The following is a 72089-nucleotide window of genomic DNA, read 5'->3' as shown; positions in this document are numbered from 1 at the left end:
CTTGCTGCAAGAGACGTTCCTTGTGGGTTTCAAACTTGTGAAGTCTTGTCAACGTGATGACATTCACAAGTTACCCCCACCAGATGAGCGGAACCTTTGTGGGCACCAAAACATGATTTTAGTAAATAAGCAATGACAAAACAACTCTACATGTTTGAATTAAGCCAAAAATACATGCAACTATATTTTCTAAAAGTACTTAGAATATTCAATATATAAAATTATTCTGGAGATGGTAGTGGACTGGGGTGGGTGGAGGGATAAGCTCTCCACCCCTACCTCTTTTCAAAAAATTTTCCTCCATCCCCATGGAGAGGGAACGTTGGACCTCCACCTCCGCCGATGGGTAAAATCCCTACCATCGTCATCAAAATGTGAAATCTGGTGATATTCTTGGGAATGTGAACCCCGCCACCACCACCTCCGCCCACAATTTCCGTCATAATTCGTGAACGCCACTGGATTTAGGACTCATATTCTCTACTACTGCAACTCCCAATGCCCCTTTTCTCCCACTCGAATGGGCCTTCCTTCTCATAAGAGAACAAATAAAGGGCACAAAATGCAAACACAACCACATGCTTAATAGCACAATTAATGTGGCAGGGGTCTTTACGGCAAGGGGCGTACCTTTATGTGACCTAGGTTCCTGTCGTCATCGGGGCTGAGTGATCCCACTGCCTTCTGCCTCGTTGCCTTCCTCCTTTCGCCGACTCTTACCTTCCATCAATCTCTGCCTTCTGTCGACTTTCACAGTTGCCGCAGCTGGGTTAAACTCATTAGAGGAAGGAGAGAGGAGAGAAAGGGATCATGAAAGAGAGGGAGAAGTCGCAGTGACTTGTTAAGAACTTAGGATTAAAAAATTAACATATATATAAGAGATTTAAATATCATTTTATAAAATATTTAAAGTATTAATAATTTTAATAAGGGGGCAGGGTGGCATCTCGACACTGATTTTGATTTTCACCTCCATCTCCCATTCATTCACCGTTTCATGTCCTCCAGCCACATCCCAAATTAGGGATGGCAGTGGACCGAAGGGAACAGCCGCCCCCACCCCCACCTTGCCCCCATTTAGATCGGGGATGAAGGACATGAAATGAGGATGAAAGCGGAGATAGAGTTTAAAATCAAAACTCGTGCGGATATGGACTTATGCTTTTCCCTATCCCGCCCCATCCCTGTTTCGATCCTTGCCTTACCCTACCCCGCCCTGTCCCAAATCCTTGTAAGAGATGGCAATAGATCGAGGAAAAACGGGTCCCGCCCCGCCTCATTCCCGTTTGGACAGAGGATAGAGGGCATGAAATGAGGATGGATGCAGGGATAAGGTTACCATGGTGAACCTATAAGAAAAAAAATAAGAACTATGCTCACTACAATATCTTATTAGTGTATAAAGAAAAATATATATATACTCTTTCAATCATGCCACAAATTTATTTTCACGTTCTTTTTGAACTTCGCATCACTGAGTTTTGAAATTCACATCATTTTGGGTTTGAGTCATTTCGTTAAAACAATTCAAGTACAAATGACATAGTTCAGGTACAAAATGAGTCAGGTACAAACTAATTCATAACTACATTTTTCATACTCAAGATCTACCCACTTTGAAAACAAGTCCATCAAAATCATTCCTGGGCGTATACACTCCTAACTAGGGTGTTTGACCCTAACCCAACCCAGACCAAACCCTATAGGGTTAGGGTTTGATGATAAACAAGGACTAAAGAAACTATTAATACATGGAGCTGGGCATGGTTTATGAAATTTCATCCTAGACGGCCCTGACCCGAGTTCCAACTAAGATTAGCAACTTTTCAAAAATATTATTTTACCATGTATGGTCCGAGTCTGGTTCACGTACAGTATGGTTTCTCGGTAGGACATATTGAATCCAAATCCTAATCCAGTACATGGGTTTAGTCCCACTTGGGTCCGAATCCATCAATGCTGTCTGTATCAGGCTTGAATCAATTTTCAGAATGATCGAGAGAGTCGGCTGATTCAGACTCTGAACCGAATCGACCTAAACATTTCAATATAAATGTTAAATAATATTAAAAACTATTTTTAAACCCTTTTTCAAAAAAATATTCAAAATAAGCCGGATCAGCTCGTTGTGAATCGATTTTGAGACGACACAATACGAATCGGACGATTCAAAACGATACTGAGAACCACGCCGTCAACACCTACTATTTATTGGGAATGAGGGGGTTGGAGACTGCAAAATAACAGGCGCATTGTGAAAAATAGAGAGAGAGAGAGAGGGTGTGATTTCATTTTCATCAACCATGGATGCGTTCTTGAAGGCGTTCCTGAATCCATCCCGCAACTGGTTTGCTGCCCAACACTGCAAAGCCATCTCCAAACGCCTCAAGAAATACGGTAATCGATCCCCATTTCTCTCTCTCTCTCTCTCTCTCTCTGTTTCTTATATTCCCATCTTCGTGATCGACCGATTCGATCCTCTCTTATTCCGTAGGGCTTCGCTACGACGATCTCTACGACCCCATGTACGACCTCGACATCAAGGAAGCCCTCTCTCGACTCCCCCAAAATGTCGTTGATGCCCGCAGCCAGCGCCTCAAGCGCGCCATGGATCTCTCCATGAAGCACGAGTATCTGCCCGAACAATTACAGGTGAAAGTTCAGATTTTTTTGTTCGTTCTTGGTGATGAAATGTTATTTATCGCATTCTGAATCGGAGAATTAACATTTGGATTGCCCGTTTTTCTGCAAATTTTTGGTACCAGATGTCTGTCAGAAATACCATCTCTTTCATCCTAAATCGATACATCGAGAGAGATCACATCGAAATTGGAATTTGGGATTTCTGTCTTCATTGATAACCATTGATTTCGCAAAAAACGTTCTTCTGGAATTCGAGGAGTGATGAACTTGTGCATTCTCAATTCTAATTTTATATGAAACTAAATCTAATTCATTTGTTTTTTCGCATATAGTTATTTATTTGCTTATATATATTATTTTTGGGTAATCCGTTCCAGCCTTTCTGTTGTCCTCGAAATTGGATCTGATATAAAAAAGTATGTGTTTTTATTTACATTTGTGAACTTAGAAATATTTAACAAGTAGATGCTTTATGTGAAGGTGTGGCATTTTATTTTATTCTTAAACGTGTATTCTTGGACTTGGAACTATTGGAGAATTTTTCGTTGCAATATCTTCAACAATTAGAGGAGTGTACCTTGGTACTACAATGTAAAAGTGTAATAGATTAGTGTTGATGCCAAGTGATTAACCATTGAAGTGATGAGCTAATTTGTGGTAAGCTTCGAAAGATTGGGGCTTGTGCAGTTCTGAAGTTCTCTTCTTGGTCGTCTGGTAATATATTATTTTGGGGACTATCCTGAACATTATTCAGCTGCATATTGCAGCCCTTGCCTACTAAGGATGCTCGTGAGAGTCTAGCTGCTGGCGGATTGCACATGGCAAACCGGAACCTGAGTTTTTGCACATTGGATTATTTTGACCACAGTTGCCAAACTCAGTTAAAATTCTTCTAGTGTCTCAAGTAGTGCTTTCAGTTGGATTTTTCTCTATTGTGTGCACTGGCTCAGTTGAATTCTCCTAGATGGAGAACAGCTTAGGTAGAAATCTCTATGTTGGGACAGCTTGGACGAAATCATGCTGATGCAGGTTATCTCTTAGTGTTAAACATTATTTCAGCATGTGTGTATGATGCTGAAACACTGAAATCATTTGGATCATAACCAAATTTGAATTTGCATATAGCACAAATATGATTTACTTTATAGAAAATTCAGAAATGACACAAAAAGCCTTTTTGGTTATAGTGTCATTTAGTTTTTTTTTTCTTTGGATTAGAGGTATGTACATGCATTTTAGTAATTTATCCCACATTAGAGACCATGCACCTGCTCTTATCACAGATTTTATGGGAAAAAAGACTTGGATTCTTCCAACTCTCTCATATGTTTTCTTCTCTTACAAATTTGTTTCTATTTTGTATCTTCAACACAGTGAAAACCTCCTTTCTCACAGAAACCAAAGAAATTAGTGCGACAGATAAAGTTTGACTCGATAGGAAGTTGCTGTTTTTCTCTTAACTTTTAAATGCCTAATCTCTTCTATTTATTTGATTTGAATACTTACTTAGGAGGGTCAGTTGTGATTGAGTCTGTGTGCATAGGTGTGTGTCTAAAAATCACAATATAAAACAGTAAATCGTGATGTCATCTTAAAAATTCATATTTTTGAATAACAATTATGATTAATGAGCCCTTATTATCCATGTTGAAAGTTGAAATTTACATAATCAATGGAAAGTTTGAAAAAACAACTACAATATAATCATTAAGCTTTGCAGTATGTTAAGTTTATTGCATTACTAGATTTTTATTCTTTAAGGATAAAACCTTTGAATATCATGATAAGTAAAGAATCTTAAAGGAAAATATTGCATTAGCACTTGATATGTTTTGTAGAAGTTTGTTTTTTTATTGTTATTTTTATTTATAGTTTTTTTTAAGACCCTCAATGTTTTCCTTTGAAAAAAAAACTTGTTTTTGAAGACTCCTAATGAATGCCTTGCTGATATAATCATGAGGCCAATGCAAGTGATCATGCTACAAAGTAAAGGATCTAGATCATATAAAGCATAGATGAAGCTAGGAACATCATGAGATCATGTCTGACACAATTTTAATTATTTCGATTAAGTGTCATGACACATTTAGTATCTTGAACATTGTCTTGTTAAGATGGGACACCTGCACAAAGTGAAGTGTCTGTACGACATAGACTTTTAATAAGGATACAGTTACTTCACAATTGGACACAGATAGGGATGCTCTTGTGGTCTCCCGTGGCAATTTGCATTTGGGTGAATTTTTGAGACTCAACTTATGCCGAAACAGACTTCATCCTGGCTCGTAGACAGGTCACAGTCAGCCACCTGCCCCATGGCCTGTCAACCAGTTGATCGGCTTGGGCAAAAATGAACATAGGTCGGACAGTGTGGCCTCAACATGCGTTTTTCTTTTGAAAGAACTGGCAGCTCATGCAAGGGTCTAACGTCCAGACTGGGCTTAGTATGAGCCTGTCTATTTGATGATCAGATTTTGCCAAGCCACAGTCTGCTGACTGTCCATTAGGCCCGCCGCCCATCTAAAAATTTGTTGAGCCCCTAGCTTGTTATCCACATCTACGTTCCTATGTCACACAAACACTTCATTTAGCATGCATATCTTGTGTAGGCACAGCATGACACTTTGAGACACCAAGACACTTCATAGACGCAGTCAAAAAAGTGTAGGATACGGTCAACATTGTGTTATTAATTTTATCTATTTACTTTTATGATATTGATTACTTATTTTGTATTCACTTATGTTCTTTTTCTTTTAAAATTTGTCATCAATTATATTATATTTCATTTTTCAACCTAGTTTTATTTTTTATGCTTATAGTGATATAAAATTGTTCATGAGTTTGCATTGGATATAATATTCATGTTAGGTTAAGAATTACATATATGTGTATGTGTGTGCACTATGGCCAAGTGTCCTAATTCTTGAGTTCTTAAATATCATACCAAGCATATAACATTGTGTCCCATTCCTGGGTATATATCCATGTGACATAGTTACATCCAACCTAGGTTTAAGGTGCAAAATTGTATGTGCAACCATTGTGGGCCATTCAGGTGAAATATATACCAGGTGTTCAATCTATGATTCTATGTACAAACAAGCCAAGGTGCAATCCACTATATACAATTTGCTAGGTTGCAATTTGCAAACCAGCACATCTAGCTGATATATGCTATTTCCATGTTAGATAAGAATGCAATCGCTCCCCAACCACACACACATAGTTAGCTGAATGCAGACTGGGTTAACATGTAATTCTATGTAGTTAGGCTGTTTTAATCAACTGTCCTATAATTAAATGAGTTGCAACCATTGATATTTCATCAGGCATACCCTGTCACTGTTGTGTCAAGGTAGTATACATTCACAGGGAAGTGTCTGTATGGCATAGACTTCAACCACAGATAAGGAGGCAATCATTCTACAATTGGGCACATGTAAATATAATTAGCTGTAGTTGCTACATCAGGAACATCCAATCCAGGTTAAAGATGCAAGAATGTATGTGCAGCAATTGTGGACTGTTTGAGTGAAATGCATACCAGGTGTTCAGTCTATCTATAAATAGCCTAAGGTGAGGTCAACTATTTACAATTAGCCAGGATTTAAGCCACCACATCTAGCTCACAACTGCTACTTAAATGCAATCACTCCACAATGAAGACACTGGGTTAGCTGAGGTGCAGAGTCTGCAGACTAGGTAAAGATGCAATTTTGATATAGTTGAGCATTTTAAATCAACTGTCCGATAAATTAACAAGTTCCAACTATTGATATGCCATTAGACATATGATAATAAATCAAGGCTGTATGATTCTTCTTATCTATTTGGCCCTGTAACCCTTATTATTGTTTCCTTAAAATTCGATATTATTTACTAAAGTTAGAGAAGACAATGAGATCTACATGTAACTCAACCAAATAGGATCTATTTATCTGAGATCATTGACTAATTTAGAATGCATGTGGATCTGGTTGATTGGCTTCCACATCCAAAGGTCTGCCTGTGTGTGTATTTAGGAGAATCAAGTGGGTGGGAATGATCCGAGCCCCCCCCCCCCCCCCCCCCCCAAGGTATAAATCGTGAGAAGTTCTATGATATGCTGGCCGGATTTGTGGGCTTCTTTCCAGGAAACTAGGTTGGCTGATGCAGGAATAGGGCACAATTCATAGAACTGTCTCATGGTTTTGAAGAAATGATAATGATCCTGCCTATATCCAGCTCTTCATAAGGCATAATATAACTTTTTGATGTCATTGACAAACTAGTTTAACATTTGCTAAAGGTGGATAAGACTTGCTCATGACTGATTCCCCAGAAACCTTTCCAAATTTGAGTTTGTGTGGGTTAACTAATATCTTTTGCAATGCTATTGTTTTTTTGATAGGATCACAATATAAGGTAAACAAGCCAATTGGCCACTGGAGTTTGGACTTTTGTCTGTCAATTGTCAAATTTTGGGGAGTAATGTCGTGAAGTTGGAAGTTGAATTATAGTTACTGGAGTCTGCTATTTTAGGTTATGTTTCAGTTTTAAATTCCTGATTTGGCAAGTCTAGAGCTTAATTCATGTTTTGACTAGAATGGATCATGTCCTTCTAGCACTTAGAGGGTAGAACTTGGAACCAATAAACAAGTACGTGTTTTATATTTAATCTTGTGAAGATCATAATTTTAAAAAACTGCAGGTTAGACTTTAGGAGTAAGAATTATATCTAAACATGTCCTTATTTACACATACAGACAAGTGAGATGGTGAATTGAAGAATCTACAAGTTCACTGTATTTAGCAATAAATGTAGATACATATACATGTCATTGTCATATATTGGCAATATTTTGAAAATATGTCATGATACTATGCAAAAGCAATTTGAAATATAAATATTGTGATATCTTGCAAATATCATCTGATTAACAATATTGCGAGAATTTTAAAATATTGTTTGTGGCATTATCATGGTATTTTCATAGTAGTTTTTGTCTTCCTCATGTTTTCTTTCTAATATTTATGTAACGCCCCGAGATATTCAACCCTTGGAAAAATACGTGAAATTTTAAAACTTTTTTTTTACTTTTGAGAATAACCAGCAAAAACCTTTTTGTCTTGGGTTTGAGACCTTGGGTGGGTTACATTCCGCTCAAAACGATATTATACTGAATGTAGCATGAAAAACAATTTCATTCAAAATGTTGCAAACCCAAATTGGATGTTGCAGATCCAAAAGCATTACAACACGATTTTCCAAAAATGATAACTTCAAAATCCAGTGCCCGGGATGGAAAAATGACTGGCTCTTTGACGTCACCCCAACATCCCGCAATCGTTCCGGGCTTCTATTCATTTCCTGTGGTTTGCAGGTGGTCAATATCAACAGGCCTCTGTAGGAATACAATGACGAAACATGCATCTGTTCTCAAAACGTATGCACATTATGTAATGAAAAGAGGCGGAAGCACCAATAGAGCAAAAGGCACTCTTAAAGAGTGACCACAAGAGTCAAGAACACAAGCACTAAAAGTGCACACACAAAACTCTCAAAAGTGAAAATGACTTAAAGTCATAAGTTGGATATTATTGAAGAAGGAAAGTGAAGGGTGAAAAACCCATACATTTACAAGGGGGAGCCTCCTCTTTATATAGAGGAGGAGAGCATAAAGGAGGACCATAAAGGGGGCTCCCTTCTAGTCTTTGGGAGCCCCAACGGTCATAAATATGACTGTTGGGGCCCCAACGACTAGATAGGTGGGGCCCCTTATGGTCTTAAAAGTCAAAAACTGAAAAGGAAGAAGTAAAAAGAAAAAGGGGAAAAAGAAAAAGTACAGGTGAAATTACCAAAACACCCCTATCGGGTTTTTGGTTTATACAAAACAGAAAAAGCTATATTATGTATATATATAAGTATATGTATATATATATATATTTATATATACATAATTTAACATGCCCCTCAAACTTTACGGGGAGAAGACCGAAAGTTTGCCAAGAAGAAACATGAATCGTGGAGTTGGGAGCGCCTTGGTGAAGAAGTCAGCCAGTTGATACTCTGAAGTGACATATGGCAATGTGATGGTTCCTTTGAGATATTCGTCTCGAACATAATGGCAATCCATTTCGATATGCTTGGTCCGCTCATGAAAGGTGTGATTGCTGGCAATGTATATCGCACTTTTGTTATCACAACAGAGCTTGGTGGGAGTGGAAATGAGAACGCCCATGTCACAAATGAGACTTCTGAGCCACACAATTTCCATGGTTGTCATCGCCATAACCCGATATTCAGCTTCAGTAGATGATAATGAGACATTCTGCTGCTTCTTGCATCTCCACGAGATGAGAGATTCACCTAAAAAAATGCAAAGACCCGTAATTTAGATACGATCATTGGGATTTCTTCCCCAGTCAGCATCAGTAAAAACAGTCAATTCAAGAGATGAGGAAGAGGATAAGAAGAGTCTCTTGGAGATGGTATGTTTGATATATCGCACAATTCTCATTACGGCCGCCATATGAACCGAAGTAGGTGCATGCTGAAACTGGCTCGCTGCATGAACCGCATGAGTTATGTCTGGACGTGTGATGGATAGATAGGTGAGGGATCCGATTAATTGACAGTAAGGGGTTGGATCTTCAAGGAGAACACCATCTTCAAGTCTTAGTTATCGAATTGATAACTTTGGGAGTCTCAACTTTCTTTTCATCGGATATTTCTGATTTGGTACAAATTTCTGCAGCTAATTTCATTTGAGATAAGATGTATCCACGCGCGGAATAAACCACTTTAATTCCTAAAAAATATCTCAAAAAACCAAGATCAGACATATCAAAAGTATCTTTTAACATAGACTTAACATCATTTACTCTCTTTTTGTCATTCCCAGTGATGATCATATCATCAACATACAACAAAAGCATTATAATGGAGTCACCTGTCCTTTTAACAAAAAGAGCAGTGTCAGTATAGCAAGAAGAAAAACCTAAATTGATTAGTACATTACTAAACCTGTCATACCAAGCTTTAAGAGCTTGCTTTAAGTCCATATAAGGCCTTTTTTAATTTCAAAAATTTTTCATCTAAATTCATACCTGGAGGCGGTTCCATATAAACTTCTTCATTTAAATTACCATTCAAAAAGGCATTTTTGACATCAAGTTGAAAGATTGGCCATTTTTTAAGAGAGGCTATAGCAATAAGGGCTCGAACACTAGTCATTCGAGCAACTGGGGCAAAAGTTTCATTATAATCTACCCCATACTCTTGGGCATATCCCTTGGCTACCAACCTAGCCTTATATCTTTCTAATGAACCATCACTTTTAGTTTTTACCTTAAAAACCCATCTACATCCAATGGGTTTCTTGTCATTGGGAGGATCAATGATTTCCCAAGTTTGCGCCTTTTTAAGGGCATTAAGTTCAAGTTCCATAGCTTCATTCCAATGAGCATATTGTTTAGCATCATTGTAATGAGATGGTTCATGAAAGGAGTGAAGAGCAAGTAGGCATGCTCGAAAATTAGGAGAAAAAGAGTCATAAGAAACAAATCTATTTGGTATCTTGGGAATACGATTTGATCTTCTTTGAGAGGTCTCTTCGATCGACTCACTTTGAGAGAATTTTTCAAGGGCACAAGGGAGATTTCTTTCATTCATTCTAGAGTAGACTTGTATTTGTCTTGAAACATTTTCTTCTAAGTTTTGATCATTATTTGGATGTTCAAAAAGATCTTCATTAAGAGGTTCACTAGGATCAACATGATCATCTATGATGTTTTCTTGAGGTAACAAGTCAAATAAGAAGGAATAGTCAATATTTTCATTTGGTTGGTGCGAAAAACCATTTTCTTCTTCGAGGAATGTGACATCTTTTGAGATATAAAGTTTGTTCTTAAGCATGTCAAAACATCGATATCCTTTTTGTTTTTCGCCATATCCTAAGAAAATACATTCAATAGCCCTAGGAGAAAGTTTATCATTTTTGCGAGTCAGAACAAAGCATTTACATCAAAAAATTCTTAATCTTTTATAATCGGGAGACATATTGTAAAGTTTTTCAAATGAAGAAAGATTTTTTAAAGAGGATGAAGGGGTTCTATTGATGAGATATGTTGAGGTTAGAACCGCTTCGGCCCAAAAGGATTTTGGGATATTTTTTGAAATCAATAACGTTCTTGTAGTTTCTATTATGTGCCTATGCTTTCTTTCCGCAAGACCATTTTGTTGCGGAGTGTTAGGACAATAACGTTGATGACAAATTCCATTTTCTTTTAAATAGTTTTGAAAATCATTAGACATATATTCACCTCCCGAATCAGATCTAAGAATAGATAGATTTCCCAAAAATTGATTTTTAACCATTGCATACAATTCTTTAAAGAAGGAGAAGACTTTGGATTTGCGACTTAGGAAGTATATCCATGTTAATCGAGTGAAGTCATCAATAAAGACCACATAATACGAAAAACCTCCTTTAGACAAAATAGGGGAGGGTCCCCACACATCGGAATGAACAAGCTCAAATGGTCGAGTGGTAAAGTAACTTCTTTGAGGAAATGGAGTAGCTTTAGATTTCCCAAAAATGCAATCTTTACAAGTCATGTGATTGTCTTTACAAGTATTGTTCAAAAACGAAAAAAGAGACATTTTTACAAAATTTGGATGACCAAGTCTCTCATGCCAAATTCCAATACTTTTGTCTTTTACAAGATTGCAAGATGACTTAGATGGAAGTGTCAAAAAGTCCATAAAATAGAGATCACCCCTTCTATGGCCTTGCCCAATCAGCTTCCCTGACTGGAGATCCTGCACGGTGCAATTTTTAGATGAGAAAGAGACTTGGCATCCATGATCGGTGATTTGGGAAACGGAAAAAAGATTTAAATTAATTTTTGGAACGATTCTTACTTTTGGAACAAAAAAGTTTTGAGAATTTTTGAAGTCAAGTGTTCCAATACTTTCAATTTTCAATGATGTTCCATCGGCCGTTGAAACATAGGAGGACATGGGTTCGGAAAAAACATTTGAAAGAGAGTTTTTATGAGATGTCATATGAAAAGAAGTACCGGAGTCTAGTATCCACATACCTGGAGGTGATGAAGAGTAGGCGATGACGGCTCCGGATGTTGAAGGAGAAGTCTTGAGAAGATGTTGGAGAACTTCGGAGATGTGATTTAGAGTTTCTTTGATATCTCCCTCTTTGGTACCTTCTTCCTTCTTTGGAGAATTTTCTCCAACTGCGGCTACCTTTCCTTTAAGTTTTGGACAAACCGGTCTAATGTGTCCCGGTTCATTACAATAATGGCATATTATTCCCTTTCTAGGCCCATTAATATTTTTGTTAAAATGGGGAGGTCTATATGCTTTAACATTCGATCCGGGCCTAGTAACGGCCAAAACTTCATCACTCTTAATGCTCAAGCCAAGTCGAGTTTCTTCTTGACATATCTCGACAAGGGCATCTTCAATAGGTAGGGCTTTGCTTATATGGAGAAGAGATGCCCTAACTTGTTCAAATTCCGGGCGAAGTCCATGAAGAAATTGAAAAAAGTGCTCCTTTTCAATTTGTTCCCTTCTTAACTCAATATCTTGTGGAGCTACCCATTTAGGCTCAAGAAGGGCAAGTTCATCCCAAAGAGGGGTTAGAGAGCTAAAATAGTCCCGGACACTCATATCCATTTGTTTGGTGGAACAAATTTTTTCTTGACAAAAAAATTGTCGAGCAAGATCCTTTTGGGTATACATACCCTTAAGGAAAAACCAAGCCTCATTGGCCCTTCTAAATTTGGCAATATTAGCACAATTTTTAAGGTCAACATTGTTCATAAACCATGCCAAAATTTTGGCATGGTTACTTTCCCAATCCTCAACTTTGGATTTATGGTCATTGATAGCTTTGATGCGCTCATCGCCATCTAAAGCTTTTTCAATCTCATTTTCGATTTTAGTGAGAACAAGAGAGGGTTCGGGAGTAGTTTCCATAACAAAACCCCAAAGTTTCTTACCTCTTAGATGATTTTCCATAGCTGAGGCCCACATGAGATAGTTGGAACCATTTAGCTTAAAAGAAAGCTCCACTTTAGAGTCATGTTCCATCGGCACCAAATATACTTCCTTTCTTCAAAACTTTGAGATGCACGCGTTCCAAGATAGCAAAAGAGAAGCCCAATCACCAACCGAGTAATGAAAAGAGGCGGAAGCACCAATAGAGCAAAAGGCACTCTTAAAGAGTGACCACAAGAGTCAAGAACACAAGCACTAAAAGTGCACACACAAAACTCTCAAAAGTGGAAATGACTTAAAGTCATAAGTTGGATATTATTGAAGAAGGAAAGTGAAGGGTGAAAAACCCATACATTTACAAGTGGGAGCCTCCTCTTTTATAGAGGAGGAGAGCATAAAGGAGGACCATAAAGGGGGCTCCCTTCTAGTCGTTGGGAGCCCCAACGGTCATAAATATGACTGTTGGGGCCCCAACGACTAGATAGGTGGGGCCCCTTATGGTCCTAAAAGTCAAAAACTGAAAAAGGGAAAAAGAAAAAGGTAAAAAAGAAAAAGTACAGGTGAAATTACCAAAACACTCCTATCGGGTTTTTGGTTTATACAAAACAGAAAAAGCTATATTATGTATATATATATATATATGTATATATACTTATATATATACGAATGTATATATATATAAGTATATGTATATATATATTTGTATATACTAATTTAACACATTATGAAAACAAAATCTTTTCACAATGTTTCTCATACATAAACCTTATAAAAATCATCTAGCATAAAGAGCTAAACGCTCATGTAGTCTATACTTATGCATACAAGTTCGATCAAGGTCAGAGTTGCTTGTCGGGGAAGCGGGAGCAAGAAGCAATTCGAGAAGCGAGTCACTTCCAAAATTTTAGGAAGCAGGAAGCGCGGGACGACTTAGAAGCGAACCGAAAGCGAAGAAGCGAAAAAAGAGAAAAATATAAGAAAAATAAAAAAACACAAAAAGAATAAAATAATAAGGAGAAGCGAGCTTCCTCTAAATGGGAAGAGCGCTTTTCCTAAATTGGGAATCACACTTCCCTCCAAATTTTTTGGCGCTTCCCAGCACGTTTCAGAAGAGCCACGTTTCGCGCTTTCGAAACGTGCTTTGGGGAAGCATGCTTCCCCATATACTATGGTGCTTCTGGTAACCCTGGTCAAGGAACCTACCTCGATTAATGCTTGGTTCTTTTCGTTCTTAACGCAAACACCACCACCAAGTTTGATGGAGCTTCACACGAAGGTTGTGGTGGCTGCGGTTCGAAGGAGAAGAACAAACTGGAAAGGCGGGTAGGTCATGGCTGGTGCAACAGGCCTCCAATTGATCTTTAAACCGAGAGAAACAGAGAGCAAGAGGGTGACCTTCTGCTGTCGGTTCCTAATAGAGAAGAGAGGTTAAGAGGACAAGCTTTACAGTTGTCGTGAACACAGAACCAGAGAGAGTGAATGAGGGGTTTGGGGTCTTCAAAAACCACCAAATGAGAGAGGGAGATGGATCTGAAATGAGAGGGCAACTACCCCCTTTTATAGGCATAGAGACTTGGGGAGGAAATTGTAAGAAGAGTTCTTGGATCACTATCAATCAAAACTTCAAATAGCTTCAACAAAAGTGTCGAGAAAGAACACTCACAATAACCACAAAGGTTCATACAAAATACCCAAAAAGGGTATGCAATAGCAAGAAGAAAAAATATATATTATTGATTGAGAATCACACTAGAGAAAAGCTTACATTGGGATGGTGCAAAGCCCCATATTTATATACAATGAGAGGGCTTAGAGGAGGGAGTCGTTGGGCTCCCAACGGCTCTAAATAGAGACATTTAGAGCCGTTGGGAGCCCAACGACTCTTTAGCTTTTTGACCAAGTCAAAAAGGCTATAAAGTAAAAAAAAAAGAAAAATCCTATGCTAACTAAACTAACATGAAAAGAACAAAGATTCCTAGTTAGCCTAAGTTATTACATGTTATTTAACATCCCCCCTCAAACTTACGGTTAGATAACCAAAAGTTTGTCCAAGAGAAAGTGAAATCGAATAGCAGCGAGAGGTTTGGTAAAGTTTGTCAGTTGATATTATGAAGAAACATAGGGAAGATCAATGGTGTTGTGTAGAAATTTCTCTCGTGCATAGTGAAAATCCATCTCGATGTGCTTGGTTCGTTCGTGGAACGTCCGGTTGCTGGCAATGTAAATAGAACTTTTGTTATTGCAACATAGTCGTGATGCTCCTGTACTCTGAACACCCATGTCATGAAGCAAACGCCTTAGCCAAACTACTTCCATAATGGTTGTAGTCATAACTCTGTACTCAGCTTCAGTTAATGAGAGCGAGACTTTTTGTTGCTTCTTGTACCTTCAAGAGATTAATGATTCACTTAAAAATGCACAAAACCAGTAGTTGAGTGTCAATTATTGTGATCGCCTCTATAATTTGTATCACTATAAGCAATTAAATCAAAGGAGGAAGAAACATACAAGAAAAGTCCTCAAAAAATAGTTCTAATATATCTAATAATACGTAAAACAACTCCCATATGAACAGTGGTAGGAGCATGTTGAAATTGGCTTGTGTGAACGACATGCGCAATGTCAGGTCTTGTAATGGAGAGATAAGACAGTGCCTTGACAAGTTATCTGTAAGCTGTTGGATTTTCAACTGGTTGTCTTGTAATGGAGAGATAAGGCAGTGCCTCGACAAGCTGTCTGTAAGTTGTTGGATTTTCAAGTGGTTCTTCGTCATCAATCTTCATTTTGATATTCACAATTTCGGGAGTGTCGACCTGTTTTTCATCTGAGATACCAGACCTGTCAATAATATCTAGAGCAAATTTAGATTGAGTTAGCAAATAGCTTCTAGAGGAATAAGCAACTTTTATACCAAGCAAAATTTTAAAAAAACCCAAATTACTCATTTTCTATGTCACATGGGTGTGGGTGCGGGTGCGACATGGGTGCGGTGCGATGTTAAAATTTTTGGACACGGGGACTCGGCTATATATATATATATATATATATATATATATATATTTAAAAGTGCAAAGACACAGCATAGTCACTGTGCACAACACAATCACTTTTTTTATATTTTTAAATAAAAAATATATATTTTTTTTAAATTTTTTCACCTTACAAATAGATATTTTTGGACTCAATCAACGTTGATCGAGTCCAAAACAAGGACGAACTCGGCCTCGACTCGTTGACCGAGTCTGGGTCGTGTCCAAAGCCGCACTCGTGTCGGGGTGTATCGACTCGGGTGCGGCGCCTCCCTAGCCGAGTCCGTGTGACTTAGCTCATTTCAAAGTGTATTTTGAGAATTTTTTTAATGTTGTTTACTCTCTGTTTATCACTTTCAGTGATGATTATGTCGTCTACATAGAGGAGAAGGATAATAATACCTGCATCAGAATTCTTAACAAACAAAGTTGTGTCAGTAAGATAAGATTGAAAACCAAAATCAAGCATAACTTGACTAAATTTGTCGTACCAAGCTTTTGGGGGCTTGTTTAAGACCATACAAAGCCTTACTTAAACGAAAAGCTTTTTCTTTAGGAATATTAATGACAGGTGCTGGTTCCATATACACTTCTTCGGCTAAGCTTCTATTAAGAAATGCATTCTTGACATCTATTTGATATATATGTCATTTCTTTATAGAGACAAGAACTACTAAAGTCCTAATTGTGGTCATTCTAGCGACCAGAGAAAAGGTCTCTTCATTGTCTATTCCATACTCTTGGAAATAACTTTTGACAACTAATCGGGCCTTAAACCTTTCAAGAGTGTCGTCACTCTTGGTTTTAACTTTATACACCCATCGACAACCTATAGGCCTTTTGCCTAGCGGAATATCTTGAATAGTCTAGGTATTTGCCTTTTCTAAGGTATTTAATTTCGCATTCATTGTTTCGACCTATTCAGACTGTGCCTTTGCTGCAGCATAGTTAGAAGGCTCTATGTAGGAATGTATTAAGGCAATGTAGGCTTGATACTTTGGTGAAAAAGACTCATAGAACACAAAATTTTTGGGGACTTTTGACACTCTAGATGATCTTCTTGTTGGTATTTGTTCCTGTTCTTTATTATCTTTTTCGAGAGCACATGGTTATTCTAAAGTACCCCGCTTAGAGTATTGAATACAATCTTGATTATCATGAAATGATTCTGTACTTATCATGTCATTTTGATATTCTTGGCTTTCATCAATCTTTAGAACTAAGTCCAATAAAAAAGAATACTCATGTTTTCTTAGAGTTCTCATTTTAAAAAAATTCCTTTTCCAAAAAAGATACGTTTCTTGACACATAACTTTTTAGTTTTAAAATCAAAACATCTATAGCCTTTTTGACTAAGTCACAGGGGCTCGGCAAAGCAGGTGCTGCACCCACGTCGACGCGAGTGCGCGTGCGGTCAACACGACCCTGGGTGCAGTCAACGCACCCAGGGTCAATTAGGTCCAATTTTTAGACTATTTTTTTTTGCCCGATGAAAAGCGAGTGAGAGAAGGAGGATTAGGGCAAAATCCTCCTGAAGCCTGAAGCCGATATCAACGATCTCCGACTCCTTCCGGTCGCTCCTCCTCAGTTCTCAGGTATGTCTCCTTCCGACTTGCTCTCTCTCTCTCTCACTCTCACTCGCTCTCCGTCACTCTCACTGTCTCTCTCATAGTCTCTCTTCTCTCCGTCACTCTCATTGTCTCTCACTCACTCGCTCTTCGTCACTCTCACTGTCTCTCTTCTCTCTGATTGTATTATACGTGGGTCATTAGCATCTCGGGTTTTTAACTTTTTATTAATAGGCTTTTTGGACATTTCAAAATTTTTTCAATAATATTATTTGGGGGTTTTGGGCATTCCGAAAATTTTTCAATAATGTTATTTGGGGGGTTTGGGCATTCCGAAAATTTTTGATGAATTGATGATGCTATAGAGGTATATAGTTAATGAAATTTGTATTTATTTTTTGGGGATCTTTGACTATTTGATTTTGGGGCTTTTGATTCTATGCTAAAATGGGTTTTGTGGAGCTTCTTGATTTTTTATTTCGTTTACAATCTATTTTATTAGTTGTTTATGCTTGATGACTTAAGGTCAAATGTTACTTTCATCTTTTTTGAAAAGTCGTTCTATCAACCATTGCTTAAAATGTGTTGCTATGTTATGGGTTTAATTTATTTGTTTTGGGATTGATTCATTATCTAAGTTCAGTTCATAGGATTATAAGATCTACCAAGTTACAGAAGTTATTGATTTGTCAATATTTTAAGGTGCAGTTGCTCACTTTCCTGTTTCAAGAAACACAAGGTATTCTCTTCATTCTTCATTCAAGTTCTCTTGCTGGTTGCTCTTCGTACAGGTGTATGCTTATATGTGTTTGTACTCGATTTTAGTTTCTGTTGCGTGGTCATAATTCTGCTGCAGTTCGTTTCATAACTCATTTAATGACACATGCTGCGGAAGGTTTAATGTTAGAAATATGAAGTTACATTGAATCACTCAAGCATGTATATGTTCATATAACCTGGTTAATGTACCCCTGTTTTGACCAGTCCAAGACATATAGTTGACTAAGAAAATGGTCTATCTGACTATGCAAACCTTGAAACTGTCAAGGTTCCCTTTATATATATATAGTGTTACTATTTTTAACTGTTAAAACTTCAAATATATATATATATATATATATATATATATATATATATATATATATATATATATATATATATATATATATATATATATATATATATATTTTTGCCCTGCCGCATCCCGCATCCCGCACCTACACCCGCACCCGCACCCGCACCCATGTGACTTAGCTTTTTGATAATTTGTATATCTTAAAAAAACACAAGAAATAGCACGAGAAGAGAGTTTGTCATTTTTGTCAGAAAAAACAAAACACTTGCACCCAAAAACCCTTAACTTAGAATAATCTGTAATTTGTTTGAAAAGTTTTTCAACTGGAGATATATTCTTTAATGAAGAAGATATCATTCTGTTAATAAGATAAACTGCAGTTAGAGTGACTTCGGCCCAAAAAAATTTTGGTACTTGATGTGTAATAAGTAAAGTTCTTGTTGTCTCTATAATATGCCTATGCTTTCTTTCTGCTAAACTATTTTGTTGAGGGGTACAAGGATATGATTTTTGATGTATGATACCTTATAGATTCAAATTATCTTTAAATTCTTTTGATAAAAACTCCTCCCTGAATCAGTGCGAAAGATTGAAATATCATTCTTAAATTGATTTTTGATTAGATTATAAAATATTTAAGTGTGAGAAAACTTTAGATTTATGTTTTAAAAATAGATCCAAGTATGTCTTGTAAAATCGTCTACAAAAATTACATAATACATAAAGCCACCTTCTGATATAACAAGTGCGGGTCCCCACACATCTGAATGTATTAACTCAAGTGGTTGATAAGGGACAAGGGTTCTTTCTTGAAAAGGTAATGTCATCATTTTACCAAGAATACATTTTTCACATGTAAAGTTTTCAAAATTACAAAATTTTTTCATCTTTGAAAAAAACTGGATCTTGGATACACTAGGATGACCAAGTCTCTTGTGCCATAGATCAAAGTCCATTTTTTGAAAATTACATCATAATGTATTCTTGGATATTTTCAAAAAATCCATGTAGTATAAGCCTTATTCTCTATAGCCTTCTTCAACCAACTTTCCTGACTGGCGATCTTGCACTCGACAACCACGAGAGGAGAATGAAACATTATATCCATGGTCAGATATTTGAGAGACAAATAAAAGATTTAGGTTAAGTTTATGAATATATTTAATTTGTGGAATACAAAATCTTTTTGAGTTTTGATTTTTTTTTTCAAAATTTCCTATTTCTTTGATTTCAAGAGATGTTTCATCAGTGATAAAAACATTTGACTCACTTGAGTTGTGACATTTGGATAACATATCAATATTTGGTGTCATATGAAAAAAGGCACCTGAGTCAAGAAGACAAAGAGATTTATTGAGATCAGAGATGTCGACAAAAGAGATTGCGGCTCCAGTGGACGAAGATGCTTCTTTGAGTAGAAGTTGAAGTGCCTCCACTAATTGTGTTAAGGACATGCTTCCAATGGATGGTTCACTTGATTCTTGTGGAGGTTTGACAAAGGCAACTTTCTCGTAGGGTTTTGTTCAATTTCGGACAATAAGTTTTCACATGTCTTGGTTCACGACAATAGTAACAAATGACTTCTTTTTTCAAATTCATTTTCTTGTTTATCATCATTTGTCCACCCATAGTGTCAAGGTTTGTATTTACGAACATAGTTTCCTAGTCTAGACATGGCTATAACCGAGTCATCATCACACTTGGAGATTCTCTTCTTAAGCCTATTCTCTTCCATGCTTAATTATTCTATCGTGTCTTATATTGAAGGAACCTTTCCTCGATGAAGAAGAACGAATTTGGTTGATTCAAATTCTTATCTTAATCCACTAATAAATTAGAAAAAATGCTCCGCATTTATTTGATTTTGACGAAGTTCTATGTCTTTTTGACAATGCCACTTTGGTTCAATAAGAGCCAACTCTTTCCATAATTTGGACAAGCTATTATAGTACTCTCTAATGCTCATGTCCCCTTGAACCATATTTCATACTTTATCTTGTAAATTGCACACATGTGCAATGTTTTTAAGAGAATACATTCTCTTAAGATAGTATCATGCATCGTTTGTATGTTCAAATTTTGCAAGACTTGAACATTTTTTGATATCGACACTACTAATGAGGTAAAACATAATCTTGGCATGTCCCATTCTCCATTCCTTCTACTTTTTTTCGTAAGTGGTAATGACTTTGTTTCTCTCAATCTCCGTAAGAGGTATCTTTTTCTCACATTCTATCTTTGTAAGAATTAGTTTGGGTTCTGAATCAGTCTCATCCACTAATCCCCACAACCCTTTTTCCTATATAAGGTGTTTCGTTGAGCTTAATGGGTTTAATGGTAACATTATCATTGCCATTCATTTTACAAGGTTTGAGAAGGAAAAAAATAAAGAAGAAAAAAAGTAGAAGAATAGAGAAGAAGAATATGAGAGATGAAAGTGAGGATAATGAGTACTCCACCACCAATAACGAGTACGAGCGCTCCTCCAAGCTTTTACATGATCACGATTTCACATGCACTTTGAAAAGAACATCACTTCTTTTTCAAACTTTGAATGGAACGTTTCTCGATGTACCAAAATTAGACTTAGCTTGATCACCAAGCTCTGATACCATGTAAGAAGATGCGTTCTTGGATCACCACCAATCAAAACTTCAAATAGCTTTAACAAAAGTGCCAAGAAAGAACACTCACAAGAACCACAAAGGTTTATACAAAATACCCAAAAAAGGTATGCAACAACAAGAAGAAAAAATATATATATTATTGATTTAGAATCACACTAGAGAAATGCTTTACATTGTGAGGGGGCAAAGCCCCATATTTATATACAATGAGAGGGCTTAGAGGATGAAGTCGTTGGGCTCCCAATGGCTCTAAATAGAGTCGTTGGGAGCCCAACGACTCTTTAGCTTTTTGACTAAGTCAAATGTTGACTAGTAAAAAAGGCTATAAAGTAAAAAATAAAGAAAGAAAAAGTCCTATGCTAACTAAACCAGACCTATGGTAACTAAACTAAAAAAAAGAACAAAGATTCCTAGTTAGCCTAGGTTATTAAATGTTATTTAACAGAAGCAAATCGAATCAGAAATGGGGGGGGGGGGGGTGTGTCGTACCCACAAAGTATTGTGAAAGAAAAACGAAAATGAATGTGTATGCATTGAATCAAGACATGCATCCATTTAAAGAAGAAAGGTAGATAAAAGAATTGTAAGCTATCCATGACATATAGGATGCTGCAATTTTTCTCTTAAGACATGCATATGATTTAGAATGGTGTTACAATTATTGGGTAACGTGTTATGTATTGTTAATGATTCAGTTATAGTGAATGCATGAAAAAAATATGGTTAAGGTATGCATGCATATTTTGTCATTGTATTCCTAGTAGAGGGTTGTTTTGACCCCCTAAAAAAACACAAGTACGGAATAGATTACTAAAACAGATGTAGGATGTTGTGGCAATGTCGAGAGCCAATCATTTTCTTTTCATGAGAGATTAATTTAGATATACGTTACTATTTGAATTCAGTCTTGTTATTGTTGTTTGGAAGGTAGCCTGCTTGAGATTTTGAACCCTAGTCGAAATTGTTTTTGCTGTTGATTTTAAATAGAAGAGCGAAAATTTTAATTTTTGCGTGTTTAAAAAAGGGTTAGAAATATGATAGCGTTACAAATTGTATCAGAACGAGATAAAAATATTGACTCACAACACGTCCAATAACCAATATCGCTTAGTATCTTTTCGTTGAACTGATTGTTGTTTTATTATGATATGCGTGTGTGATATCGAGAACCTTACGATGATTACGTTTAATGATGTAAAATTTTCAAGATCAGGTAAACTATTGAGGAACTGTTTTCAAGAGGACAATCTCTGCGAGAATATGCGAATCCAAGACCAGGTAATCCAGCTAGGACAATCTTTGTGAGGTATACAAGCCCAAGATCAGGTAATCCAGCTAGGACAATCTCTGTGAGGGTGCACATGTCAAAGACCAGGTAATCTAATGGAGAACTTATTTTCAAGATACGGTAAATTTTTGTGAGGATGAACAAGTTAAGCATTATGATTATGATAGGTTAATTTGAAATCATACGTGCGGGTGCCCAATGAAATCTATTGAAATTATAAAAGAGAAATTATAGTTTAAGCACATATCGAATAATAAGTAATATGTATGTACATTCACTTGAGCCTATAATGAGAGAGTAGGCGGTACAATTGACTTCGTGAGATATTATAGAGCACAAAAGGTTTCTTCCCCAACCACGGAGAGAGGGAATAACTACCACTTATTGCTGCGAGGTGGTAGTTTATTGCTGCGAGGTGGTAGTGAAACTTATCGAAAAGTTAGGTACACGTTACTATTTGAAGTGTATTTTCTTTATTATTTTTATTTTTGTTACATTTTGAAAAGTTTCTCACTTTTTTTAAAACTTCCCCCCAATTTTTTTATAAATTTGTTTTTCAAAAATGCCTAGATTTTCTTTGGATTCTTTTGTAGATTTATAGGGAAAACCAATAATATCATGAGAAATTGCCTTTTTGAGAATGATATTGGTGACTATGAGACATATATACATTATAAGCACATTTGCTTGCATCTTATTTGTTTTGAAATCACGGGATTCCATCTTGTGTGATTTGGAATCATATGATTCAATATAACAAAGAGAACATGATATAGGATCACATTAAGAGTGAGTAAAATTGGCTCAAATGTGATTTCAAATCTCACCGCTCCATTTTCTCATGTTTGCTTGCACATGAGAAATGGTGCAAATGAGAATTGTTCTCTCACCATTCTGAGAACGATTCTCATTTGGGGCAAAGTGAGCTCCCCAGGCTCTTTTTTGGCCTTGGAGTTCATTGTTTTTGCTCCCAATGTGGCATTGATTCCCAGTCCTGCATTGGGCAACTGTAAGTTGAATTAGTTGCTTCCAAGAGGAAGAGAATGATATCTATCAATATAAAAGAGAAAGGGAAGGATAGCTTACTTACAAAGCAGTGCACTGGATCAAATATGACATAATGCTAAATGTTCTGGATGTTGCAATAACCTCTCAAGATAGATTTTCCAAAAAATCTGCAGAAGCACTTGAAGTGAACGGTATCATGAGCATGATATTATTTGTTTTGAAAAGGTGTCTTTGACTCAGATTGACCAAACAAATAATACCCCTTTGAAACATCCTGTTGGTGCCATCTTACTAATTTCCATCCAATCTGGCACTGGATAGTCCCAGAAAATGCTAGAATGTGTCACATTCATGATTCACTTGTTTATGCATAAACATTAGCATGCTTTGTTAAAATGTAAACTGCAATATATATATATATTATTTAATATTATTATATTTTCTTTTATTATTTTCTTTTTCTATTTTTTTTATTTTCTTTTTTAGCATCTAGTTCAATAGAAACTAGATATTTTGATCCAGTCAAGTTCCTGTTGGAACTTGACTGTGCAAGTAGCTGTTGGACTGTAGTCCAACAGCTACAATAAATGCTGTTGGACTATAGTCCAACAGCTATAATAATAAATGCTGTTGGACTGTAGTCCAACAGCTATATTAAGAGACGTTGGAATCCAACGTCTCTTTTTGGAGAGCTCAAAATGAGCTCTCCTCTCTCTCCCATTGTTTTGTATATATAGGGGTGAACCCCTTCAATGTAAATAACTATGCTTCTTAAGCATTTTGTTCATGAATAAAGTATTATTTATTTTTCAAATGTTCATGAATAAAGTATTATTTAGCATCTAGTTCAATAGAAACTAGATATTTTGATCCAGTCAAGTTCCAACAGTCAAGTTCCTGTTGGAACTTGACTGTGCAAGTAGCTGTTGGACTGTAGTCCAACAGCTACAATAAATGCTGTTGGACTATTGTCCAACAGCTATAATAATAAATGCTGTTGGACTGTAGTCCAACAGCTATATTAAGAGACGTTGGAATCCAACGTCTCTTTTTGGAGAGCTCAAAATGAGCTCTCCTCTCTCTCCCATTGTTTTGTATATATAGGGGTGAACCCCTTCAATGTAAATAACTATGCTTCTTAAGCATTTTGTTCATGAATAAAGTATTATTTATTTTTCAAGTGTTCTTCCCTTTATACCCTTTCAAGGGTCATGCTTGTAGTGTCTCCAATAGACACTTGTTTGTGAGTTATTTGTGCATTTGTTGAAGACCACCATTTCATTACATGGTATCAAAGCTACGAAATCCTTAGATCTTGAAGTGCTTCTGCCTCGATTTCCGTGCCACATTTACAAAAGGTGTTTCATCACCTTGTTCTTGGCTCAAGAAGATTTGTTTGAAGAAAGGCGAACTTGTGCTACAAAAAAATTTGGTTTTGTATCCTCTCTTATTCCTTTGTCTACTCTTTTTCTTTTCTTTTTATTTTTCTCTCTCTCTCCTCCTATTTATTCCTCTTACCCTTGTAAAAGATGGATGACAATGATAAGATCACCATCATTCCTATGAAGCTAAATGATACTAACTATGTAATGTGGGCTTCGATTATGAAGCACCACATTTGGGAAAAAGGTTTATGGGGTATAGTGGATGGTTCCGATTTGGAACCTAAACTATCTCTTACCAAGAAAGAGGGTGATAAAGAGGTTCCTCTAACGGAAGAAGAGAAGAGTAAGGCGTTAGCCACTTATGAAAAGAAATGGAAAGAATGGAGGATAGGGCATGCAAAAATTATGTCATGGCTCATCAATAGCATAGACATTAAAAAATGCTCTAGTCTAGCTAAGTTTGAGCATGCCGATAAGGCTTGGGAATACCTCAAAAACATGTATTCCCTTAAAGATATTGCACATGTATGCAATTTACAAGATAAAGTTCGGACAATGACTCAAAAAGATAAAACTATTCGAGAATATTATAATGAGTTGTCCGAACTTTGGGAAGAGTTGGCTCTTCTTGAGCCCAAATGACATTGTGCCGAAGACATCGAGCTTCGCCAAAAGCAACTCGATATGGAACATTTCTATCAATTTGTGAATGGTCTAAGGCCGGAGTTTGAATCCACCAAATCGGCCCTTTTACATCGTGGAAAAATTCCTTCTATTGTTGATACTATAGAAGAGCTCACTATGGAGGAAAATAGACTTAGAAAAAGTACTCCAAAAGTTGATGATGACTCCGTTTTAGCTGTATCTAGACCGGGGAATCATACTCGTACTTACAAGCCGCCTCATTTTGGAAGGCAAAACAGCGACTTTGATAAAAGAAAAGTTATTTGTCATCATTGTCATGAACCGGGGCACTATAGGCCTCAATGTCCAAAGTTAAAAAGAAGAGAAGAAAAAAGAGTTGCATCTGTTGAATCTGAGTCAAAAGATCAAGATGCACCTGTGTCTATGGCTCAACTGATGGAAATCCTTCAACCTCTTCTCAAAGGGGTATCCTCCTCAACCGAAGCCTCAACTGGAGCGGCAGTTGCATCTTTCTCCGGTCCAGGTAATTTTCCTTGGCTTTTAGATTCTGGTGCTTCTTTTCATATGACCCCAAATGTTAATAGTCTATCCGAATGTCTTAAAAATGACTCAAGTGTGTCAAAGGTTTTTACAGCCGATGGCACATCTCTCGAAGTAAAAGGAATAGGATGTTTTAAAAATCTTCAAAAATCCAAAAGATTTTTTATCCCAGAAGTTAGATATATCCCTAAACTTAATTTGAATCTCTTATCTGTCTCGCAAATATCTGATTATGGATGTAATATCTCCTTCTCTTCTCATGGTTGTTGGGTACAGGATCGCCAGTCAGGGAAGCTGATTGGGGAAGGCCATAGAGAAGGAGGACTTTATTACATGGACTTTTTGGAATTACCCAAGAATGCATTTTGTTATAATATTCAGAAATTAGAATTGGATTTATGGCACAAAAGGCTTGGCCATCCTCATATGTCTAAAATTCAATATTTTCCAAGTTTAGAAAAATTTTGTAATTCTGAAAATTTTTCTTGTAAAGACTGCATTCTTGGCAAAATGAAAAGGTTACCATTTCTTAGTAGAACTTTTGTTTCCTCACGACCCCTTGAGTTAATACATTCGGATGTTTGGGGCCCCGCACCAGTTATTTCCAAAGGTGGTTATACATATTATGTCATTTTTGTTGATGACTTTTCTAGACATACTTGGATTTATTTTCTTAAACATAAATCTGATGTCTTTGCTAACTTCCAAATATTTCATAAAATGGTTAAAAATAAGTTTCAAAATGATATTTCTGTTTTTCGCACTGATTCAGGGGGAGAATTTATGTCCAACGAATTCAAAGACTATCTCAATTTACATGGTATTACACATCAAAGATCATGTCCACACACTCCACAACAGAATGGCCTAACCGAACGCAAACATCGGCACATTATGGAAACTACTAGGACATTGCTAATTGCAAATCAAGTTCCATAAAGTTTTTGGGCTGAAGCGGTCCTAACTGCCACCTACCTCATTAATAGGATGCCATCTTCCTCATTAAAGAATACAACTCCAATAGAAAAACTTGTTAATTTAACTCCAGATTATTCTAGATTAAGAGTCTTTGGATGCAAATGTTTTGTTTTCACCAACAGAAATGATAAACTCTCTCCTCGTGCAATCCCATGTGCCTTTTTAGGATATGCTGATAATAAAAAAGGCTACAGGTGTTTCGATTTTCAAAATGACAAATTATATGTGTCAAGAAATGTATCTTTTTTGGAAAAAGAAAGCTTCTTTGAATTTGAAAAATCCAAGGATGTCACTGAATACTCATTTTTAATTGATCCAACTTCAAAATCCAATGAATGTGATGTTGGATGTGACCTTGACAATGATCAAAGTCCTATTGTTGTTGAAAATGATGATAATGAAGAGCAAATCCATAGGGATGTTAGTCTACAATATTCAAGACGTAGAGAGCAAAATCTTCCATGTGCATTACAAAAATACTCTGAAGTCCCACTTAGAAGAACGTCTAGAATCTCTAAACCTCCAGAAAAATTTGTATCTTATGAATCTTTTTCACCCACGTATAGGGCCCCCATTACATTAATACAATCATATGTTGAACCATCATCCTATTCTCAAGCAAAGAATCATATAGAATGGATAGAAGCCATGAAAATAGAATTGGATGCACTAGAAAAGGCCAATACTTGGACGATACAAGATATTCCTCTGGGTAAGAAACCTATAGGCTGTAGGTGGGTATACAAAGTCAAAACCAAAAGTGATGGGACCCTGGAAAGATATAAGGCCCGTTTAGTAGCAAAAGGATATGCCCAAGAGTATGGCATCGATTATGAAGAAACATTTGCTCCTGTGGCCCGTATGACCACTGTTAGAACTTTAATAGCCTTGGCTTCCATTAGAACATGACCTATCTTTCAATTAGATGTCAAAAATGCTTTCCTGAATGGGAATCTCGTTGAAGAAGTATACATGGAAGCCCCACCTGGTATTAGTATCCCTAAGGGTAAAGCTCTTCGTCTAGAAAAAACTCTTTATGGTCTTAAACAGGCTCCAAAAGCCTGATATGACCGATTTAGTCATGTTATGCTTGATATTGGTTTTCAACCTTGTTTAACTGACACTGCTTTGTTTGTTAAGAAATCTGATGCAGGCATCATTATTCTTCTTCTCTATGTGGACGATATGATCATCACCGGAGGCGACAAACAGGGAGTTGCAAATATCAAATCTCTTCTTAAAACTCACTTTGAAATGACTGACTTAGGTTTATTAAGATATTTTTTAGGCATTGAAGTTGCTTATTCCCCTCGGGGGTATTTGATATCTTAATCTAAATTTGCTCTTGATATCGTTTCCAGGTCTGAAATTACAGATGATAAGAAAGTAGACACTCCAGAAGTTGTCAATGTTAAAATGAAAATTGATGATGGAGAACTTCTTGATGATCCTACTCCTTATAGACAACTTGTTGGAGCTCTTTCTTATCTTTCCATTACTAGGCCAGATATAACTCATGCGGTTCATACAGTCAGTCAGTTTCAGCATGCTCCCACCTCCGTGCACATGGGAGCGATTTTGCGTATTATTAGATACTTAAAATCCTCTCTTTCACGAGGACTCTTCTTGTCTGCTTCATCTTCATTAAATTTAATTGCATATACTGATGCTGACTGGGGAGGTGATCCCAATAATAGACACTCAACTACTGGTTTTTGTGTGTTCTTAGGTCAAACCTTAATTTCGTGGAGGTGCAAGAAGCAGCAGAAAGTCTCTCTTTCCTCCACCGAAGCTGAATATAGAGCCATGGCAACCACCACTATGGAGTGCGATCTACATTGCAAGCAAAAGTGCGATCTACATTGCAAGCAACCAGACATTTCATGAGCGCACTAAACACATTGAGATGGACTGTCACTATGTCAGAGAGGAATACTTACATGGAACCATTGATCTGCCATATGTTACATCAGAATATCAATTAGCAGACTTCTTCACCAAGCCTCTCGCTGCTCTCAGATTTCACTTCCTCTTAGACAAACTTTCGCTCATTGTACCGTAAGTTTGAAGGGGAGTGTTAAAATGTAAACTGCAATATATATATATATATATATTATTTAATATTATTATATTTTCTTTTATTATTTTCTTTTTCTATTTTTTTTATTTTCTTTTTTAGCATCTAGTTCAATAGAAACTAGATATTTTGATCCAGTCAAGTTCCTGTTGGAACTTGACTGTGCAAGTAGCTGTTGGACTGTAGTCCAACAGCTACAATAAATGCTGTTGGACTATAGTCCAACAGCTATAATAATAAATGCTGTTGGACTGTAGTCCAACAGCTATATTAAGAGACGTTGGAATGCAACGTCTCTTTTTGGAGAGCTCAAAATGAGCTCTCCTCTCTCTCCCATTGTTTTGTATATATAGGGGTGAACCCCTTCAATGTAAATAACTATGCTTCTTAAGCATTTTGTTCATGAATAAAGTATTATTTATTTTTCAAGTGTTCTTCCCTTTATACCCTTTCAAGGGTCATGCTTGTAGTGTCTCCAATAGACACTTGTTTGTGAGTTATTTGTGCATTTGTTGAAGACCACCATTTCATTACATGCTTATGGACCTTTAAAAGTGCACGTGGACTGCTGATATTACCATATTCATCTGCCCTGCATACTGTTGTAGCTAGGAATGTTGAGCATTCTACATGAGGCAATAGTTCTCCCATGATAGATTTGCGCATGAGCATAATACTGGTATTTGTGAAAAGGTTGTCTTTGACATAGTTTGAGCAAACAAATGCTGCAGCTTTGAAGCACCTTTCTGCTGGTGCCATCTTTTACTGATTTCCAGCCAGCTTGATACTGGATAGTCTTAGAAAATGCAGGAGCGCATCACATTCGTGATATGCTTGATTGTACACAAATGTTTGTGTGCTTATGGTCCTCTTTTTTAATAGAAGTTCCTGTGGACTGATGATAATAACGTTTATATGTCTGCTGTACATTGTTGTGGCTAGCAACCGCCAGGACATGCTTTCAGACAAAAATGAAAGAAACTTCTGTTAGTCATACATGCCTTGCAGCTGTGTGGATGTGCTTTTTGGTAAAATCTGAGAGATGATTGCATCATATCAGTAATTTTGAGTATTCTCATTGGGAAGTGAAACATGAATCCAGATCCAGTCTGATTCCATTTGAACAGTATACATTTTGAATTTTGTCCAATAGTTTATCAAGTACAAGGCTTTGGAGTAGATGTGGATGAGGGTTAAAGATCATCTTCTTCTCAACGCATGCATAAATGACAATTACATATAAAATAAGCATGTAAAAGATGAACTAATGGGCACGGTGACTAGTAGCTATAAAAGTGAAAAGCATGAAAAGGGTTCATAGTAAAAATTTGCCAGCAATTTTGTTAGTTTTCTTCTGATAGTTTACACTGTTATCTGACCCATTGGGCATATCAATTGGTAGTCGTATCATATATTCCATTTGGTTATGTGTTGCCCATTGTTTTTCTGAAATGAGTTGCAAGCGGCACTCTCCATTATCCGATCCAGTTAATAGGCTTGTCTGTTGTAGTGATGTCTCAATTTATTCTTTCTCTGCAGGCTATGCAAACACCCTTTAGGAGCTATCTGCAGGAAATGTTGACTCTTGTAAGTACTTTTCAATTTCAGGTGCCTTAGGGTATGTTTGGTTGCATCCCATGTGGTTTGGAACATGAGATGGAATCAAATATGATTTGAATTTTGAAATCATATGATTTCAAATCACATTCCACCACGCAATTTGGAATCACATGAGAGTCACTTCAAATGTGATTTCAAATCACATTCAGATTCTTATTTGCATGAGATTCCAAATCACATGTTTGGTTAGCTGTGCAAATGAGATTCATTCTCTCATTTGCATGAGATTCCAAATCACATTTGAATGCAACCAAACATTTTGCCAGTTGTAGGATTTTTATTTTCTTTGATATATCTGTTGTATAATCATTTTTTTGTATACCTAAATTCCTGGTTACCTTTAGTTAAACAATTGATATAATTTTGAACTTTCAAATGTTTTTTGTTTGGAAGTTCGGCAATGACTTGGTTCAGGCTATAACCAACCAAGTGTGTGATTTTTGTGTTTTTTCTGTCTTTTGAAGGTTAAGAAAGAGAGAGCAGAGCGGGAAGCATTGGGAGCACTGCCTTTGTATCAACGCACCATCCCTTGATCATTTAGGTTTTGTGAGTTGAGCTGATCCGAGAAAGGTGCATAAGCAAAACTTTCTTGCTGAAATGCATGTTTGTTGAATGGATCGGTTCTGACATGGATAATTTTTTTTTTATATTCTGCTCTCTTTTTTACTGTGGCTCTTCAATAATGTATCTCAAACCCTTTCCATAATTGATGCTATTACCTATGGAACTGGTCTTTTTCTTCAGAATCATGCAATCTTTTCACTCTCTTTTCCCTTGAAAAAAGATGAGTAATAATGCTGATGATTTATGGGTTCAGTTGCCTGGGGCTTGGTGGTTGATTAACTTGAAGTCATTGGTTTTAATGTGTTAATGTTGAGTTAAAAATGTGATATTTTTTCAATGAGTAACATTTTAAAAGTTTTTTTTCAGTATAATAGTATTGTTCTTTGGGAATATCACAATAAAAAGTTGCGATATTTTCAAAATATCGGAAATATTTGTCTGTGGTTCCACTTAGCTTTTGTCAATAATTAGCTCGTGTTTGATTACAGATTGGTATAAATGGACGGGCATGATCCGGTTTGGCCCTTAGTGGTCGGGCATGAAATGGGTTTGGGTCGGTTTGTGCAGATATGCTAAAATAATAACCATTTGGGTTGGATCCAAAAATGGTTCGGGCAAAAGGCGGATATGGAATTGAGTCTGCCTGGGTATATTTTGCGAGGATTTAATTGGGTCGGCTATAAATGGGTTCCGGTTTAGTGTTTCCTTGCCAAGAGTTGACCTGCTTTTAAAACAGGTAAATATCTTTTGTTCGACTCTACTGTAAGCCTATAACAATTAGTTTGAGTATAATGGGTTTGGATTGACTATACCAGACCCAGATACACTTGTCATGCGTGGCTAGGGCCTGGTTCAAACACTGGCCGGTCATAATAGACCCAACCAGATCCAAATTTTAAGAAGCCCAGTTGGATCTGAATCTGGATCTAAACTATGTACTAGAATTAAACTCGGGTCCAAATTTTTACTTGACAATATTGAACATGTCCGTAAGATATCCAAAACAGGAGCAAACAGGTTGGATTAGATTTAGATATAGATCTATTTATAGATCCAACATTTTGGTCAATATTCAAATTTGGATCTGGAAAAAGACTGCCTACATAAAGTCCGGGTCACATTGGTATTCACGTTTGGATCTTTTTCGATATTTCATATCTTATAAAAATAGTGTTGGATTCAGATTGGAGATCTGACCAAGTCTGATCCATTTGCACGTTTACCCCTTTTATCGATCAGTATTTCTGCATAAAATTCCATACTCAGTTTGGAACTCACTTCATCAGGTCTAGTGCCGGGTTCCAAATTGGTTGGAGCATCAACTTAGGCATGATCCATATTGTCGTGTCTAAACACTATATGTCTGAGTCCATATCGGACTCCAAATGAGCGTGGTTGGGTCTGCTTTTGATCCAGGTCCAGTAGGGTAGGTAAATAAATATGCTCTCAACTAGATTCTGACCATGTCTAACCCAACCCATTTACATTTTCCACATGAAAACAGTATATTTTAGGGGGCATTTGAATTGCGGACAGCACTGGACAGAATAGCGCATCCTGTCCTGTACTGTCCGTGGACATTCCAGGACGTGCTATCCTGCTGCGTCCACGTACCATAAATCTTTTTTAATTTCTTTTGTTGTGCTTTACTGTCTGTCACTGTTCCATAAGGGAAGGGGGCGGCACGGACGGAACATCAGTGGACACTGTTTCGGTGCTCGTGTGGGACGAACCAAATCAGCATCCGCACATCCCACGTTTGTGTCGGTCCGTGCATCCCACGGTCAGGGATTCAAACGTCCCCTTACTGCCCATTTTTCAGCAGATCACAGAACAATCTATAATTACATTGTTAGATACGGGTCATGACTCACTATAGTTTAAATCCATAAGCCATATCTGACTCGTTTGCGTCTCTCTTTATGTCTGCATTGCAAGTTGTAACTAGTCAAACCTATATGAACCAAACCCGAACCATTTGCGTCTGTGTCAAGCTGGTGGGGTTACAAATGGATTGGATTCAACCAAATCTCTTATCCAAATCCAACACATTATTATAGGATTTAGATCTTAAAATAGGTAGTAATGTAAATCCAGATTGAATTCAACCTTACCTGGTCAGACTTTTTCAAATTCAGATCGGCATTTTCTGCAAGATCTATATTCAGATGTGGATCAAATCCTCGACCATACCTTTGTTTCAAAATTGTTTTTTTTTCTCGTCAGATCCAGTATGGTAATGTCAAAGTTGGATATGAATCTACTTTGATCCTGATTGCATTCCACCTGTCTAGTGTCTGAACTCCTACATGCTGGCATGCACGATACGAGGTCTCTTCATTCTGGACAATCTCACAAAGGTATGGATACGACCCGATACGTGACTCGAGTTCCATCTGCATGTCCAAAAATTTTCCAAAAGGAAGATACGACGACACAGATTTTTTGAATATTTTAATTAATAAAAACTACTTTTTAATAGTTTAATATATAAAAAAGTATTTTTGCTCAAATATTATTAAAAAGTAATAAATTAATATTTGTACGTGTCATAATTCCGTTGGCGTGTGATAAGTGTCAAACACATGTCCTCTAGACATTCCCTCAAATGATCATGGACATATATGCTCGGACGTGTATCTAATCTGCTTCGAATGAAGTTACAGTAACAGGCGACGATGGCCTCTGGTGGTCGTCGTTTCTTCCACCGTAAGAACACTCACGCTCTCCACTCTGCTTCTCCTAACGGTATCAAACCCGTACCCTTCTAAGAGAATCATCCCACTTGCTGATTCAGACACCTGCGGGATTCATTGGAGGCTAGTTAGGCACTTTAACTCCTGTTTCCTTGCCAATCTCAAAGTTTCTCTTTCAATGGCATCATCAGAGCAAGTTCAAGAGCTGCGAATGTATTGATCAATCGTTTTTCCTTAGCCCCCTCAGACTTTAAGGGGGCGTTTGCATGTCACTCCTTCCGTGGAAACTCTTGCCGCAGAAACGGAATCGGACCCCGGGAACCGTTTCCGGGGAAAAGTCAGCACGTCGAAGCTTTTCCGCGAAAAAGGCAGTCACTGTCAGCCCGCAAAAACGCACGGCCGTCGATGTGTTTCCGCGAAAAACATTCATCTTTCCTGAGACACAAACGTACCCTAAAGGATTGTTTTAGATAGTGGCTCACTTTCCTAGAGTGAAGTCCACAGATTCTTAAAGAGTTTTCCGAGGATTGTAGCGGTTGACTGTGTAATATTCGTGTTTCGTTGGGGGCAGGCTCAGACGGATGATCAACTGCTCGGATGGACTACCATTATATAAAAAAGAGAGGCGAATCCACTCCCTTCTCAGGAAAACTGCTTATGCTAAGGCCAAGGATGACGATTGGTGATGTGAGAAGTGCTCGGTACTCAACTTCAATCAGCAGTTCTTCTTTTTTATCTGCAAATGGGAAATAATCCTAATCTAACTGCCGTACGAAAAGTTTGTTGGTGAACAAGCCTTTCATGTCCATGTTGGTGTATTCACAAAATCAAAACTGAAATGCAAATACGCACCATTAGATGCCATGCCATGGATGTGATGTGCGAGTGTTCGACGTTCTTCTTAGCGCCGACAATGAGCCTAGACCTTAGGTCGATGGTGAGCAAGACCCTCAACCATGTATTTGAAAGAAGAGGATGAAACTTATGGTTATTCTTATCATGCAACCACGCCTCCGTCTTATAGGCTTCTGAAAGAAGCTTACAATGGGAGTTTGAAATAGGTGGTTACCACTATTAGTGGTTGTCATGTAAGTGCAATTGCAACAACTTTCCTAACTTTACCCCATGATGTACTTATGTCAAAATGGATCACATCAGGTTGGATCTGATCCATATTCTAACATTTTTTCACTTGACCCATTGATATGAAAAAATATTACATTAAGGTTTTACTGTTATCTTGATTCAATTTTCATGAGAGTTCACATGCTATCTTTTATCACAATAATAAATCATACGAATCATGAAGATGAACACTTCTTTATGAAATATCATATTTTCATGTACTACAATACAATTCATTTTCACTGCTCTAGATGTTAAGATTAACTTTATAAATAGGTTGGTCTGTTGATTCTTTAATATTGTTATTATGCTATTCTCTCTAACCATATAAGAGGTCTTTTATGCAAAACCAATAATATAGAAAGCCAAAAAGAATCAATTAATTGTATACAAATGTGATCACATAATGTATTGTCATACATACGAAAGAATAAAAAAGACTCATCCCCTTTACATGTTAGAAATATAATCCCGGTGCTAGCCCTTTAGTAAATGGATCTACAGTCATTTCCTTCATACCAATTGTATCAATACATATTAGATGATTCTTAGTCCATTTTTTTAACAACAAAGTATTTTAACTTTATGTGTCGACACAAGATTGAGTTTTTGTTGTTATTTGAGAAGGACACGACTGCTTCAATATCATAAAAGATTTTTAGTGGTCTCTCAATAGAGTCTACAATACTAAGACCCATAATAAAGTTTATTATCCAAATGACTTGAGACAGAGTCTTGTATAGAACAATAAATTTCACCTCTATGGTATGAGCAACAGTTATATACTGCTTTCCACTTCTCCGTGATACGACACCACCTGCTAATAGGAAGATCTAGTAGTGATTTTTTTACTGCTGATATATCCTCTTAAGTTTGCATCAAAGTATCTAATGACCTCTAGGTGGTCAACTTTTTTGTAAGTCAATATATAGTCCTTCATTCCTTATAAATAACACATGACCTTCTTCGCTGCCTTCCAGTGCGCAATGACTGGATTTGACTAATATCTACTAAGCATTTTTAAAGTAAATGCTATATCAGGTCATGTGCAGGTCTGCACATACTGCAAACCTCCAACCACGAAAGCATATGAGACAGTTTCCATCTGAGCATTTTTATCATCATCCTGAAGACAATCCTTTAAGTTTAATTTATCTCTTTTCACTATGGGTGCCGAACCAAGAGAGCAATTTTCTATCCCATATCTTTTAAGAACCTTAAGGATATGAGATTTCTGAGAGAGGCCAATGACACCCTTAGTTATATCACGATGGATCTCAATTCTAAGAACATATGTGGCCTCACCCATATCCTTTATATCGAAATGAAAGGAAAGAAAATCCTTTGTCTCATGTAGTAAACTCAAATAATTAGTTGCAAGAAGAATATCATCAACATATAAAATCAAAATTATGAACTTAATCCCACTAGTCTTAATGTATATGCATTGATCAACAATGTTTTCAATGAATCCAAAAATCATAATTACCAGATTGAACTTTTTATACCACTGGCGGAAGGCCTATTTAAGTCTATAATTTGACTTCTTCAATTTACAAACTAAATTATTTGAGTCATCTATACTAAAACCAGGAGGTTGTTGCATGTACATCTTATCTTCCAGATCCTTATTCAGGAAGACAGTTTTCACATCCATTTGATGTAGCTCTAAATCAAAATGAGCTACGAGGGTCATGATTATTCTCAATGATTCTTTAGTTGAGACAGGAGAAAAAGTCTCATTATAATCAATGCCCTCTATCTATGTAAAACCTTTTGCAATAAGCCTAGCCATGTACCTCTCCATTTGACATTTAGAGTCCATTATGGTCTTATAGATCCACTTACAACCAATAGGTCTAACTCTATTAGGTCGAGATACAAGATCTCACACTTGGTTCTTTACCATAGAGTCAAACTCTTCCTTCATGACATGAATCCAATATATTGATCTTTCACTTTCAATGACTTCTGCAAAAGTGAAGAGATCATCATTAATATCTATAAAATTATTGGACTCTTGTATATACACCATAGAGTCCGAATGGATAGCGGATTTTCTGGTTCTCATAGACCTCTATACAGGTGCTACAGGCAGTTCAAAATAAACTTTTATATATTGTTGTTATTGTATATCCACATCAACAACTTGCTCTATTTGAGCTAAAAAAATTCATGGTTGTTGCATGTTTATGCCGACACTCAAAAGGGAAACAATATGCTGAAAAAAAAAGGTTGGTGCACAATCATGCCAATAGTAAAAAAGATGAATCAACATGATGGATAGTCGGCCAAATACACATCGATACACACCTAGACAGATCCAGATCTGTCCACCTAGTGTGAATGGGCACTTCGGTTCAGTTTTGCATATGCATACAATAGATCTAAACCCAAACTGCGTATGTATCATAGTTGCAGATCTGTCCAAAAAGAAAAAAAATAAAGTGATAGTCTGTAAGCCTATCCAGATCTACATCTATAAATGCTGTAAATCTAGACCAGATTTGTCTATATGCATGGGCAAAACAAATCTGACCCATACCAAACTTCCAGAAAGCATACTAAACAAAAAATATTCATTAATTAAGGGTTGATTGCACATATAGAGCCGCGAACCTATGAAACATAACATGCATATATATATTTTTTGATACATGATTATGCCTATATGCAATTTCGAGGTATAAAAAAAAAACATCATAGCAGTTCATAAGTTGACATTGAAAACAATTTGGACCAACCTAATGACATCAAATCCCATTTTGATATTAAGCAGTATAACAACCTTAAAATAGCTCTAATATGAAACATTGATACTGCTGAAAAACTAAAATAAATCGGTTATACATCACAACAGAAAATCAGATCTTCTTTTTCTTTAACAACCAATGATTCCACATATACACATAATGCAGGTTTACAACACAATAATTTCAGCAACTATTGAAAATAAAAAGTATGTTAATGAAAAATAAATAAATAAATAAATAAATAAGTCTGCGAAAGGTCTGGTCAGATTTGCGCACACACAAAAATCTGTGGATCTGGACCAGATCTGTGCACCTAAAAAAGTCTGTGGATCTGTTCAGATCTGTCTACATGCACAATGGGACAGATCTGTTTAGATTTTTCCATGCATACAATGTGACATATGTGTCCAAATCTATCCACATGTACAATGCCAGATCAGATTTTTTTTTGAGTTTTTAAAATACGCAACGCTAAAAAATATGTAGAAAAATTAACACGCGGGACAAATTCAACTTTTAAGGTATGAAAACTATAAGCATGAAATCAGAAATCGAGTACATGCTAAAATGAAATAAATGGCTGATTTAACATCATATATATATATATGTATTCTAATTCATATTTTCTTCAGTTTTCACTAAAATCTCACATAAACTGGATTTAGACTATTTCTGCCTGTTTGAATCAAGCGAGGAACTCATACCTTCGATTGGAGACGAAAGAGATTGGAAAATGACTATATCAGCGATCAGAAAGGATCTTCATTTTCTTCTTCTATTTCTTCTTTCTTTTCCTTTTCCTCTCTTCTCTTTTTCTTTCTTTCTTTCTTTTCTCTTCTTCCTTCTCTCTCTCTAAAAAACAAAATCTAGAGAGAAGGGCGAGTTAGACCTTTTATAATTTTTTTTTGGTCTTTTAGAAAGAGAGTAACATCCCTTCTAGAGTCCTTCTATAAATGATAGAGTTCTACAAAATGTAGAATTATATCTTTCTCTAACTACTTCTATTTATTCTTTTATTTTATTTTATTATTTTACTTTAATCACATTTGGGCTCTTCTAGAGGGTGACACCCCCTCTAGAATCCCTACATAATAGGTAGAGTTTTACAAATGTAGAACTCTACCATATCCAAAATATTTTTTTAGAATTAATTATTTATTTATTGAATAATAAATTTTCAGAAAGTTTTAGAGGGTGTCTTACCCCTTTGGGAGTCTTTTTAACATGGAATTTCACTCAATTTAACTTTTATATTAAATTTAAAACTTTAAATTGATTGGACTTGAATTTTGGATCTAAATCTGAATTCAAGATTTAAATTTAAATCCAATATCTATCTGGATCATAGACTGAATCCGGTCCTAATTAATATTGGTCTTAGATTAGGTTCAGATCCATATCAACTTAGATTAAATAGATCGAATCCGATCTAATCTAGAACCGATTACATCGAAGCAGTCATTTTTTAAAAATTATGATTTTTGGGGGCAATCGTAGCTTGAATTCAGAAAAGCAAAATATCAATATTTTCAGAATTTCGAGACACATCTAATGATATATTACATAAATTTTGCTTGATTTTAAAAGTCAAAAATAAAATTTGTTATCAAATCTTAATTAGCTCGTTTATGTCTTATCAATAAGTCGTGGGCCAAGTCTAGACTCAAATGATTCTACCTAAAATCAAAGATTTTATCAACCTTACCAAAACACTTAATCAAATTTTTTAAATCTCAGAATTTAAAGTGAAGAAAACACACATTACACTACCCAATTAGCAAGATGGAAGGGAAGAGGGTGGGAACAAGGAGCAATTCAGTCAAAGTGAGGGGTAAGGGGGCAAGCTAGGCAAGATGGAGATTAAAACCAAGAAGAGTGGAAAACAAAAAGGTTGAAAAACCGTAAATGAATGGAGATAAGAACATGTAGGAGAGAGGTGAAGAGAGAGTGATGGGTAATCTGGCAGAAGAAATAATTGAAGTCATTTTGTAAGGTAGCCGGTTGCAATGGGTAAAGGTGAGAGGAGGTACAACATGCACATAACGAAGGGGGTTCTTAGGAATTAGCAATGATTTCGTGCGTCGACTTTGATGCCTCGAAATGAGAGCCCAATGATGGGGGAAGCATCATCAAAATTTGGCGACTGTTCAACAACTCGTTGAGGCCAAACCATTGGGAGGCAGGATCATCCCGAAAGAGCAACAAGCAGAAGATATCTTCCGATTCCGCCTGAACTCGCTTTTGCAGAGCCCGTACAAGTCATTGGCTAAATTGCTTGCCATCCTCATGAAACCTGTAATGTCCTCCATAATCTTCCCTTTTCAGTGTGCTTTTCTTCGAAAAAGATACATTCAAGAATATGGTTTGTTGGCAAATGAGATTGTTCACTCCCTATCCGCTCGAGGCTGCCCATTCTTTATTCTAAAACTTGATATTTGTAAGGCCTTTGATTCAATTAGTTGGCCTTTCTTAAGTTATTGCCTTCTTGATTTGGGTTTTGGGTCCAAATTTGTGCTCTGGATTTTAGTTTCATTGGCACAAACAACTCTCTCAATTAATGGTGAAATTGGCGAGTTCTTCAGCTTGGCCTGAGGTATTGGGCAAGGTTGCCCTTTATCCTCTTTGCTTTTTAATATTGTGGGGGAGATCCTGAATGCTTTATTCAGAAAATCCAAGGTGCATGGTTTCATTGATGACCTTCTTCTTCCGAGCCTTGATGATTTTTCAATGCTTCAGTATGCCAATGACATAGTGATTGTTCATTCAACCTCCTTGTTGCAAATGTCTAGAGTTTGGTTACTCATAAAGAATCTGGAGTGTATTTCAGGCTTGCAGGTTAGTGAGCATAAATGGTCTCACAGTATAAAATCCACCACAAATTGTATCCTGCGTTGAACACCTGTTTGGTTGCCGCCCCTTTGACTATCTCTCGTAGCTTGGAATAATGGGAGGAGCCCAACTGACATTTTTCGTGATAAGGCTGCCAAGCTTCAATGCATTCAAATTGGAACCCAAGTGACATTTTTCTCTCTGCTTGTATGATCAGACTGGAGGAATTGAACGCTTAGATCCCTATCTGAGCTAACCTCTCATACTTTGTTGATTTCCTTAAAGCATATTCTCGAGCGTCAGTCAACGATTCCCCGAATCAGAAGCGAAACCGTTTCTCAGTCCGATACGATTCGCAAGCCCCCGTTTCTCAGTGGTTAATTAAACCTGGGACTGGGAGGAAGGAAGGCCATCGTCTCTCTCTCTCTCTCTCTCTCTCTCTCTCTCTCTCTCGCTCGCCCTAGATCGCCGTGGGAGATGCCTCGTCCCAAGCCCTAGATCTGAGGGATCGGCCCCTTCTCCTTCGCAGATCTTCATGAATTTAGGGCGAAGGAAGGAGGAAGAAGAAGAGGAGGAGGAGGGAGGGAGAAGATGGTGTTCAACGGCCACCTGATCGTCTCCGTCGCAACTTGGTCCGCAGAGGCGTGCCAATACATCTCTTGCAACCCCGAGCGCCTCTCCACCCGCCAGGTCTTCCACTTCATCTGCCGCGTCCCACTCCAGCAGATCGGCAGGCTCGCCCTCTGCCTCTGGTCCTTCCTCTGCTACCCGAACTCCCAGTTCTACTCTGATTCGTCGTCGTCCGACGACTCCGATTCTGGCTCCGATGCCGACTACTACTACTACGACTCGCACTCCGATTGATCTGCTCTTTGCTCGATCCGTCAATGTCGTCATCATCCTCTTGTTCTCGTAATGCTCAGACTTATGACATTTTTGTTTCCTTCATATAGTTTTTTTGATTAATTGCGCATCGTCATCATCATTTTTTGTTGTTCACAGTGAGATGAAGTTTGCTTCTCTGGGAAATTGAGTTTTTTCTTTCTGTTTTTTTTTTTAGTTCGATCTTGAGTTTGATTGATTTCATGTATCACATATGACATTTCTATGAATTCGGCGTTTAATTAATTTACGTGAATTTGTTGTTAACTATTCCTGTTGAGTTCTGTGATTTCTTTGAGGACTGAAGAATCCAGGGATAGGAATGCAGTAAGTAAATGTTAATTTACTTGATGAAAAGTTCGATTTTGTTCTTGTTTTTCTTTTTTCTATTTTCTTTTTGTTGTGGTGAGGGCTATGGATTGTAACAAGCAAAAGAAAGAGACTATTTGATGGTTTCTTAGGATTTCCACGTTCCTTTTGTTGTTTTTGCAATCAAAAGCTGCATTATGTTTGTTCAACTCCCGTTTGCTTCTGTTATGTGGTTGCAATCTTGATACGGAACTTGTGTTTGGTGTTAGTGGGTGGTCTAGTCTTCCTTCCTGTTTGCCTTGAAACACTTTTTGTGTTGTTTTTGGATGATACAATTGATCACATTTGCAAAAATCAATGAATGGTGTACAAAATTATTGCTTTTGACTATCGATTGGTATAGTGTAGTTTTGCAAAGTTATTTTCTCCTGTTTTTGGAAAAAAAAAGTTACTTTCTATGGGCAAGATCAGAGTTGCCAGTCGAGGAAGCGGGAGCGGGAAGCGATACAGGAAGTGGAAGCGGGAAGCGAGGCACTTCTAAAATTTTAGGAAGCAGAAAGCGCGGGACGACTTAGGAGCGAATCAGGAAGCGTCTTGGAAGCGACTTAGGAAGCGTCTCGGAAGCGACCTAGGAAGCGTCTCGGAAGCGACCTAGGAAGCGAAGAAGAAAGCGATCGAGTAAGAATCGAAAGAGAAGCGAATAAGAATCGAAAGGGAAGCGAAAATATAATTATACAACAACAACAAACAACAACAACTACGCCTTCATCCCAAAACAATTGGGGTCGGCGATATGAACCAACAAAGAAAATCATTCTAGGTCTTCCACATGAATCCTTCTCCTCCATTCATTTCTATCCAATGCCATGTCCTCGGTGAGGTTCAAAGCATTCATATCCTTTCCTATCACCTCCATCCATGTCTTCCTAGGCCTACCCCGACCTCTTTTAACTAATATATTTTCCCATTTCTCCATCCTTCTAACTGGAGCATCATTAGGCCTTCGTCGAATATGTCCAAACCACCGTAAACGATTCTCTCTCATCTTATTTTCAATGGGTGCAACGCCTACCTTCTTACGTATCTCCTCGTTCCGAATCTTATCTTTTATTGTATTTCCACACATCCATCTCAGCATACGCATTCCGTACCATATAGTAAAGCGGGCCTAATAGTCGTCCTATAAAACTTTCCCTTCAACCGCAATGACATTCTACGATCGCACAACACTCCAGTTGCACTCTTCCATTTCATCCACCCAACCTTTATCCTATGATTTACATCTCCATCAATTTCTCCGTACTTTTGAATGATAGATCCCAAATATTTGAAAGAAACATCCACCGGTATTTCTTGCTCACCAAGCTTCACTACACTCCCATCTCTATTTCGTTGCTTACTAAATCGACATTCCATGTATTCTGTCTTACCCTTACTCAACTTAAAACCTCTTGCTTCCAATGTCTGTCTCCATAATTCTAACTTAGCATTAACCCCAGCTCTAGACTCATTAATCAAAACAATATCATCAGCAAACAACATACACCACAGCACATTTTCTTGAATTGATCTCGTAAGCTCATCCATCACTATAGCAAATAGGAAAGGGCTTAAAGCAGATCCTTGATGTAACCCAACCGTTATAGGAAAATTGGTTGTCACCCCTCCACAAGTGCGGACATTGGTTACTACTCCTTCATACACATCTTTAATTATACTAATGTACTTGAGAGAAACACCTTTCTTCATCATGGTCCACCAGAGAACGTCCCTAGGTACTCTATCGTAAGCCTTCTCCAAATCAATAAAAACCATATGCAAATCTTTGTTCCTCTCTCTATTTCTCTCAATAAGTTGTCTAAGAAGATGTATAGCTTCCATAGTAGATCTTTCAGGCATAAAATCAAATTGATTCTCCGATATCATGACAACCTTCCTCAACCTAGACTCAATCACCCTCTCCCAAAGTTTCATAGTATGACTCATGAGTTTTATACCACGATAGTTTGTGCAATCTTGTATATCACCCTTATTCTTATATAGAGGCACCAAAGTACTCTTCCTCTACTCATTAGGCATCTTATTTGTCCGCCAAATCTTGTTAAAAAGATTTGTCAACTATTCTAAACCTTTCTCTCCCAAGCATTTCCAAGCCTCGATAGGTATACCATCTGGGCCAACTGCCCTTCTTGATTTCATTTTCTTCAAAGCCTCTGCAATTTCTTTCTTTTGAATCTTGCGCATGAAGTCACGATTCATCTCATGAAAAGGAATGGAAAAGTCTCCAAGATCCTGAGCATGACTTTCATTAAATAGCTTATCAAAATAATCTTTCCATCTCTCCTTAATCTCCTCATCTTTGACTAAAACCCTTTGTGTTTCATCTTTGATACATCTAACCATACCCAGATCCCTCGATTTCCTATCTCTCATCTTTGCAAGCCTATAAATATCCTTCTCACCCTCTTTGATATCCAACTTGTCATAAACCTCCTTATATACCTTATCCCTCGCGTTCCGAACTACTTTTTTAGCTTCCTTCTTTGCTATCATATACTTCTCCAAATTCTCATTATCACGATTTTTACTTAGATTTCTATAACACTCTCATTATCACGAAAATATAATTATAATATTATATATATTTATTTTATCAAAAAATATTAACAAAATAAAACATGTATCTAAGACAATAAATAATATAAGTTGTAATTATCTAACAAATGCATCATATTGCAACTGTCATGCATTTAAAAAATCATACGTCAAGAGAAGATCATAATTCGCATTCTTGTTGCAACCATTTAACAAATGCATGCAAGCACTAAATAATGCATTAAGAAAACAATTAAATTTGATCAAAAAGTGTACCTTTTTCAACGAAAGAATCAAATGACTTGTTATTTGATGTTGTGATTGTTGTAAATTTTGTCATCTCTGCAACATAGAAAATGAGAAATCAATAAACTCAAAGATTACATAGAGATATGGTTAAATTTTTAATCTATAAATTTCTAAACTTTAAATTATAAGCTACAAAGTTCTAAACTCTAAAATTAAAATTAACATAATCCACTACTTCACTTCATCATGCAAGATTCAAAATAAAAGTACATATCAAACCGACAAAATATTACAAGACCATGACAAAAAAGTAACATAAAAGTTTTTAAGTTGGATTACTTCAACTACATCATCAAAAAAATAATTAATAATTCAAGATTTCATTAATCTATCATCTTTCTCTTCCCCTTCAAGTCAGCAATAGATCACGAACTTTCTGCATCATCACGTGTGTCTTGTCCTCCACGACCATGTCTTCTGCTCCTTCCTTCATTTCCTATAATGAATACGTTAAAAAATTAAAATGTTCAAAAATCATAATTAAAATATAAAAAACACAATATCAACATACCTTGCCTAGGTCTCCTGCTAAAGAAACAATCAATCCGACCATGAGGAACTGATGGTCGCTCTTGTATATCTGCAGTTCTATTAGCTCTGTTGGATTGATTTGTATCCTCTTCAACTTCATTTGTACGTATGATTATTGGAGGTAATGGAGCTCTTGTTTGTGCATCTTTGGGTTTGGATTTGGAAATAATGCTTGATTGTTGTGCACTATCATCCAAATCTCTCCAACGCATGTCCTCCAATCTCAACGTATTTTCTTCTACAATAGGAAGTTCTGGATTGATATCCCATTTTTGACTAGGACCTTCTTTGTAGCGATTGTTGCACCTTTTTATAACAAGAATATACAATATGAATGGTAATAAATAATCAATGATAGAAAAAAAGAAAAAAAATGTCAAAACAAAAGTACAACATAATTTAATCATACATGTCAATCAATCGAAGATTGGAATGAATATACACTAAGGTATCAGCACGATCTTCATTGAGCCTATTTCTTTTAACATTGTGAATATAACTATAGGTGCTCCACACTTTTTTTGCAGAAGATGTGCTAATAGGTTGAGATAAAACCTTAATGGCTAATGCTCTCAACTCAGGTGTATCATCACCATAAAAACGCCACCAATTAAGCACCAACATTGTAGGATTTAGTGCATCTATTCTTGCTGCATTTCGGCTAAATCTTCTACTTCTTGATGCAAAAGCCATAAGTTGTAACCTATAAAGTGTAGATAGCTCTTCATTTCCAACAGATATCACTTCAAGCGCGAGCATTGCACCGTCTAAGATATCATTATCCTTTTCTGCAAAAAAAATGTTTAATAACTATAACAAGAAAATGCAAATAAAATAATAAAATAATTAAATCGCTAAACTTTAAACTTTATTAAATAGATAGAATAAAATTTTTACCAGGAGAAACTCGTTTGACCCTTCCTGCTGCTGGGATCTTGAGATACTCCGACTCGTAATATTTTGGAGTAAGCATGTGGGCTAGACTATGGAGAGACACATTCATTCTATACCATCTATTTGAGACAATCTTATGAATCTTTTTATACAAATCTAGTTGTCCTTTTAGATTGTCTTTGATTTCCCCCAACATGTTGTCCATGCCTTCATACACTTCACCAATTATAGGGCCTTCCTGATCACAAAATTTAATCATCTTATATATGAGTTTTGTAATCAATAATGCTAAACGTACAGAATCTCAATATTCTTCGTCAAGAACAGTTGTTTCTGTTGTAACAACCCTTTTTTTCATAGTTTCATCCGTGCATGACTGCTTCCACTCACTCCATCTATCTGAAATTACTCTGAGCCTCAAGCTCTCCCTCACATCAAGCAAGCGCTTCAAAGTAGTATAATGTGAAGCAAACCTTGTTTTTGCAATCTTTATTAACTCTAATTTTTCATTGCTTCTAAAGATTGCCAGTGCCTTTGAATGATTTGTAATATACTTCACAATTTCTTTACTCTGCAAATATGTTTTCCCCAACCAATGAAACTCATGTGTTAAATCCTTAAAGATCAAATTAAGTGTGTGCACAACACAAGGTGACCAAAAAATATACTTATACGTTTGTTTTAACTCTTTACCTGCTAACTTGCAATTTACTGCATTGTCTGTAATCACTTGCACTACATTAGAAGGCCCCACAAGTCTAAATTCCGTCTTCAAAAAGTCGGCAATGTTTGCAGCTGACTGTTGCACATTAGAAAAATCGTTTGCATATAAAAACATAGAGCCAAAACAGTTTGAGGCAAGTATATTTATCAAGTGTTTGTTCTTGATATTTGTCCAACCATCTGAGACAATGGAAACTCCAAACTCCTCAAACTTTTCTCGAAATTCATTTAACTCTCTGTGAACACACTCTTTCTCACTGTCAAGCAACGTTGTTCGTGCTTTTTCATATGATGGGGGTTTATATCCAAACACTTTACTAACTGCAGATATCATCTCTTCCCAATATGGTGATCGAAGCACATTGAAAGGTATGCCATTTGCACAAAAAAATCTGATAATTTTGTGATCTACATCATATCTTTCTACCTTTTTAAAGGTATCACGAATATCAATTGTTTTTCGGCTCCCACTAGATGATGTAGTCATACTAATAGGCTTCTTCGGATTATCAATTCTTGATCTCCTCAACTCAAATGCACTTGATGAAACCTCCACTCTGCGAACTTGCCTCTTAAATTTTTTTGCCAATTCTGCATTTTTTGCAACTACAGGGCAAAAGGCAATCCCAACACTTTGTCCCTTTAAAGATCCCATGAGATGTGCAAAAACTTGAGTATATGACCCATGATAAATATTTTTGCAGTGCCTGCACATAAAAACCTGGGTTTCACCTTGCTTTCCTTGCCCACTCTTCTTTTGTTTCAATACATGACGCCATAGCACTGTTGTTTTATGCATGCTAGGTGGTTCATCATCTTGGTCATCTTCAGAATAGTAGTCATATTCTTCTTCATCTTCCTCATCAAAACAATTTTCATTTCTGTCCTCAAACTCATATGGACAATCAGAAGACCTCTTGGTCTTGCCCTTTCTTGCATTGTCCTTCCCAACACCACTAGACGATTCATGCTCCAAATTGTACAAAGAATCATCATCGTCATCATAATTATTGTGATCATAGCTTGTGATGGTCATTATTGAAGCAAAGAACAAGCAAATATACCTGCATCATAAAAGTATAGGAATCATTTTAGAACACTTTAAAAAAACTATTATTAACAACAAAAGATGAAGAGTGGAATGCGAAAACAAAAGAAAAAAAAAGACTCAAAGTGAACCATGAACGCCCCTTACAATCGAATTCCCGTAAAATACCGTGGGGTTTACTAAACAACTTCAGTGTCAGCGCACATAAACTAATCATACTCATTTCTTAAAATAATCCAGACAATATGTATCACACACAGCTTGACAGTCATAATCTAAATTTCAGAACTATGAAACCAATCAGATTTCCTTTTTCTAATAGCATTAACACCCGTAATGAATACAGAGGAAAGCATCAAGCCTTAAAATTCAAGTTTAATCAAACTAAATCTCAAACAAACACGACAGTTGAAACTTGAAACACCACAGATTTAATTTAACCCAAGAAATCACAAATAGGTAGAAGCTTGATAAATCCAATCTAAAAAGAACTGCAGACTAGTTCTATTTATTCTTATCAGAATATGCCCATCAAATCAAATTTAACGAATCAGTACATGAATCAGCCAAGAGTCCAAGACTCAATGCATATAGCAAAATTTGTGAATCAGCCAATTTTTTTTTTTGAGATAAAATAAAAAATGGCTACATTTATTAATAAAAGTCTATTTCATATGGACAAATCAAACTATTTGCTGCAGTCAGGGCTGGGCTAGGAGTAGGACTGGGCTGGGCTACAAAAATGGATAAAAATCTATTTCATATGGAATCAGGGCTGGGCTAGGACTGGGCTTTTAAAAAATAAAAAATAAAAAATAAATAACTGTTTCGGGAGGCTCCCGTAATAGTTATTATTTATTTTTTTTAAAAGCCCAGTCCTAGCCCAGCCCTGATTCCATATGAAATAGATTTTTATCCATTTCTGTAGCCCAACCCAGTCCTACCCAGCCCTGACTGCAGCAAATAGTTCGATTTGTCCATATGAAATAGATTTTTATTAATAATTGTAGCCATTTTTTATTTTATGTCAAAAAAAAAAAATTTCGGGGACGCTTCCCCCGACTCTCACACAATTTTTTTTTTTGCTACACCCCTGTTTGCCCCCCGCCCCCCTCTCCACATGAATCCTAGCTACGCCACTGCATTGAATCCCTACAACTTGCTACTCACGAAACAAACCATTCACAGAGGTATGAATATCACGATCACTTTGATGGATCAACAGTCTGAACACAAGAATGAATAGTGGATGAGACCTCGAGCGAATCGAAAGAGAGAGGTCGCCGGACGTCAGTGAAAGAGAGAGGAACATACCTGAACAAAGACATTGCCAACGTCGATCGAGGTCTTCGGATGTCAACAAAGGAGGAGGTCGCCGATCGTCAGAGGTCGCCGATCGTCGGAGGTAGCAGATCGGCGGAGGTAGCAGATCGGCGGAGGTAGCAGATCGTAGGAGGTCGCCGATCGTTGGAGGTCGCAGATCGTCGGAGGTCGCCGGTCGTCGGAGGTCGCCGGTCGTCGGAGGTCGCCGGTCGTCGGTGGCCAAAAATGAGAGAGAGAGAGAGAGAGAGAGAGAGAGAGAGAGAGGAGTCGGGTGAAAAAGTAAAACCCTGAGCCTTCGTTCTTAAGTTTTCATGATTTTTTTAAAATGTCTGTTTTGCCCTTATTCAGATTTTTTTTAGTTTCTTGTTTTTCACGTGTCAATTTCATTTTGAAAAAGGGTAAAATTGGTATTTCGTAAACGCGTCCCCCTTTAAAGGGGGACGCGATTCCCTTTAAAGGGGAACGTGTTTTCCTTTAAAGGGAAACACGTCCCCCTTTAAAGGGAAGTGCGTCCCCCTTTAAAGGGAAGCACGTCCCCCAAGGGGGACGCACTTCCCTTTAAAGGGGGACACACTTCCCTTTAAAGGGGGACGCGCTTCTTTTTTACGTGCGCTTCCCTATGCGTTTCGGAAGCACCGCGTTTCGCGCTTCCGAAGCGCGTCTCGGGGTAGCGCGCTTCCCCTTATGCATATGCGTTTCCGGTAACTCTGGGCAAGATAATGATTCAGGAGGGGGAGATCATGGAGTTGGAGTTGCCAAATATAGTGGAAGCAGTACACTCGTAGGAGCTGATCATGGAGACTGTTTAAGGATGCTTCATCTTAGTAGAAGACATTTGTTTTTTTTCAAAAGAAGATAACTTCTATATATACATGATGTGATCGTGATAGGTGCAACCAGAGTTGCCAGTTGAGGAAGCGGGAGCGGGAAGCGATTTAGGAAGCGGAAGCGAGGCACTTTCAAAATTTTAGGAAGCGGGAGAGGACTTAGAAGCAAATTAGGAATCGTCTCGGAAGCGACCTAGGAAGCGAGGGGGAAGCGAAAAAGAGGAAAAAAAATAAAAACAAAAAAAAATGAAGAAAAGGGGGAAGCATGCTTTCCATTTTTTTGTGCACTTCCCACCACGTTTCGGAAGCGAGACGTTTCGCGCTTCCACAACGCGCTTTGGGGAAGCATGCTTCCCCACTGCCTATGGTGGTTCTGGTAACTCTGGGTGCAACTTCCTTTTCTAATATACTGATGACAGAGTTTCCTGTATAGTTCCATAATTGAGACAAGGAAGAGGGCTACTTGCAATCAGCTTGTACATCCTGGTTGTGACTTAATAAATAGATATGATTTTCCCAAAGAAGAAAAGACAATGCACCATATGCTGCCTCTTTACCTTGTACTTAGGGATGGTCTTATAAATGGCTAGCATCATTGTTGGATGAGCATTGGTGGGGGCAATGCTTATCTGAATGTCGGCAATGAAAATGTTATAAGTACTTTAAAATCTATATCTATACTACTTATAAATAGGGATGTACGCGAGCTGGGTTTGAGTCGAGCTTGGGCTGGCTCGGCTCGAGAATAAAATCTGGTTGTTCAAGCTCAGCTCAAGCTCAAGCGGAGCTTGAACATCCTTTGGCTGGCATCGGCTCAAGTCGAGCTCGAGAAAAGCTCATGTCGACTCGAGCTGAGCACCTTTAATTTAAAAACATTTTCAGTTTTGAAATTTGTGTAAAAAGCTTCTTTGAAAGAGAGGAAAATAGTGGAATTTGAACCCACACCATTTCCAAAGGTGACCAACGACTTACCCATTAAGGTAAGACTTCTCTTCTCTTTGTGACCATATTATTAATAAAACATACATATGTAAAATTTAATTTCTTTATATAACTATGTGAGCCGAGCTTAATCGGGCTTATCGAGCTTATCTGAGCTAGATTGCCTCTTCAAGCTCTGCTCGTTTATGTGTACTGAGCCTGGACCCTTGTTAAAGCTTGGCTCATTTATTTTTTCGAACGAGTTCGAGCCGAGCTTCATTGGTTCGAGCCCGAGCTAGCTCTGATCATTGTGCATCCCTTATAAAGGAGCAATGAGGGATATCAGGCATCCAAAAATTAGTTGTATTATAACATTTTAAAAGTGACAAAGGAGAGTGGTTTGGGCTGAATTAATTTACTAAATTATTTATTATTATTTTTTTTATAGGAGTACCCACATCACACAACATTTTGTTAAATGACAAGGAGTGTTGTGATTATTTATTATCATTTACTAAATTAGTTGTGGTATAAATGTATTTTAGTAGAGAGAGAAATTAGGAAAGCTACTCACATGGGATTCTATGGAGAGAGAGATTACTAGATAGGAATGTCAACGTCTCAGATTTTATCGATATCCTACAAAATTTTGTATATTTAAACAAAAAGTATCTTTGGGAATAATCAACTGGTCCATGTAGTAGAGGTCTCCTTCTCTATGACCTTCCCTAATATGCTTGCTAGATTGAAGGTCTTGTATAATACATCTGTCAGAAGTGAAAGAGATACTACAACTGTGGTCAATAATATGGGAAATTGAAAGAAGATTTAAATTAAGTTTTGGCACAATTTTGACTTTCGGAATAGGAAATTTTGAAAAATTTATAAAAATTTTAATTCCTTTAATTTCAAGAGAGGATCCAGCCACAGTAAAAACATTAGATGCACTTGAATTAATACTATAGTGGGAGAGTATAGTTTCATTAGGGGTTATATGAAATGAAGCATCGGAATCTAAGAGCCAAGAGATCTTACCGAGAGGTGAGGAAGAGGAGACCGTGATACCGGTTAAGGAGGATGAGTCTTTGAGGAGTGGAGGATTAGCCTTTAAGGAGCGGTTGTAGAGCTTTTGCGAGTTGAGACAAAGACATGTTTTTGTAACCAGAGTTGTTGGTATCTTTGTCTTCTTGAGGAGCTTCTAAGGTAGCTACTCTTTTCCAAACCTTTTTGAATTCTGGGCAAAAAGGTTTGATGTGCCCCGTTTCTCTATAGTTATGACAAAAGATTTTTCTTTTTTTATTATCATTTTTTCAATCATATCTCCCAGCATTGTTCCTTGGCTTTCAATTATTTTTATTGAAATAAGGAGGCCTATAAGGATGAGTATTGACACCAGGTCTAGAAACCACCAATACATTATCCTAGACTTCCTTGATTCGGTCATGGATTTTAGCCTTGTTTCTTTCATGCAAAAATGGGCTAAAATCTCATGTAAAGGTGAAAGATCCTCTTGATTTTTGTTTCGGTGGATGATAGATACTCAAACATGTTCAAACCAGAGTTGCCAGTCGAGAAAGCGGGAGCGGGAATGATTCGGGAAGCAGAAGCGAGGCACTTTCAAAATTTTAGGAAGCGGGAAGCCCGGGATGACTTAGAAGTAAACCAGAAATCGTCTCAAAAGCGAGCTGAAAGCGACTTAGGAAGCGAGGTGGAAGCAAGGGGGAAGCGAAGGGTAAGCAAAAAATGAGAAAAAAGAAAAGGAAAACAAGGAAAAAACAAAAACAAAAAGAAAAAAGAAAAAGAAAAAAGAAGGGGAAGCACACTTTTAAAAAAAAATTTGGCGCCTCCCAGCATGTTTCAGAAGCACTACGTTTTGCGCTTCCGAAACGCACTTTAGAGAAGCACGCTTCCCCATGTCCTATGACGCTTCCGGTAACCTTGGTTCAAGATCGGGCCTAAGCCCTCTCATAAATTGAAAAAATTGCTCACCAAGGAATTAATTTTTTCTATGGCAAACATCATCAATGGTATCCCAAATTGACTCCATTTTGGCTATTTGGAACCAAAGTCTTTTAAGAGTACCATAGTACTCTCTAACACTTTTTTCACTTTGCTTGTAATTGTGAATCTTATCTTGCAAGTCCCATTTATGGGTACTATCATGTTGGGTGTAGGTTTGTTTGATATAAACCCATGCTTTATCGGCCTTCTCAAATTCCTATATATTTTCACAAGGTTCTTCACACATACTCTCTAAATAGGGATAAAACCTTGTCTTTACCAACATTCCATGCTTTGATAGTTTTTTTCTATGTCACATGGGTGCGGGTGCGAGGATGCAACACTTCCAAAAAACTCGGGTGCGGGGGTGCGGCAAAATATATATATATATATATATATGACTTATAACTAGTTTTTTTTTTGCTGGTGTGTTTGTTTGAAGACTTGTTACCCGCATTCTGCTTGTTGTCTACTTTGGCGCAACGGGACAAAATTGATGAACCGAAAGGATTGGCAATCTGATCGACCCAGCCTGCTGCGTTCTGCTGACTGTCATGATTCAATCATGTCTGAAACTCCCTGGTCTTCACGAAAAAAAATATAAGCAAAAGGTTTGATGTGGTTTGTTGGAGAGAGAGTCTTCACGAGGCCTACGGCTCCACCGCCACTGCCACGCCACTGCCTAGGGTTCTTCAAATTTGATTTTATATACAGTTGCACACAGATCTCCAGTCTGGATGACAGCTAAAAGAAATTTATTGGATTTGACATGTGGAAAAGAGAGGTCTACACCAGGCTACGGCTAGAGCACCCATCTTGTCAGGAGAAAAGTGAATACTAATAGCCACCAAGGCTACCACCACCATTATCATTTATTATGGAGAGAGAAAATCCTTGACGAAGAAAGATCTGGATGGTTGAAGGATAAAGACTTCAAAAGGCTCTTGAATTTTGGTTTTAATTTTTGAGGAAGATGGATCATCATTTCCAAGTTAACCAATGCTGCAAATTCATTGTTTGGAGGCAGGAATAGCATGGGATGCCAACAAAGCTCGTCAGATGTTGTGGACACAAGTGCCCCCTTTATAAAACAAGAGCAGCAGCAACAAGCAGGCATTGACTGTTCCGTCCTTTCATTCTCTCATCACTACTTGCAGGGATCCAGCAAGGGGTGGGGAGAGGTGAAGAATCTGGAAGTCCTCGTCAGGGAATAGGCAACTCTAAAGAGACCGAAGCTATCAAGGCCAAAATCAAAATCAAAATCAAAATCCAGAAAGGGGCGGGTCCTGCTGCGCGGTCAGCTGTCAGCAAATTTTTTTCTTAAAATTCCGCAACCCATTTCACAGGGCAATTTAAAAAAAAAATCAAAAAATTGGACCAAAATGACCCTGGGTGCGGTCAACGCACCCAGGGTCGGGTTGACTGCACCCGCACGCGCACCCGCATCGCGTCGCGTCGACGCGGGTGCGGCACCTGTCTGGCCGAATCCCTGTGACATAGGTTTTTTTGTAGTTTAAGAGAGCGTTTTCTCTCTTTCTTTAAGAGTTTCCTCTTTGATTTCACCATCTTTCCCACAAATTTATTTTGTAGGAATAAGTTGAGGTTTTAATATGGAGCCATCAACATAGTCCCACAAGTCTTTGCCAACTAAGATTCTTTTCATGGCAGTGATCCACATATTATAGTTTTTTTCATCAAATTTGATGAGAACAACCGTAACTACTTTTTCGGCCATTGTACCAAAAAGTGAAAGAGTAGAGGCAGATAAAAGATAGAGAGAAAAGAAGACAAGAGGAAGGCAAGAAATGCGTTGAAGAAGTTTGATGTCACGCTTCTCGAGACAACAAACCAAAGCTTCACCGCTCTTCACGATCTTCCTCTTGATTTTCACGTATGAGATACAACTGAAGAACACCAATGCTCTGATACCATGTAATGAAAATACAAAAAGAGTACAAGTGAGTGCCTCTTATGGGCATACAAGAACACAAGAACATACACAATCAAGACCACTTATGAGTCAATACTAAATGACAACCACACAAGCTACTTAGGGGCTAAAACACAAGTAAAAAATATAGGAATATTATTAAGAGAATGCTTGTGAACGGTTTTAACATATAAGAAGGGTTATACCCCCTATTTTTACACAAAAGGAAGCAAAGAAGAGCCATTGGGAAGTGCTCCCAACAGCTAGAAATATAGTTGTTGGGAGCACTTCCCAACATAGTTGGCAAATCCGACAAGTTGACTCGAGAATCGCCTGGGTCAACCCAGATCGGACTCAACTGGGTCATCGATCCAGGACCACCGATCCACACACCACTTATGTGTCTTTTGTCATGAATTTTGTGGTTTTAATGCATAATGCTTATAAAAGGATAATTTTTATAAAGAATCATATATTTTTAAATCAATTATGTATATATGAATACTTATATAGCTTAGTCATTAATGTTATGTGCTAAATTCAGTGATTATACAGTTTGGAGTTTAATTTTTTCCATGTCTTAATACAAAAATTCATGTCCTAAATCGTTTGAGTTACCGAGTCAACCCGTTGACTCGCGAGTCAAGGGTCAGGAGATCCAGATCCGAGTCACGAGTTTGCCAACTATGCTTCCCAACAACTATATATATAGCTGTTGAGAGCACTCCCTACAACTCTATTCTAAGGGCATTATAAGGACTATAATGCCCTTAGGAAAAGAATAAAATACATTAAAAAGAAAAACCCTAAAGTGCCCTCTAGGAACACCATTAATTACATAATGTGTAATGACCAAAATACCCATAATGGGTTTCACTTATTACATAAAGAAATATATATATACATATATACTTTAACAAGCTTCACTCATCTCTCTCTCTTTATACTGTATTTTGCTGAAAAAAATAAATTTTTGTAATTCTTGGCAAGCCCGGATAAAGGAGGGTTGCGGTAGGCCTGTGACAGCCAGCATAAAAACTTAGTCATACCCTATGAATATGAACCAATATGAGAATTTCGTTGGGGCGTTCCCTATTGAGCGACGCGCTGTACTCTATAGGCCCGGAGGCAGTGATAAATGGGCAAGGGTTGCTAGGTCGTTGCCTGGAAGCGACGCGTCACACCGGCGCCCGGGTGTGGTGTCAAATAGGCAAGGGTTCCCTTACTTTGTTGGACGGGTGGGGGTAAAGAAGTTAGTCCAAGACCATAAAATTAGGTTAGCCACTTAGAACATAGGATCTTTAACTGGTAAGTTGGTAGAATTAGTAGATGTTATGTGTAGGAGAAAGATTGATATTTTATGTCTACAAGAGACCAAATGGGTAGGTGAGAAAGCAAAAGTGATAGAACCTTGGGGATATAAGATTTGGTATACAGGAATAAATAGGAATAGGAATGGAGTAGGGATTGTTATGAGTCGTGAGTTTATAGATAATGTAGTTGAGGTCCGTATGAAGGGTGATAGGATTTTACTTATTAAATTAGTATTAGGTACGGATATTATTAATATTATTAGTGTTTATGCACCTCAAGTAGGTTTAGAATTCGACAATGCCGCAAAAGGGATAGACATAGGATAGATCCTAGAATTAAGTGGTGGGCACTGAAAGGAGCTAAACAATGAATGTTTGTAGAGTGGGTAGTTAAGGAAGTTGATTGGTGTCTCGAGGAGGATTCAGAATCTATGTGGAATAAGATAGCGGGTGGCATGAGAAAGGTGGCTAAGGAGGTATTGGGTGAGTCTAAAGGCGGTGCACCGCTAGGTAAGGATACATCATGGTGGAACGAGGATGTCAAATTAGCTATTAAGGTTGAAAGAGAGTGTTATAGAAATCTAAGTAAAAATCGTGATAATGAGAATTTGGAGAAGTATATGATAGCAAAGAAGGAAGCTAAAAAAGTAGTTCGGAACGCGAGGGATAAGGTATATAAGGAGGTTTATGACAAGTTGGATATCAAAGAGGGTGAGAAGGATATTTATAGGCTTGCAAAGATGAGAGATAGGAAATCGAGGGATCTGGGTATGGTTAGATGTATCAAAGATGAAACACAAAGGGTTTTAGTCAAAGATGAGGAGATTAAGGAGAGATGGAAAGATTATTTTGATAAGCTATTTAATGAAAGTCATGCTCAGGATCTTGGAGACTTTTCCATTCCTTTTCATGAGATGAATCGTGACTTCATGCGCAAGATTCAAAAGAAAGAAATTGCAGAGGCTTTGAAGAAAATGAAATCAAGAAGGGCAGTTGGCCCAGATGGTATACCTATCGAGGCTTGGAAATGCTTGGGAGAGAAAGGTTTAGAATAGTTGACAAATCTTTTTAACAAGATTTGGCGGACAAATAAGATGCCTAATGAGTAGAGGAAGAGTACTTTGGTGCCTCTATATAAGAATAAGGGTGATATACAAGATTGCACAAACTATCGTGGTATAAAACTCATGAGTCATACTATGAAACTTTGGGAGAGGGTGATTGAGTCTAGGTTGAGGAAGGTTGTCATGATATCGGAGAATCAATTTGATTTTATGCCTGAAAGATCTACTATGGAAGCTATACATCTTCTTAGACAACTTATTGAGAGAAATAGAGAGAGGAACAAAGATTTGCATATGGTTTTTATTGATTTGGAGAAGGCTTACGATAGAGTACCTAGGGACGTTCTCTGGTGGACAATGATGAAGAAAGGTGTTTCTCTCAAGTACATTAGTATAATTAAAGATGTGTATGAAGGAGTAGTAACCAATGTCCGCACTTGTGGAGGGGTGACAACCAATTTTCCTATAACGGTTGGGTTACATCAAGGATCTGCTTTAAGCCCTTTCCTATTTGCTATAGTGATGGATGAGCTTACGAGATCAATTCAAGAAAATGTGCCGTGGTGTATGTTGTTTGCTGATGATATTGTTTTGATTAATGAGTCTAGAGCTGGGGTTAATGCTAAGTTAGAATTATGGAGACAGACATTGGAAGCAAGAGGTTTTAAGTTGAGTAAGGGTAAGACAAAATACATGGAATGTCGATTTAGTAAGCAACGAAATAGAGATGGGAGTGTAGTGAAGCTTGGTGAGCAAGAAATACCGGTGGATGTTTCTTTCAAATATTTGGGATCTATCATTCAAAAGTACGGAGAAATTGATGGAGATGTAAATCATAGGATAAAGGTTGGGTGGATGAAATGGAAGAGTACAACTGGAGTGTTGTGCGATCGTAGAATGCCATTGCGGTTGAAGGGAAAGTTTTATAGGACGACTATTAGGCCCGCTTTACTATATGGTACGGAATGTTGGGCTGCCAAGAGACATCATATTCAAAACATGAGTGTAGCTGAGATGCGTATGCTGAGATGGATGTGTGGAAATACAATAAAAGATAAGATTCGGAACGAGGAGATACGTAAGAAGGTAGGCGTTGCACCCATTGAAAATAAGATGAGAGAGAATCGTTTACGGTGGTTTGGACATATTCGACGAAGGCCTAATGATGCTCCTGTTAGAAGGATGGAGAAATGGGAAAATATATTAGTTAAAAGAGGCCGGGGTAGGCCTAGGAAGACATGGATGGAGGTGATAGGAAAGGATATGAATGCTTTGAACCTCACCGAGGACATGGCATTGGATAGAAATGAATGGAGGAGAAGGATTCATGTGGAAGACCTAGAATGATTTTCTTTGTTGGTTCATATCGCCGACTCCAATTGTTTTGGGATGAAGGCGTAGTTGTTGTTGTTTGTTGTTGTTGGCAAGATTATCTATTTCCGAAAAAATCATGTTAATGCTTTGTATCTTCATAGCTTAATATTCATCGCCGAGCTGTGTAACATTTCCAAAATGTGCTGAGTGTCCCATGCTTTTACCTTTTTGTCATAGCGAAATTTAATTGTGTTGAGAATCTTTAATAGTTCTCACTTATTTTTTAGTGACTATATTCGGTGGAAGTGTAGAGCAGTAGAAGGGAAATGATAGTGCAGTTTGTTTAAGATGAATATTTTAGGTCTGGGAACATCAAATAGGCTTTACTCTCCAATTGCAGCATGTTTTGTTTTTCTTCTCATGAGCCCTGGACTTTATTTTCGTTGTGGTAACTTTGGAGTACAAGACAATTCTTGATTTACAAACTAATGTTAGAGTAGTTGGCCTAGTGGGCCACATCTGATATGATGCATTATTGATGAGTGGAGCTCTCGTCCCGCAGTATATATATATATATATATATATATATATATATATATATATATATATAGAGAGAGAGAGAGAGAGAGAGAGAGAGAGAGAGAGAGAGAGAGAGAGAGTTTTGAAAACTAACGGTTTTTTTTAAACCAAAAGAGATACATGGACATGGCATCCATGTAGTGTGTGAGAGAGAAAGGACGAGAGAGAGAGAGCCATTTAAGATCCATCATCCATGTCCAACATCCACCACCATATCTATTTGTGAGAGAGAGAGTGCCATTTAAGGCACTTGCATGGGAAAGGATGAGAAAGAGAGATTTTTTTTAAAACAGTTGCATGAAAAAGGACGAGAGAGAGTGTGCCATTTAAGGTATTGCATGCATATTTAAGGAAACTGTTAGATTTCTGTATGCATCACAACTGTTGGATCTCAGAAGATGCAATGACTAATAAGAGGGAGTAGGTACTCCGGGAGCACTGAATCATTACTATATATTATTTATTTATTTATTTATACATAAACGTTCATACACACACACACACACGTGTGTGTGTGTGTGTGTGTATATATTCGGCCCAGCCCGTGTCAGCCCACGTCGTGCCAGGCTGGGCCAGAGTCCCGGCCCTGGACTAGCCAGGGCCAAATTTACAGGCACAGGCCCGGCTCATGGCCGGCTGGGCCCAGTGTCCACTGCTAGCAGAAATGCAAGGAAGATATGAATAGTGATTCTAGACATGTGCATGTGAGATGCCTGATACATTTTACCACTTGTTGGCCATGATGAGGCCAGAGGCATGCTACGTTGTTGCCGCATGGCAAGGATTCCTCCTCCACTAGTTTCCACCTTTTGTCACATCTGCACAATAACTGCAATGCCATAGGGCAAGTGATTGGTTTTCAGTTGTCTTGACTGACCATTGCCTCATCATAGGCTTAGCAGTATGACATGGTAGAGAGATGCTGTAGTTGGATTGTGGAGTTCCTTTCCATCATTGATGAGATTAGGAATCAGCAACATTGACTTTCTTAACTACTGTGTTGCTTGCCATGTGGTTTAAGGCTTGGCTAGGGAGTCAAAATATTGGACCACTTGAATGCCTCTGCTTTTTACAACTTCTTGTCACCAATTTAACTTATGCCAGACATGGCATATCACATGCATGTGTGCAATTTCATCAAGTTCTTTCTATTTTTAACAGTTAAGATACCACGGTGGTGCCTTATTAAAGTGGCACCATTAAAAGAAATTTTACAAAGATATAACATAGAAGTACTTTGGGAATGTAAGGAATCTGTCAACAAAAAACTCAGTCTACATATTTTTATATGTATCAAAATACTTTTTGTGGTGCTAGCTAATAACGGGCACTTCAGTACTTAAGTCATTTAGTAAGTAAAGAGACTTGGTGGATTTGTTTACACCCATTCAGTGTATTCCAACATTTAATAAGGCAAAAAAACTTTCTCAATTTGTTAATGTCAAGGATGGACATTGAAACAATGACACACAAATGCATACTTTTTTGCATACATACATGCACACATATAAACACACTTAAACTAGCTGTCACAGGCCCTCCTAACTGAGGGGTCTAAAAAAAGGAAGAAGGCAATTGTTCAAAAATTAGAAGAAAGCCAAAATTACTATTTTACTTTGGTGTCATGTTAAAATTTTCAATTTCTTTTGGAAAAAAGGTGTGTGTATATATATATATATATATATATAGAGAGAGAGAGAGAGAGAGAGAGAGAGAGAGAGAGAAATATAAAAATGTAATATATATAATACAATATAATAATTATTTATTTTTATTCTTTATTCTTTTCTTTCTTTATTTTTATTTTTCATCTAGTTCATTTTGAACTAGAGACTTATTCTAGTCAAGATCACATTTGATCTTGACTAGTTTATAGTCGTTGGACTTAGTCCAACGACTCTTAATAAGAGCTCTTCTTACTCTTCCCTTTTCTTGTATAAATAGGGGTGATCCCCTCTGTATTTCAATGCTTCTTAAGTATTTCTCATGAGAAATAAAAGTTTATTATTTTATCTTTCATTTATATCCTTTTGTGGGTTGTGCTTGTAGTGTCTCCAATAGACATCCGTTGTGTGCTTTTGTGGAAGATCACCATTTCATTACACGGTATCAAAGCTTTACAACTTCTAGATCTTGGAGAATTTTCACCTCGTTTTCCGTGCCTCCTTAGCAAAAAGCGATTTATCCTTTTGTTCGTGATTCAAATGACTTGAGTGACTTTTGTGCCACTCTCTTTGAAGAAGGAAGGCATTTGGAGGATAGATTGGCTACTCAAATTTGTGATTGTGATCTTTCTCTCTCCCTTTCTCTCTTATCTCTCTTTTTTTCTCTCTCATCTATCTTTCTTTCATTTTCTCACCCTTGTAAAAGATGGATGACAATGATAAAGTTACCATCATGCCCATGAAATTAAATGACACCAACTATGTAATGTGGGCTTCAATCATGAAGCACCACATTTAGGAAAAAGAGTTGTCGGGTATAGTGGATGGTTCCGATTCGGAACTAAAACTAGTTCTCACAAAAATTGAGAATGAAAAAGAAGTACCTCTCACAGAAAGAGAGAAGAATAAGGCTTTGGCGACTTATGGGAAAAAATGGAAAGAATGGAGGATAGGGCACACTAAAATTATGTCATGGCTAGTTAATAACGTTGACATCAAGAAATGCTCTAGTCTAGCCAAATTTGAGCATGCCGATAAAGCTTGGGAATACCTTAGAAATATGTATTTGCTTAAAGATATTGCACATGTGTGCAATTTACAAGACAAAATTTAGACTGACTCAAAAAGACAAAAGTATTAGGAAATATTATAATGAGTTATTTGAGATTTGGGAACAATTGGCTCTTCTTAAGCAAAAATGGCATTGTCTCGAAGATATTGAGTTTTGCCAAAAGCAACTCGATATAAAACACTTTTATCAGTTTATAAATGGTTTAAGGTTGGAATTTGAATCAACCAAATCGGCTCTTTTACTTGTTTGAAGGTTCCCTCTATCATTGATACTATAGATGAACTAACCATGGAAAAAAATAGATTTAGGAAGAATACTCTAAAGCATGAAGATGATTCCGTTCTAGCCATATCTAGACCGGAAAATTATGTGTGTACTTATAGGCTGCCTCACCTTGGTAGACAAAATGATGATTTTGACAAGAGAAAGGTCATTTGCCACCATTGTCATGAGTCGGGACACTGTAAGCCTTAATGTCCTAAGCTTAAGAGAAGAGAATAAAAGAAAGTTGCATCTATTGGTTCGGAATCAAAAGATCAAATCAATCAAGATACACCTGTATTTATGGCTCAATTAATGGAGATTCTTCAACCTCTTCTCAAAGGAGCATCCTCCTCAACTAGAGCAACAATTTCATTCTTCTTCGATCCTGGTAACTTTTCTTGGCTCCTTGACTTTGGTGCTTCCTTTCATATGACCCCAAATATCAATAGTTTATCCGCATGTCTTAACAATAACTCAAGTATGTCAAAAGTTTTCATAGCTGATGGTACATCTCTTGAAATAAAATGAATAGGAAATTTTGAAAAACTTCATAAATCTAAATTTTTTTATTTTAAAAGTTAGATATATTCTTAAACTAAATCTAAACCTTTTATCTGTTTCTCAAATATTTGATTATGGGTGTGATATCTCCTTCTCTTCTCATGGTTGTTGGGTAAAGGATCGTCAGTCAGGGAAGCTGATTAGAGAAGATCATAGAGAAGGACTCTACTATATGAATTTTTTGGAATTGCCTAAGAATGCTTTCTGTTATATTGTTCAAAAACTAGAGTTGGACCTATGGCACAAAAGATTTGGCCATCCTCATATGTCTAAAATCCAACATTTTCTAAGTTTAGGAAAATTTTGTAATTTTGAAAGTTTTACTTATAAAGATTGTATTCTTGGCAAAATGAAAAGATTACCATTTCATGATAGAACTTTTATTTATTCCAGATCACTTGAGTTAATACATTCGGATGTTTGAGGTCCTGCACCAGTCATATCAAAAGGCGGGTATGCATACTATTTTATTTTTGTCTATGACTTTTCTAAGCATATTTGGATTTACTTTCTTAAGCATAAATCTGAGGTTTTTTCACATTTTCAAACATTTCATAAAATGGCTAAAAATAAATTTCAAAATGATATTTTCATTTTTTGCGCTGATTAGGGAGAAAATTTATGTCCAAAGAATTTAAAGACTATCTTAATTTACATGGCATTACACATCAAAGATCTTGTCCACACACACCACAATAAAATGGCCTGACCGAACGAAAACATCGACACATTATGGAAACCACTGGGACTTTATTAATAGCAAACAAGTTCCAAAAGGTTTTTAAGCAGAAGTTGCCCTAACTGCTACCTATCTCATTAATCGAATGCCATCTTCTTCTTTAAAAAAGATATAACTTCAATTGAGAAACTTGTTAAATTATCTCTTGATTACTCTAGATTAAGGATTTTTGGATGCAAATGTTTTGTTTTCACCAACAAAAGTGATAAACTCTCTCCTTGTGCTATTCCTTGTGCCTTCTTAAGTTATGCAGATAATAAAAAAGGCTATAGGTGTTTTGATTTTGAAAATGAAAAATTGTATGTATCAAGAAATGTATACAAACAACAACAACAACAACAACTACGCCTTCATCCCAAAACAATTGGGGTCAGCGATATGAACCAAAAAAGAAATTCATTTTGGGTCTTCCACATGAATCCTTTTCCTCCAATCATTTCTATCCAACGCCATGTCCTCGGTGAGGTTCAAAGCATTCATATCATTTCCTATCATCTCCATCCAAGTCTTCCTAGGCCTACCCCGACCTCTTTTAACTAATATATTTTCCCATTTCTCCAACCTTCTAACTGGAGCATCATTAGGCCTTCGCCGAATATGTCCAAACCACCGTAAACGATTCTCTCACATCTTATTTTCAATGGGTGCAACACCTACCTTCTTACGTATCTCTTCGTTCCGAATCTTATCTTTTATTGTATTTCCACACATCCATCTAAGCATCCGCATCTCAGCTACACTCAATTTTTGAATATGATGTCTCTTGGCAGCCCAACATTCCGTACCATATAGTAAAGCGGGTCTAATAGTCGTCCTATAAAACTTTCCCTTCAACCGCAATGGCATTCTACGATCGCACAACACTCTAGTAGCACTTTTCCATTTCATCCACCCAACCTTTATCCTATGATTTACATCTCCATCAATTTCTCCATACTTTTGAATGATGGATCCCAAATATTTGAAATAATCATTCACCGGTATATCTTGCTCACCAAGCTTCACTACACTCCCATCACTACTTCGTTGCTTACTAAACCGACATTCCATATATTCAGTCTTACTCTTACTCAACTTAAAACCTCTAGCTTCCAATGTCTGTCTCCATAATTCTAACTTAGCATTAACCCCAGCTCTAGACTCATCAATCAAAACAATATCATCAGCAAACAACATACACCACGGTACATTTTCTTGAATTGATCTCGTAAGCTCATCCATCACTATCGCAAATAGGAAAGGGCTTAAAGCAGATCCTTGATGTAACCCAACCGTTATCGGAAAATTGGTTGACACCCCTCCACAAGTGCGGACATTGGTTACTACTCCTTCATACATATCTTTAATTATACTAATGTACTTGAGAGAAACACCTTTCTTCATCATTGTCCACCAGAGAACGTCCCTAAGTACTCTATCGTATGCCTTCTCTAAATCAATAAAAACCATATGCAAATCTGTGTTCCTCTCTCTATATCTTTCAATAAGTTGTCTAAGAAGATGTATAGCTTCCATAGTAGATCTTCCAGGCATAAAACCAAATTGATTCTCCGATATCATGACAACCTTCCTCAACCTAGACTCAATCACCCTCTCCCAAAGTTTCATAGTATGACTCATGAGTTTTATACCACGATAGTTTGTGCAATCTTGTATATCACCCTTATTCTTATATAAAGGCACCAAAGTACTCTTCCTCCACTCATTAGGCATCTTATTTGTTCGCCAAATCAAGTTAAAAAGATTTGTCAACCATTCTAAACCTTTCTCTCCCAAGCATTTCCAAGCCTCGATAGGTATACCATCTGGGCCAACTGCCCTTCTTGATTTCCTTTTCTTCAAAGCCTCTGCAATTTCTTTCTTTTGAATCTTGCGCATGAAGTCACGATTTATCTCATGAAAAGGAATGGAGAAGTCTCCAAGATCTTGAGCATGACTATCATTAAATAGCTTATCAAAATAATCTTTCCATCTCTCCTTAATCTCCTCATCTTTGACTAAAACCCTTTGCGTTTCATCTTTGATACATCTAACCATACCCAAATCCTTCAATTTCCTATCTCTCATCTTTGCAAGCCTATAAATATCCTTCTCGCCTTCTTTGGTATCCAACTTGTCATAAACCTCCTTATATACCTTAGCCATCGCGTTTCGAACAACTTTTTTAGCTTCCTTCTTTGCTATCATATACTTCTCCAAATTCTCATTATCACGACTCTTACTTAGATTTCTATAACACTCTCTTTTAACCTTAATAGCTAATTTGACATCCTCATTCCACCATGATGTATCCTTACCTAGTGGTGCACCGCCTTTAGACTCACCCAATACCTCCTTAGCTACTTTTCTCATACCACCCGCTATCTTATTCCACATTGATTCTGAATCCTCCTCGAGACACCAATCAACTTCCTTAACTACCTGCTCTACAAACATTCCTTGTTTAGCTCCTTTCAGTGCCCACCACTTAATTCTAGGATCTATCCTATGTCTAACCCTTTTGCGGCATTGTCTAATTCTAAGATCTAAAATTAAGACTCTATGTTGTGTAGCTACACTTTCTCCTGGTATAACCTTACAATCGATGCAACAACCCCTATCTCTCTTTCTAAGTAGGAAAAAATCTATCTGACTCGTATTAACCCCACTTTTAAATGTTACTAGGTGAGACTCCCTCTTCCTAAACCAGGTGTTTGCTAAGATCATATCATAGGACAAACAAAAATCTAAAATCCTTTCTCCACTTTCATTTCTTTCTCCTATACCATAGCCTCCATGGATATTCTCAAATCCATCCCTACTAATGCCTACATGTCCATTAAGGTCACCGCCGATGAAAAGCTTTTCTCCATAAGATGTCTCTTGTACTACTCCATCTAAATCTTCCCAAAATTGATGCTTAATGGAATCATCTAAACCTACTTGAGGTGCATAAACACTAATAATATTAATAATATCTGTACCTAATACTAATTTAATAAGTAAAATTCTATCACCCTTCCTACGGACCTCAACTACATTATCTATAAACTGACGACTCATAACAATCCCTACTCCATTCCTATTCCTATTTATTCCTGTATACCAAATCTTATATCCCCAAGGTTCTATCACTTTAGCTTTCTCACCTACCCATTTGGTCTCTTGAAGACATAAAATATCAATCTTTTTCCTACACATAACATCTACTAACTCTACCAACTTACCATTTAAAGACCCTATGTTCCAAGTGGCTAACCTAATTTTATGGTCTTGGACTAACTTCTTTACCCCCACCCGTCCAACAAAGTGAGGGAACCCTTGCCTATTTGACACCACACCCGGGCGCCGGTGTGACGCGTCGCTTCTGGGCGACGACCTAGCAACCCTTGCACATTTATCACTGCCTCCGGGCCTAGAGAGTACAACGCGTCGCTCAGTAGGGAACGCCCCAACGAAATTCTCATATTGGTTCATTTTCATAGGATATGACAAAGTTTTTATGCTGGCTGTCACAGGCCTACCGCAACCCTCCTCCTTTATCCGGGCTTGGGACCGGCAGTGTATAACTACACAGGCGGAGTTAAAGAAATGTATCCTTGAGAAAAAAAAGTTTCTTTGAATTTGAAAAACCTAAGTAACCGAGTATTCCTTCTTGATAGATTTAACCTCGAAATCTAATGAATATGATCATGAATACGACTTAGACGATGATCAAGATACTATTGATTCTGAACATAATGTTGATAATGAAGAGCAAATCCATAGGGACATCAGTTTACAATATTCAAGACGTAGATAATCTAATCTTCCATGTGCATTAGAAAAATACTCTGAAGTACAAACCAGGTCATTCAAAATTTCTAGACCTGAAAAATTTGTATCCTACGAATCTTTTTCACCCTCATATAAGGCATTTATTGCATTAATACAATCATACGTAGAACCGCCATCTTATACTCAAGCTAAAAACCATACTGAATGGGTAGAAGCCATGAAGGCTGAACTGAAAGCATTAGAAAAGGCTAACACTTGGTCTATTTAAGATATTCCTCTAGGCAAGAAACCTATAGGCTGTCGGTGAGTTTACAAAGTTAAAACCAAGAGTGATAGAACTCTTGAAAGGTATAAAGCCAAATTAGTGGCCAAGGGATATACCCAAGAGTATGGCATCGACTACAAAGAAACTTTTGCTCCAATTGCCCGAATAACCACTGTCAGGACTTTAATAACTTTAGCCTCTATTAGAGAATGACCTATATTTCAAATTGATGTCAAAAATGTTTTTCTCAATAAAAATCTAGTTGAAGAAGTTTATATGGAAGCTCCACCTGGTATTAGTATCCTTAAGAGAAGAACTCTTCGCTTAAAAAAGGCTCTTTACGGTCTTAAACATGCACCAAAAGTCTGGTATAACATGTTTAGTCATGTTATGCTTGATATTGAATTTTGATCTTGTTTGACTGACACTGCTTTATTTATCAAGAATTCTGATGCAAGAATTATTATTCTTCTTCTCTATGCGGATGACATGATCATCACAGGAGGCAACAAACAGAGAGTTGAAAACTTTGAAAAGCTTCTTAAAACTCATTTTGAAATGATTGATTTAGGATTATTGAGATATTTCTTAGGAATTGAAGTTGCTTATTCTCCTCGTGGGTATTTGATATCTCAATCTAAATTTGCTTTTGATATTGTTTTTAGGTCTGAAATTACAGATGATAAGAAAGTTGACACTTCAGAAGTTGTCAACATTAAAATGAGAATCGATTATGGAGAACCTCTTGATGATCCCACTCCTTATAGACAGCTTATTGAAGCACTTTTCTATCTTTTCATTACTAGACCTGATATAGCACACGCTGTACACACAACTAGCCAGTTTTAGCATGCTCATACTTTTGTTCACATATGAGCAGTTTTGCGTATTATAGCCTCTTCTTGTCTGCTTCATCCAATCCATCTCAATATAAAGTTCTCTCTTTCACGAGGCCTCTTCTTGTCTGCTTCATCTTCGTTAGATTTAATTGCTTATACTGATGTTGAATGGGAAGGTGATCCAAATAACCGACACTCAATCACTGGTTTTTGTATTTTCTGAGGTGAATATTTAATTTCATGGTAGTGCAAAAAGCAACATAAGGCCTCTCTCTCGTCCACCGAGCTATGACAACTATGACAATGGAAGTAGTTTGGCTCATACGTCTGCTAACTGACATGGGAGTTGAAGTGACATAAGCTTCACACATGTGCTGTAACAATAAGACTGCGATCTATATTGCCATCAACTGAAAATTTCATGAACGGACCAATCATATTGAGATGGATTGTCATTATGTTAGAGAGGAGTATCTACGTGGAACCATTGATCTGTCATATGTTATATCAGAATATCAATTAGCAGACTTCTTCACCAAACCTCTCGTTGCTCCTAGATATCATTTCCTCTTAAACAAACTTTCGCTTATTGTACCGTAAGTTTGAGGGGATGTGTTAAAAATATTAAAATGTAATATATATAATATAATAATATAATAATTATTTATTTTTATTCTTTATTCTTTTTCTTTCTTTATTTTTATTTTTCATCTAGTTCATTTTGAACTAGAGATTTAATCTAGTCAAGATCACATTTGATCTTGACTAGTTTATAGTCGTTGGACCTAGTCCAACGGCTATAATTAGAGCCTTTTGGACTAGGTCCAACGACTCTTATTACTCTTTCCTTTTCTTGTATAAATAGGGGTGATCCCCTCCTTTGTATTTCAATGCTTCTTAAGCATTTCTCATAAGAAATAAAAGTTTATTATTTTATCTTGTGTTCTTTCATTTATACCCTTTCGTGGGTTGTGCTTGTAGTGTCTCCAATAGACACCTGTTGTGAGCTTTTGTGCTTTTGTGGAAGATCACCATTTCATTACAAGAGTGGAAAAAGAAGCAAAGAGAGGGAGAGAGGCCTATCTGACAAAAAGAATCCACTTTTCTATTGCTTGAAATTAGAATTAATAATAGGTGTGATCTCTCTTTCTCAAACTAGTGTGTATTAATTCCTGAAAAGGAGGTAATGTCCCCAATCTAAAGAAAAAGGCACTATGATATAATACAATATATATTATTTTATTTTTTAAAAAACTTAAATGTTTTTTATTTTAATTAATTTTTTTAAATATATAAGAAATAAAAAATCTGAGTCATCCGAGTTGACTTGCTGAGTCACACCGAGTAGGACTGGAAAACAAGCCAAGCCGCTCGAGGCTTACCTCATGTTCGGCTTTTAAAGAACAAACTTGTAAAATAGGCTCGGCAAGCTGAATATAAACAATAGGTAATCGGCTTGACTCGACTCGTATAAGCTATATATATATATATACATATATGATGTCAGGTATCTCAATGTTATTTGATGGAAAAATTGTGTGCTTGCTGTTACTGTTGGTGTGGTGCCTTGTGAGAGTACGTTTTCTTGTTTTATGGGTAACTGGCTTGCTTCTATTTTCTAGATACTGTTGCACTTTCTGCATAAAGTAACTCCAGTTATGCTTCTAAATGTTAAATGAAAGACACTTGTGGTACTTGGTTTTTATATATAGTTTGATTTATTTTTATTGGATGACATACACAGTTCGTATGGTGGCTGGCAAATTCGGAAAGTCCCTGGTGTTCTCTTGTTGCATGTCACAGATTGATGACAGACAGATTTATTTAATGGAGTAAATTGAGTTCTGCAAAACTTGAAGATGATCATGCTACAACTTGGTAAATGAACAGTTGTTTTTTGGATGGACTTATGAAACATCACCATTGGAATGATAAAGGAGAATCATTTTACTATGCAAAAAGGATTGTGACATGCTGGGAGATTTCAATTTTTGACAAAGGGCGTCTTGAAAGTTTTAATATGGGAATTCAAATATGGATGCTATCTACATTGTATTGACCAACCGTTATGAGATTGTAATTTCTAGATAACCTTTTTATTTTCCACCTTTTTGGGTTAAAGGGTTTTAAGGTTTCACCATGTAAAGTTTGCTGGTTACCATTTCTTATTTTCTTGTGAACAATTATCCTTTCCCTCGCTTGCTGTGTTTTCTGTAATAATTTGCTGTTTGTAGGTTGAATTTAGGCTTTGAATTTGCTTCTGTAGTTGCTTCATAAACAAGTTCATCATGATCTTTTTAGCTTTAGTTAGCTGTTCAAGAAACATGACTTGCCATGTTGCGGGTGAAGGACATTGGACAAATGTGATGTGAACAATAAGTTTGATTTTGTACACTGACAACATTCTATTCCATGATTCATTGCAGAAAGCAGGGTAACAGGTCTCGATCCTCAAATTTGCTTGAGGGGTCACAACACATGTTGCTCAGATTACTTGCTTAGTTGCTTACGATTTTCCAGGTAGTATAATAAGAGGACGATTTTGCAGAATTGTTTTGGAATCTATGTCCAGAACAAGCCATGGGGTCACCCAGGAGGTAGATTTGGTTTGGGCTACTACATGGTGCTTCTATCTTGGCTACACTGAAACAAAATCTCTAGCTTTTGCTGTCCGAGCTTTGTTTGTTGTGTGTTTGTCATGCTAACTTGTCACACTCCTTGCATGGGCGTCCTTTAACTGTAACATATTGCATGAAGATGTTCTATAGTTATAATCGTTGACAGGACATATATGTCTGGACAGTTACCCATCATGAAAATGATACCATATGTATTTATGCAGCAGCTTATATGTTAATTTCTATGTCATAGTCACATAGGTATGGCTGCACGGGTTTGGGCACAGAGATTTTTGGAAGTGCAGATACGTGGGTTCAGCTGTATATATACTGGTATCATAGGTTTGGTTGGGATTTAGATCTTCCTCTATAAACACTGCTATGGCCTTTAATTCAAACGGCTCAAGAAAGTTGGGATTTTTTTGTCCTTTTGAGCAATTTTGTGTATTTAAGGTGTATAAAAGAATTCAAAACAAGGGGTGGTGGTGAAGAAACTCTCTCTCTCTCTCTGAAAAAGAAAAACCAATACATGTACTAAAACCTGTACCTGTACCTGTACCCGTGTCAACCTGTGTGATAGGGGGTACTTGAGGCCATGAGACCTACCCATGTTGCATAAATTAATATCAATTAGTGAATCAGTTGTATTGCTTAGTCATCTCATAAACTCAACCGGGATTGCTGCTTGATTGACATGGTATTAGCTTAAACCATGTTTCCCAAAAGAGGAATGTGTTCATTATGACCCCTTCTTGATTGGGCCTTGAGGTCCTTTCCAAAAATCTAGTTGCAGCTGTTTTTTTTTTTCACTTAATCTGAATCTGAAGATATGCCATTATTGTTTTTTTTCCCTCTTTTTTTCATTTGATAGACAAACTAGGGGATAACCACCGTGGGATTCAAACCCGAGACCCCTCAGTTTTGATAGTGCAACCCAATGTTATCATTGCTTATTTACTAACAAAACATGCTTTGGTTAGAATTGACATGTAGCTGGGTTTATCATAGTTTTATTCAGGGGGAAATATGTGCTAGATATGGTGCTTTTCATGCTCAGATGTGTGTTTTAAAGAGCAAAAAATCAACGGTTCATAACCCCCTAAAACTTGATCATAAATATTAAATTTTTTTTACTAAATTCGTTCGATGGAAAGCATGCTTTTAGTAAATAAACAATGATTAGCACATCTGTAGGTTATGATTAAGCAAAATATAACTGCAATTATGAGAGAGAAAGAGAGATGGGTGCACCCACCTTTGTGATGATATTTGCTTACCACACAATACACAGAAAC

At 37.1% G+C, this 72089-nt stretch overlaps 1 protein-coding gene and 1 long non-coding RNA gene across 2 annotated transcripts; both read left to right on the top strand.

Moving 5' to 3' along the window:
- Positions 1-2237: 2237 nt before the first annotated feature.
- LOC149830264 (cytochrome b-c1 complex subunit 7-2, mitochondrial-like) lies at positions 2238-31394 on the top strand. The gene is made up of 4 exons (XM_090016407.1): positions 2238-2397; positions 2495-2652; positions 30406-30453; positions 30951-31394. The coding sequence occupies exons 1-4, from the start codon at positions 2304-2306 to the stop codon at positions 31017-31019; spliced, it is 369 nt and encodes a 122-aa protein (XP_089872533.1). The 5' UTR covers positions 2238-2303; the 3' UTR covers positions 31020-31394.
- A 9375-nt stretch (positions 31395-40769) lies between these two features.
- Positions 40770-71017, top strand: LOC149830263 (uncharacterized). The gene is made up of 2 exons (XR_016433839.1): positions 40770-41365; positions 70603-71017. It is a non-coding gene; the product is annotated as an uncharacterized LOC149830263 (long non-coding RNA).
- Positions 71018-72089: the final 1072 nt, after the last annotated feature.

The sequence above is a fragment of the Nuphar pumila genome, chromosome 8 (genome assembly GCF_984573655.1).
Source record: "Nuphar pumila chromosome 8, dmNupPumi1.hap1.1, whole genome shotgun sequence".
Taxonomy (NCBI): Eukaryota; Viridiplantae; Streptophyta; class Magnoliopsida; order Nymphaeales; family Nymphaeaceae; genus Nuphar; species Nuphar pumila.
The sequence above is the reverse complement of the archived record's forward strand: the minus strand, read 5'-3'. Positions and strand labels throughout refer to the sequence as shown.

Excerpts from the sequence above, each read along its gene's own strand:
- LOC149830264 (XM_090016407.1), top strand. The coding sequence starts at position 2,304 with ATGGATGCGTTCTTGAAGGCGTTCCTGAATCCATCCCGCAACTGGTTT. Across the intron at positions 2,653-30,405 it reads ATCTGCCCGAACAATTACAG|GCTATGCAAACACCCTTTAG; the intron begins GTGAAAGTTCAG and ends CTTTCTCTGCAG. Across the intron at positions 30,454-30,950 it reads TGCAGGAAATGTTGACTCTT|GTTAAGAAAGAGAGAGCAGA; the intron begins GTAAGTACTTTT and ends TGTCTTTTGAAG.